This window comes from Lolium perenne, chromosome 3 (genome assembly GCF_019359855.2).
Source record: "Lolium perenne isolate Kyuss_39 chromosome 3, Kyuss_2.0, whole genome shotgun sequence".
NCBI lineage: Eukaryota > Viridiplantae > Streptophyta > Magnoliopsida > Poales > Poaceae > Lolium > Lolium perenne.
Window position 1 is genome coordinate 1,551,227 of NC_067246.2, and position 72,089 is coordinate 1,623,315.

Sequence of the window (72,089 nt, forward strand, 5' to 3'; positions counted from 1 at the left end):
CGCTTATCATCAGGATATTCATCGCCATTGCTACATTTCTCGTACCAGACCTAGAGTTCTCCATCTTCTCTAGTATTGGACCATAATAATTAAAATCGATAGTATTGCATTCTCTTGACTATACTAGTAGAGTAGTAGTTGAAGTCATGGGTCCGTGAAATTACCTCAAATTAGAATTGGAAAGAAGCCGCCGCGATTTGTGTAGAAACCCTAGAGGGGAAGATGCGGAGCCAGTGGCGTGCCTCTCCACGGTCGTCGATGTGCGGGGGCTTCACGGTCGGCGGCGTCGAGATGCGAAAAGCGATGAGGCTCTGAGCAGATCCGAGCGCCGACGGACGGGCCGACAACCAACGCCGGCGTTTTACCCAACGACGACAGGGAACATCGGCCTCAGATCTTCAGTGCCGATGAAAAACGATGCATGCACGGATGTGGGAGCTAATCACGGTGATTAGCTTAGCACGTGGGACCCACGTGGGGTCGTGCCGTATAGGTACGTCAGGCCCTGTATACCCATACGAGCCTTCTACTGGGCTTGGATATGGGTTTCAGTGGGCAGCAGAAAAAAAAAACAAAATCGGGACCACCATACCCCTTCGGTGAGGATTCGCGAGTTTGGAGAGGGTGCGCACTGAAGCACACCTCTCGTATTGGTGGTAAATTATATCAAAGAACTGGAGATTCATTTTGTTCCTTCAAAAGATCAAATTGCTGATGGATTCACAAAACCTCTCCCAGCTCGACCATTCGAGGAGTTTAAACATAATCTCAACTTGAGAGTGTTGTGATTAAGGGAGGGTGATAGAAATAGTTTCAGTATAGGTTCAGAAACCGTATTAGATTCAGTTTATTTTTCCTCAACCTGTACGACTCGTTTTGTAAAGCTTGATGCCGCAATGCATCGCTAATATAAATAAACATCAAACATGGCTCGATATGTTATCGAGTAGAAACGCTTCCACAAAATTCTTCAGGAAGAGTCGCAAGTGATAAATAAGATAAAACATAAATGTCCAAAAATTAACATGAACATCCTTAAAACACACCAATTAATTCGATAAAAATATATGATTCCATAGTTTCAGCATGGCATTGCAGAGATTCAAAGTAAGCAATTTCTACAAGTTCTTCACTACTTCTTGAGGTGATTGAAGATGCAGGTGAGCGCCTCTACCACCGCCGCCTTTCGCCCTTCCCCGAAGTTCCAGAGCTCAGGCACAGGATAGCCCTCAGCGGTACTATGGGTGTGTTTGGATTGCTACCAAATTATACCCTACCAAATTTTTGGTCATAATCAAAAGATTGGTTGTTGTTTGGATAGTTGCCAATTTTTTGGCTTGCCAATGCTCCACTACCAACTCTAGTTCAATTTTTTAGCCAATGTTAGGCAACTTGTGGGCAAAAAATAGCTCAACCAAAATATTGGCTAGCCAAAATTTTGGTGAGGCAATCTTGGGCACAAACCAAACACACCCTATACTCCCGAAGCTCAGCAACAGCCACCTTCACCGCACTGAACACGATGTCACCGTACTCGTTTCGCAGCTGCATCAGCTTGGCATCATCTCCATCCACCACTACCTGCAACAACCAGGATATCCATACTTGTCGGTTATGGTTTACAATCAAACAAGGCAATAATTTATCTTTCTGATAATTACCTGAGTTTTGCCATCACCTTCGACGGTCTTGAAAGGTCGCCATGATGGGTCCTTCAGTTGTTTCTGCCAAACTGAGAGCAGCATGGAAGCCTTGGCCTCTAGGTCATCTTCATTCCCATACTTTATCCTGCAAGCATATTTGAATGGCAGTTCTTCAAGGAATCCCATCATTTTGATCCCAATGTCTGCTGACTCCTTGCTGATCAGCTTGTACTTCAAAAAGCCCTACGCATATCGTTCAAGATAGATTGATCAACATTTAGTTACACAAACAATACTCCTGATAGATGGCGGCAAATGATATATACCTCTATCAGTGCTTTTCGGGCATCTTGTAGCTCTTCTCCACATGTACGGACTCCCACAAGTTCATTATCTGCTTTATTCCGTTGTTCTACTATTATTGCAGACTGAAGGTGTTTCTACATGGTGACCCCCGTGTGCCAACGCCCAGTCTTTCCCAAGAATGAAGACACGATTTCCTCCACTGAATTTCTGGCCATAATAGTGCTCTGACAAGCCTTCAACCGAAAACGCTCTAGAGCCGGTCCGGCCAACGATTAAGAGCATCTCTAGTGGCTCGTCCAAACGAACGTCCAAATGAATATAGACGGTCGTGGGCCGAAAAAACGCTTCCAGCGGCTCGTCTATACGGGCGTCTAAATTTAGACGTCGCCCACATTCTGCTACGCATCGTCTATATGTGGACGACGGAGCCACGATGTCCAAAGAGCAACTGCTCGCCCCGCGCCTTCTCCCGCGCCCATCCGGAGAAGTTGGAGACGCTCCGCTTCCGCGTGGTCATCGATGCTCCGCTCGTCGGCTTCGCGTGAGAGAGAGGGAAATGGATCTGCGTCGGTCCAAGCGGCGGCTGGCCGGGTGAAGAGAGGTGGCGCGGCCGAAGGCGCGCGCGAGGATGTGTGGCGGCGTCTGGCCTGGCGGCTGCCAGCGCTCGGGAGAAGGGAGGTGGTGGCGGCGGTGCTAGGGATGGGAGCTGGGGGCGGGGATGCGAGCAGGGCCGGGCTGCGCGCATGGGAGGGGATACGAACAGGGGCCGGCACGGGTGAAGACGGCGGCCTGGAGGCAAGAATGCGCGGGAAGGGGATATAGACGATGCGATTTAGACTATCCGCTGGAGAGGAAAAGATATAGAGGATGTATTTTTTTTAGACGATAGTCTATATAGAGATTTAGACGATGGTATTTGGACTAGCCACTAGAGATGCTCTAAGACCTGGCTGCCCAAGTCCTTGACCTCCGACCAGTTTCCCTTGTCCAAGTCTGCCTCGAACACCTGTAGATTCATCTCCCGATTATCAGCCTGGTGAGGAATGCTCCACCGCACCATCAGTAGCTTTTGGTCGTCGGATGAATTGACTAGGTGGAGATGGTTTTGGTCGGTTGCCTCCAGAACAGCTGGTCCTTCCATTAAAATTACAATACCTATTGTGTAGAGCTATCACGTCGTAGCAAGGATGAGAAATTGAAAAAACAATCACTACAGACTACCAACTTTCCCGTGAAGTGATGTAGCCCACCACCTAGCTAGTCTAGCGGGCTCCACGCAAGCCAGAAACAACATTGCATGCATGCACGCATGTGCCTACGCGTGCGGTGGGGGACGTGATAGACACTAGGGACAGCAGCAGAGCAGGACCCACCATATAGGACAACGACCGATTTTCCACCCAAAATCGGCCAACCGATGGCTAGCACCACCCAATCGGTCGTCCCGAGATCGCATGCAGCACTTCTTTCCGGGAGCTCCTTTCTCTGTTTCACTCACACAGCTTTTGCTTTTTTTTTTGAACAAGGTAGGCCTCAAGAGGCCTAGAAGCTACATTTATTGTCGACGGGTATAGAATTACAGAAAAGCCCTCTGACATCTATTGCCCAGACTAATCTAGAAATTAGAGATAAGGCCTTCACTTTTACAAAAAGAACCCTAGCATAAAAGTAACCAAAGCAATCAACTGCTAGAAGTCCTCCGCCGCCGCTCACCGGCGACCTCGAGGCGCAGACGCCGAGGTCCGAGAAGATGCCCAAAATCTCATTGCCGACGAAGAGCTAAAGCCGCCAGCCGCCACAACTCCTCCGGAGACGCACCACTTGAAGGAGAAGCAGCGTCGAGCTCCAACGATTGACTCCAGAGAGGGCCTCCGCAATGGAGGTTGTAGTCGGGCCGCCATTCCGGCCAAAGATCACGGCGCCAAACGAGGATGCCGTGTGTTCCGCACAAGGAGAAGAACCAGCAGCCACAACTCTTCCCCACTCCACTCCAGATCCGCAGACTGCCGCTACAATCCCCTCCACCTCCTCGCCACCACGGCCGGCCAGAAAGAGAGGAAGATAGACAGACCACCAGATAGTAGCAGAGAGGAGAAAGCTGCACTTATTGAGAGAGCCCGTACCAACAACCCCTTCCATCTCCTTCCCCGGCCATGGAAGCTTGACGAAGAGGGCCGAGGACGACCGCCTGGTGTCGTGCAGAAACACCATCGCGGAAGAACTCCAGATGCGCACCTTATTGGGAGAGATGCATGAGCTCCTCAACCTTCCAAGGAGCACCGCCTGCCAGCAACAACAAGCGGCGAGGAAGAAGAGAAAGACGCCCATGGCGCAATGGATCTGGCTGCCAAGATCCGTTGACCTACTCTCAGACTCCATGTAGGTAAAGATTAGACTAAAACTACCCCTAAAACTAAATCCGGCACCATCCATTTGCCTACTCTACACGGCAATGCCGGCGAGAGTGGCTCCGGTCCGGCCCGGCGGCGGAGAAGAAACTACCAGGCAGAGGAGGTTTCGAGAGAGAGCGAGAGGGGAAAAGACGGTTTTAAGAATCAGCTTTTGCTGATTTCGGTATTTCTATGCATGCAGGATCGGTAAACTAGGACTAGCGCATTGAGTGCAGACGCCACCGACCGTACATACTACTCCCTCCATCCCAAGGAATAGGGTGTAAAAATTGTGGCACGATTGTTAAGGAAGACATGCAACGATCCATTGTTTCCTTCGTTGCCCTTGCATGCACACGCATGATCTCCTTAACTTTCTCCCGTGTTAACTCCTTGGCAACGGAAGTCTCCTTCTTTCTCTCCCCCCAATATCACAATAACTCCCTAGTCCACCACATGCACATGCATGACCAGTAAAAATTCCTCCATAACTGCTCCTCTCCTGATTTTTTTTCCCAGCATCCCGCATGCGTAGTGGAAGCTAATAATAGCCACACAAAGTACTTCTCCACTTCCGATATTTAAGGGGTAGTTTTGGAAGAAACCGTGTAAGCCTCACCCCGCGCCTTATTCTATGAAGAAATTTTGAAAAAAAAATACGCCCTATTCCTTGGGATGGAGGGAGTAGTTTGCTACAGTGCTACTCACATGCATGTCCACTTGCATGTTGATATTTGCTATGCGCACACGTGACTACATTTTAGGTTCTTAGTTATTTTGAAGTTATTTAGCAGTAAAACGATTCCGATCAGCCGACGATCACGCGCAGAAAATAGGTCATTGGTTCTATCTGACGGAACCTGCAATTTGCCTCTTCAGCTCCTCCCCAGGTGAGCACGCCGCGTGGCGAGCGTGCCACCCATGATCCTCCCCCGGCGAGCGCCCCTACTCCTCCAAGAGAGTGCGCCCTTTTCTCCCCATCCAGTTGCGCCCTACCCCTCCCTCGGCGAGCGTGCTCTGCGTATCTTACTGCTTGACTACTGCAACACCCTCACCCACAGGTACCACTATTGTGTTGCCGATGCTGGTGTTGCCACCAGCCTAGGAGGTACAAATGGAGATGGCCAAGGAGGTATGGGGCACTGGTAAGTATATTGGCGATTTTTTGTAAAGATATTTTTGGCATGCGAACAGCTATTAATTTTTTTGCTAGCTATTCATTGAAATGTGCTCATATTACATGAACCTTCTCTATTTAAACATTTGTGTTTGCCTAGAGTCCAAGTTGACCTCTGACATCGTGTTTGAGAATTGCGGCGAAGGTGATTGGGAGTTGAATGCATATTCTCTATCCCACCTTTTGATTTGTGGATGTTTTGACATGTGAGTTCACTTTCCTCCTACCCTTCCTAATTCCCATTCCACTCAAGCAATCAACGGACTAAAAGGCTCAATATGTTAAACTCCCATTCCCTACCTTAAAGTTCGCCGAACCAATCACGCTCTGATTGACACTTGTAGTATAGGAGAGACTATCAAAGGTAAGCATGCCACCAATACAACAGAAAACACCACCATTTCTCAAAGAAGAGGCATAAATATCCATTATTATTGCTTAAGTTGGTGTATTAAAGATAACGTTAGCATCCACCAGCCTCAACCTTTTTGAGCCTAGAATTTAAAAAGAGGCCAACACGTGATGTAGTCATTACTTAAGATAAAGGTTGAATGAGCAGGTGGAAAAATAAGAGGGTTTTCATGGGAATGGAAACATGCAACAACAAGGAGCCAAAAATAGTTAAGTGTCCGCCTAAAAAGGAGGGGGTGGCCAGCTGTACATGCTCGTCATGGTGGTCGTGAGCTTGTATTAGGGAAGCGGAGGTAATGGGTGGAGTACAGTGTGATTTGACTGTCCAAAAAAAGTACACTATGCTTCAAAGAAAGATGAACTACATCTGTATTTAACATATTTAGTACAATATCGTTAAAATGTTTGTGTCTCCGTAGCGAAGCACGGGCATTCAACTAGTGGATAATAGTATGAGTGAATCATTCATCATACTAAAAGACTACTAATAGTGAAATCCGGAAGAGCGCTTGTCATGTGATAACCAGACTTCAAAAATGCAAGTCCAAGGGTGATAATACTTGAATAAATACGCCTAGGACTATGTGCCATAGAGATTGGCGCCATGTTTGAATTTGAGTATTTCTTCTGCGAAGAGAGGAAAAACCGAAAGAAAAACTGCAAAAGTATTTGGCAAAGTATTTGGCAGAAAGAAAAAGACTAGAAAGTCTAGCTCAGGTGTATATAGATGATATACATGTTATGAATGTATTCTTTCTTGGTCGCACAATGTAATTCTTGGGTATTTTTACTAGATTGGTTGGTATGAAGTGTCATACAATACAACGCAATACAAGAATACAATGGCCTAAGTGACTAGCAAAGAATGTGGTATCAATGCACGTCGAGAACGAAATAAAGTGTTATTGTGTTCGTCGTTTGCATTCTACATAGCCCTTGAGATTTGTTCTAAGAACTTAATAAATTGTTATTTTGTTCCGGTCTAATGAAAGCAATGACTTATGCAAATTATGACCGTACTCCATATACGATGGATAAGTTATTATAAATCTTGTTGGTGAAATACACATCCATAACACTGATGCTAAACGCCGCAAGGCTAAATGATTTGAATTCCACTTATTCGTGGAACCGCTGTTTAGGTCATATTAAAAAGGAACACATGAAGAAACTCCGTGCAAATGGACTTTTAGAGTCATTCAAATTTTTGGATCGTTTGACGCTTGCAAACCTTTTCTAAAAGGAAAATGACTAAAAACTTTGTTCATAGGCCAGAAATTGAACGAGCGACTAAATTATTGGAAATCATACATACTGATACATGTAGTCCATTATGTTTAGTCGTGTGCGGTAAATTCTTCTGCTTCATAAACTTCCGTCGATGAATTGAATAGATATATACGGATATATTTATTTGATGAAAAAGAAGTCTGAAACATTTGAATAGGTTCAAAGAATTTCAGCCCGAGGTGGAAATCATCGTAACAGGAAAGTCAAATATCTATGATTGGATCATAGTGGAAATATTTGAGTTATGAGTTTAGCGAACATCTAAGAGTTGCGAAATTTTTCCATTACTTGCGCTTCCCGGAACACCATAGATATGATGGAGTGTTCGAGAGACGTAATCCAAACCTTGTTGGATCGATGGTGAAATTAAAACTGCCGTTATATGTTTGAGACTATACTTTAGAGACTACCACTTTTACACTAAGTCGAGCACCATCATGATCCGTTGAAATGGTGTCCATATGGATTATGGCATGGGGTAAAAATCTGAACCGTCTTTTCTTAAATTTTGGTACGCGAAGCATAAGTAAATAAGTTTACAACCAAAATCGGATAAATGTCTTTATAGGTTATCCCAGGGTAAGAGCTGGGTAATTCTTCCACCAAAGAACCAAAGGCAAAGTGTTTGTCGCCCACAGTGGCATATTTTTCGAGAAGGAGTTTCTCGCAAAAGGTTTAGTGGGAGGACAATAGAACTCGATATGATTATTGAATCTGAGCAAGATGAACAAAGTAGCGTAACGTCAGAAATGGTTCCAGAGGCGGCCACGACACTCATGGCTCCCATGTCTACAAAGTGTTGTAGCCCCGGAGATCGAAGCATCTGTTGAACCTCGTAGGTCTGGTTAACTTTGTAATCAAATAACTGATTTGAGGACAAAGAATTGTTGTTGAACAATGATGAACCAACTACATGCAAAGAAGCTATGATGAGCTCTGACTCCGTTTAAATGGCTAAATGCCATGAAATCCAAGATAGTATCCATATATAAAATCAAGCTTGGAACTTGATAGACCCTCCGAAGGCATGAAGCTTTTTGAAAGTAAATGGATCTATAAATAAATAGACACGGATGTCATATCCTTTAAAAGGCTCGACTTGTCGAAAGTTTGTTTGCGACAAAGTTCAAGGAGTTGACTACGATAAGATTAGATTTTCTGTAGCGATGCTTAAAGTCTATACAGATTATTCTAGCAATCACTTCATATTTCAATTATGAGATATGGTAGTTGGATAGCAAAACTGCATTCCTTAATAGGAGTGTAAATTAAGGGTGTAAAAAAAGATACAACCAAGGGTTTTGTCAATCCATAGAATGCTAGATAGGTATGCAAACTTCAATGGATGAAGTAAGCATCATGGAGTTGGAATCTTCACTAGATGAAATAGTCAAAGAGTTTTGATTTCATCAGGAATGGCGAAGATGCTTGTATTTACAAGAAATTAAGTGGGAGCACTGAGACACATTTCTAATAATTTATGTGGACGACATATCGTTGATTGGAAATGATATATCTTTACTTGACACAATTAAAGTTTCACTAAAAATATTTTTTCAATGAAAGGACCTAGACTAAAATCATATTGAGCATCAAGATCTATGAACATAGATTGAGGTGCTAATAAAGTTAAGTCAAAGTACATAGAAGAAATATTGAAGTAGTTCAATATGGAAACGTCCAGAAAGTGTTCTTCTCGTATGGAGTTTTTGCAAAACTTGAGCGTGTTTGACACTCGATGAGTAAAACACATGAGTGATTTAAAATCATGAATGCCATGATATGTACACAACCAGATGTCCTATGCTGCTAAAGTGTTACGAGCATATACTAGAGTGATTCATGTGATGGTCACTGGACAACAGTAAGAGTAATCCCAAGTGCTTTAGAAAATCTGAGGATATGGGTTCGTATGTGGTAGTGGCAAACAAATCGTTGTAATGTGTTACACCGATACTAGTTTCATCACATATACGAATGAATTTCAATCGCAATTAGGCTAAGTGTTTATTAAAAGGTAGCACAATGGGCTAGAGAATTCTATGCTGGATTTAGATGAGTTCTAAAGCTTAACATTGTGGCGGATTCTACAAACGAAGGCTGAGTATATTATTGTTTTGACAATGAATAAGGAGGGCGTTTGAGTCAAGAAGTTCTTTTCGAACTTGGTGTAGTTCCGAGCGTGTCAGAACTATGAAGCTATATTGTATGTGACAATATTAGTAACATATTTTAGACAACGGAATTAAGGTTCCATCAGGAGACCAAACCTATACAATGCCATACTAACTCATTCGAGATGAGTGATGCGTGGAGACGCAAATGAATTGCAAAGTACATACGGTTCTGAGCGTAACAGACCCGTTGACTAAACCTCTTCCATGAGCAAAACATGATCAGCATCAGAAGGCCATGTGTGCTAGATCTTTACAAATGTAAACTAGATTATTGACTCTAGTGCAAGTGGGAGACTGTTAGAAATATACCCTAGAGGCAATAATAATATTAGTTATTATCATATTTCCTTGTTCATGATAAATGTTTATACTCCATGCTAGAATTGTATTAACCAGAAACATTAATACATGTGTGGTTTTATAAACAACACTAAGTCCCTCGCAAGCCTCTTCTTGGATAGCTTGTTGACTAATGATGGTTATATATTCCTAACCATAGACATGAGTTGTCGATTAATAACAAGGTCATATCATTAGGAGAAGGGTGTGGTGGACAGACCCAAATTAGCAAAGCAATAAGATCAAGTCAATATGTTTAAATTGCCTAAGCTGATTTTAAATGTCAAGTAGCTTATTCCTTAGACCATGAGATTGTGTTACTCCCTAGTACCGTAAGAATACTTTGAGGGCATCAAACGTCACTTCATAAATGAGTGATCATAAAATTGTCTTTGGGTATATCGGAAAGTACTTGTTGAGTTGCATGAATCAAAAAGTGGGATTTGTCCATCCATGTAACGGAAAGATATTCTCCGGGCCCACTTAGTAATATAATATCCAAAGAGCTTGCAAGCAAGTGACTAATGAGTTGGTCACAGGGATATTATGTTATGGCATGAGTAAAGAGTGCTAGCCGGTAATGAGATTGAACTAGGTACGGTGATACCGATTATCTAGTCTCGGGATAGTAATATATCGAGAGACAAAGGGAATAGGGTACGGGGTTATTTGAATCCTGACATTGTGGTTCAACCGATAATGATCTTCGTTGAATATACGGGAGCCAATATGGATATCCACGGTCCCGCTATTGTTTATTGATCAGAGAGATGTCTCGATCATGTCGGCATATTCTCGAACCCGTAGGGTCACACACTTAACGTTCGATGTCGCTAGGGTTTTATGAGAAATGGATAATGGTGAAAGACCGAAGTTTGTTCGTAGTTTCGTATGGGATCCAGGACATCACGAGGAGGTTCAGAATGGTCCGAAGAATAAGATTCATATATGGAAAGTCAATTTTAGGGTATCAGAAAAGTTCGGGAATTTTCCTGTATTGTATCGGAGTATTCTAGAAGGTTCCGGAGGGGACCACCAGTGAGCCCACATTCCCGAGAGGCCTGCAAGGGACCAAGAGGGAGTGGCCTGACCCTCATGGGCTAGGCGCACAAGCCCTCAAGGCCCAAGCCGGCCACCCATAAGGGGAAACCCTAAAAACGGAAAGGGGGAGGAAACTTGGGGGGCAAGTTTTCTCCCTCCCCCTTTGGCCGCCGGCCAAGGTGACTTGGAAGGGGGGCCAAGCTGGCCGCACCCCCTCCCTGATCCTATATAATGTGAGGGGAGGGCAGGGGGTCGGCCACTGGTTCCCCAAACCCTAGCCGCCCCTCTCTCCCTCCTTCTTCCTCTTCCGCGCATCCGCTTAGCGAAGCCCTGCCGGAATTCTCCACCACAACTACCACCACACCGCCGTGCTGTTGGATCCAATCTCATCTACCTCTCCACCTTGTCTTGCTGGATCAAGGAGGAGACGACATCAAGCCATGCGTGTGCACATCTCGGAGGTGCCGTTCGTGCGGTGCTTGATCAGATTGAACCGGGAAGAAAGTACGACTACATCTACCGCGTTAAATACGCTTCCGCTTAGTGATCTACAAGGGTATGTAGATCTCAATCTCTATCTCATTACTTGCATCTTCATAGATTGGATCTTGGATCTTAGGCGCTTTCTAGATTGGATCTTGAATTCGTTCGCATCTCGTAGTAATTTTTTTGTTTTCTATGCTGCGAATCCCATCAGTAAAAGAGCGACCCTTTAGAGGTAATGCAATTAACCCCAAGTGACTAATTGTCTCATTGAATAAGAAAATGTCGTTCACATCTCCACCTGGCATATTTCTATTTTCCTGAGACCTTATGAAATTAAAGTCACCCATAACAACCAATCTTCATCATCTGGCACATTCAAATTATAAAGCCACTGAACAAAGTTATCCCGTTCCTCTCCCTGACACGGTCCATAAACATTAACCATGGTCCATTGCTGATTGGAGTGTACATATTTGAATTTTATGATAATACCAAAATGTTGCACTTCAATTAAGGTTCCCGCAAAAACTGAAGAATTGCAAACTACTAGTATTCCACCTAACGCCCCAACCGAGGGAGAATAAACAAAATTATCAAAACGTCGTGGACAAAACCCTCTTATGAATTTTTGATCAAAAGATTCCTTTTTTGTCTCCTGCAGACATAACACAACACATCTACATTCTTCCATTTTCTCTCTTACTTTTAACTGTTTAACTTCAGCATTGATGCCTCGGATATTCCAACCCAGGACAGACCAGAAACGATTGACAATATGTGGATTATCCATAAAACCAACAGAGAATCAGGCATCAGTGAGGTGACATAACCATCCCACATTACAAGACATAAATAATAGGTCCAGAAATAGCATAACATAAAAGATAATGAATGTGAGTAAGGGCATATTCACCCAAAAGCAACTGCATCGAGCTAAACATTGGGCATATCATCTCTATTGTTTGCAGAAGGCTTGGGTGTAAGCTTTGCCATCGTGAGATCTTCAGGAGCCATATCCAGTAGCTCACGAATACGCTGAAGGACACACACATGGACAGGAGCTGGCACTTTGGCTGCATCATTGCTGTTTTTCTTTTTCCCACTATTCAAAGATTGAGCAACCGACACTGCCGGCGCCACCTTGCGAGATCGCTTCCTAGAACGAGGCATAAGATCCTTGATTGGTTCAGCTCTGAAACCATCGCTCGTAGCCACACTGCGGGTAACACGACAGAAGGCAGGATCAATAACAACTGGTGCTTTTTTCTTGTTCTTCTGTCCCTTGGCACCAGGAGAAGGGGAGCATGAGGAGAAAACAAATGAGACCTCTATATTCTGACTTTGAAACATAGTTTCCTTATCACAAGACACATTAGTTCTGTCAGCAACTGAGCCATATTTCTGTGAGGGGAACACTTCGTGACAAGGGACAACTGAGTCACTAGAAGCAGAATGAGCATCTTCAAAGAAACTGTCAGAATCAAAGGCATGTGACCAAGGACGCTTTCCCAGAGCACTCTCTTCTTGCACTGTTTCTGATAGAGGAATAGCAACTCTATTCGCTAACAAATGTAGAAATACCACATGAACTGGAGGAGGAGCCAGTGGGACCATGGCCCAATCACTGCCCTTATCTGACAGCACGTCCTCTGTCTCCTGCATACTCACATTAACATGGACAACTATTGTAGAGGCATCCGTAGAAGCTACATTAGTAGTGACCAGAGGTTCCACCTCAGCTACAGGTTCAAAGATAGGAGAAACAACAATAGTTGCAGATTCAGAGATAGGCATACAAGAGCTCATAGAAATATCAACATCCCTATGTCTAGAAACCAGGGCAGCAACATGAACATGATGGACATCATCACGGATCACCTGATTAGGGATAATCTGGTCATGAAGATCCATCAAATCTTGTATAGCCAAAGTCTCATTCACAAGATCAATATCATGTGTAGCATTCTGAACATTGGGTGCAACATTTACTTCCTCATGTGCAACATTCAGAACAACATTAGTACCAGAGCTTGCCATATGCTGAGCACGACCAGAATAAACACCAGAGTGACAAGAGCCAGGAGGAAAATCAGGCTGCTGATCCTGTTGCTACTCAGGCTGATCATTGAAGGCAGGAGGAGGGGGCATGTTCCAGCCGATTTTAGGGTATTCAGGTAGAACAAAGAGATGATCCTCATTAACCAACTGTCCAGGGAGGGGATGATGGTTCCCATTGAATGGCATTGGATCCTCATCCTTGGGGTGCACATCAGCATAATCACTTGTCAAAATAAAGATTGGAGCTGTCCAAGACTCCCTAGTCCCAGAATATCTTCCCACTTTCGGCTGCCTAAACACCACATCAAGTGGAACCAAAGAGGGAGCAGGAAAGGTTGCATAAACTAATGTTGTGCACTTCTGAACATCACGGTGCTGCCAGTAGTGAAATTCGCCAAACGTGTTCACAGCATCTTTAATACGCTCGATGTTACGAAAATCCATCGGTATCCCAATGAACATAAGCCAGCCGTTCCACAATCGCCACATCATAAGACTCGTGGGCATCAAGCGTCGGCGTAGGAGTCACAAAGGTTGTAGGCAAACGGTGCGTGCCGCCATCAATAATGCCAAAGCCCTTAGGCAGCAAGGGTCCTGGATCAAACTCAAAAGTAGCCATTGGAGGGGGCGAAGGGGATTGAGAAACGGGGGATTGCGGCGGCAAGGGCGAACAAAGTGAAGCAGAACCAGATTGGTTTGTCGATGAAGAAGCTGGAGAGACCAAGGGTTCAGTTGGTAAAGGTAAGGCGCGAGTATCCGGGGATTCTTGACAAGACACAACCAGCTGCCTGCGGACCCACTGCGTTAATTTAGCTTGCTGTTTATTAAGGCATTCCTTGGTGTTATGACCATAGCAATAACAATCACGGCATCTGATCTGCCTTGTGCAGGAACTTATATCATGGCCCATGCCCAAACAACGTTTACAATCCTAAATGTCTATGGTCCATCTATCAACAACACGAGACAGCCCATCAATATTGCAAATTGAATATGACCAAAACACAACAGTCCGATGAAACGAGAAAAACATCCCGCTAAAATCCCCACACCCTTGCCTTTTTCATGTTTTCTTTTGATGCATATTTGTCACTTTGACCTTTTAGTTTATAGTGTGTTACTGCACAATGTCCTAACTGTATTTTCCTCAAAAATACTGTATTTACTTGACAAAATAGACTATTTCAGGAAGGTTGTGTCTGATGTGCGGCTATCCTATTTAATTGTGTTTAGTAGTTGATTTGTTTAACTTTATTTCTAAATCCTTCACCACTTCGGTTGTTGAGGGAAAAAACCAGTGCTCCACTAATTTAGTCATGTTTGTTGTGATCCGCAATCTTTTTTGCCTCCTTTTATCTTTTTAGTGCAGTTTTCTTTAAGACGTCAAATTAGTTGCTGCAGAGAGAAGTCAACAACCATTTTCTACTACCAAATGCCCATATTGACATCCTCATAATCACATGGAAAATTCTATATGTAATGAATGATTGGCCTATGTTATTGAACAGTAATGAATGTTCATTGCTACGTGATTACTCTATACGCCTTATGTGTTAGAAACAGATGGATGAATGTTCAGACTCCTGTATCTCCTACTGTTTCATTTGATCAATAAAGTAATAATTGTATTTCACATCTTCTTCATTCATGTCTTCTCATAATAATATTCAGTTGTCCAGTAAGTCAGTCCATGGATTGTAGCTTTATATGTACCATTTGGTGGATCTAAATGTGTGTATATATATAGATAGCTCTTGATGTAGTCTAAATTGTTTTTACCCCTCATTTAATCACTGCTTTCAATCTGTGCCTGGATATCTCTAAATGCATCTGCTGCTGGTGAAGCCAAAATAGTTGCAGTATTTTCTTTGAGTCGAGTCCCGTCTCGAGAAGGAGCTGTACTTGGTTCCATGATAAACAGTAGATTTGTTTCTTTTTGGAGGGCCTGAACAGTGGGACAAAGTGGTTGATTTTGTGGAAACATTTCATGTTCTTGGCAAATGAAACAGTAATATTATTGGCTCTACTGTGGTGCAAAAAACACCCAATACATGATATTTGGTAGGTTGTTGGTTTGCTATGAAGGTAAGGGCTTGGTTTCGTAAGTTTTGAAGTTTCTTTCCATTTATATCTCGTACTCCTGCTCGTACTGCTCGGTATCGGTGTCTACTCGAGAAGAACCAGACACCACATACAAGAAAGGAAAAATACACAATCAATACACAATAGTGCAATGCGACAATATGATGTGAGATGATGTGCAATAGGGTACATGCATTGCCAAATTAAGTGGGGCATTGAAATAACAAGAAACAATTATAAATGCCCTCACATAACATTTAATTTTAATGGAATTACCATTTGGCCGCCTCACGAGGATCCCGCTTGTACCGCTTCTGCTGATCTGACAGGCGATCCTTCTCCCCTTCACCTATTTTATAGTTTTGCTCTCGCTCTTATTGCTATCCCTATGTGTTGCGATTCTTTCGAGTCACGTGTTCTATTCCACTTGTTTACCCTAACAAGCCGCATTTCCCTTCCATTACCTATATCCTGTTGTTTGTTGTTTGCAAGCCTTGCGGGTCGTAGCGCATGCTTAGGGATGTTGTTTATCTTGATATGTTATCGGGATATGTTGGGGTTGTTACATGTTTCACCTTATGGATAATGTTGTTGGAGATAATCTTGGTTAAACAACTTAAAATTTTGCTACGGGATAATAACTTAATAAGTGGCATCGGTGGGCCCTTTTGCGCAAGCATCGAATCTTTGTCTCGCTTGTGTCCCCTAGGACCCGAGTTCTTGTTATCTGTTTTAAGGCTGAGCGTACTAACCACTCGTGGGAGGTTTTATCGGGACCCCCCTTGACTTATTACCTTTTCTCGAGACTGTTGAAAAGGGGGCCACAACTTTGGTTTTATTTGCCTATGCCATATATGCCATGCTTTACTTACTGTTGCCTTCGGGTGCTTTACTTACTGTTGCCTTCGGGTGCTTTACTTCTTGTTGCATTCGGGTGTTTATATTCTGTATTGTATCCTGCTACCCGCCTTTCTAGTGCCTGGTTGTTAACAGCCGCCTAGACGTGTACGCAACCATGAGTCCTCTTCGGAGTACGGCCGAACTTCGTTACGGGTAGCTTAGTGGGGTGGCCCCCCTAGATTTTTTTATAGAACTGGCAACAGTCTTGTCGTGATATCCTTCCTCGACGGATGGAGGATTGAACGTGCGTGTATGGAACCAGTAGTGCACCCCTGCAGGATAAATCTTTTCGGAAAGCCATGTCCGCGGTTATGAACGACTTGAAGCTGTTTAACTCGATCATATAACAACTTACACCTTATACTTGCTGTTAATAACTTGCGTAGTAATATAACATTACTATAACCAATATCTAATAAAACTTGTCAACCGTGTGAGTGCCTTTACATTGCTTCTTCGCTACGAGCGAAGGGGAGTTGTGTATTTGGTTGGGTTATGTTTGTGTAGTATCTAGTTGTTACCTTATGCGCTCTCTTACCTTCTCTTAGTAGATGGATATGTTGTAGCGTATCTCTATTGGTTTTAGTACTAGTTTTGCTGCCGCTAAACCCACCATATAGCCCAGCGAGCACAACTAAGTTCTAGTCTCGCTGAGTACGTGCCTTTGTATACTCATTGCTCTGCTTTCTTCCTTTTTCGGCAGCCGTTGGCCCGATCTTGCAGGCACGACTGGTTACGAGTACTCGTCAGGAGGTTACTTCGTCGACTACGCAGACGACGATCACATTGAATAGCGAGCTCGCTCCTAGGCAGCAGCCTGAGGCTTGCTGATTATGGGTTCCGTTTGTTTATGTTCCCGGTCTCTTAGACCAATTTGGATCTTGTCTATACTCAGACATTCTATTCGCTTCCGCATGATGTAATGATGTATTATTGGGACATGTGTCCTCTGAGTGTCATTTGCTACCTTGCTCTTTAAGCATTGCTATAAATTATTTATCTCTTTTGTGTCCTAGAGTTAATGTTGTGATATCATCTTTGTTGTATGCCCTTGTATCATGTGCACAGTGCGTGTTTGATATGGAGTACATAGGAAGGCAACCACCCAAGCCTGGATGCGATTTCGCGAGGGGTTCTAGTTTCGCGCTCGTATTCCTACTCCTGGAGTCAACAGCTTGGTGCCCCGACACGGATACGGATTCACGAGGGGTTTCAGGTTCCGTGAGGCGTATCTAACTTCGGAGGCCGACACACGGCTCCAAGGTGCCTTCAAAAAGTCCTTCGCCTTTTGGTGTCAGCGAGAATGTACATACCATGTACTGGCCTCGGCATTTCCATGTGATCGAGTATGCAGCGCACCCCTGGCATGTCCCGACCATGACATTTTCATACAACCGAGTCGGCGGAGCATCCCCGTCATGCCTCTGCCATGGCATTCTCGCCTTTACTTACTTTTGATGTACTTACATTTGCTTTTATCAGCTTTACACGATGGTTGGCCTCACCCATGGATGGCGCCAATATTAATTGTTTTCATAGAAACAATAGGAGAGTAGAGGGCATCGCTAGAAATGTAGTTGCAACCAAAAAGTAGTAGTAGGGGATGCCTTATAGTGAAGGTAGTCATACACCAACAAAAGTGGCACTTCGATGCTTTTTGAATCGGTTATATCGTCTCAATGGAGCGTGACCTAGTCCTATGCTAGGTAAGCGCTGGGGAAGTTGGATTAATTGTCGACTTGGGCCGTACGGGAAGTCTCATGGTCACTCCAGAACTTTTCTTCCCCGACGTCAGTCTAACTCGTACGGGACTCCTCAGATCAGAGACTAGAGCTCTACTAACGGGCATAGGACTTCTAGTTTGCTCCCCTTAGCTCCTTAAGTTTATTCAAGTTGGAGATGAATGAGCCTCCATCCCTTGGGGGGATTTATTTAGGCTACGTGTATTTGACAAAAAAATCCAAGGCTACCCTTAGATGATAGGTGGGACGGGTACATAGGTAAACGTTGGTCCACTAGTCTATGGATTGATAAGGATGATAAGGATGAGGATGTGGTGTATGGTTGATGGTGGAATAGCCCGCCATCCCTCCACCTAAGGGCTCTTTTGGTACGAGAGTATTTCCGGGATGGGCTAGAGTATTATCCCGGCTCATTCCCCGTAGCCCATTTGGTAGAAGAGTTTTGGCCCATTAAATCCCCGCCCTTCCCTGTTCATTCCCGACCCCGATTCATTTTTTGCCGTAGACTAAATCCACGCCCTGCCCCTCGCGTATTATCCCGGTCCCGGTCCCCATCCAAGCCCTACCCAGCTGCAGCAACCGGCGACGAGCGGGAGCGGACGGCAGCGAGCGGAGCGGCGTCGAGCGGATCGTCGTCGAATACTGCGGGAGAGGCGGCGAGAACTGCGGGAGGGGATGGATCTCGCCTAGCCGATCCACACTAGATCGCCGCTGTTCTTGCAGTCTGACCAGCGCCGCCACCTCCTGCCGTGGCGGTACTCTGGTTTACATCCTCCGGTAAGCCCCCTTGCTTTTCTAGCTCGTTGCCTTCCGATGGTTTGATCCTGCCACTGGTGGAAAAACAGGCTTCGGGTGAGCCCCATAAGTCGCGATGCTGCAGGAACCGCGACTAATGGTACCTTTAGTCGCGGTTCGGGAGGTGAACCGCGACCAAAGGCCTGGGCCCAGGGCGCTCGGTGGCCAGCCGGTGCACGTGGGGGGCTTTAGTCGCGGTTGGCCAGGCCAACCGCGACTAAAGGTGCCCGAAGGCCTTTAGTCGCGGTTGGCCAGGCCAACCGCGACTAAAGCCCCTCCCCTATATATACCCACCCAGCAGCCAACACTTAGCCATTTGGTGCCATTCTCTTCACAAGCTTCACAAGTGGTATTATAGGTTTGCTTTTGGTTCCTCTTATGCACATAAGGTGTTTGATGAAATGCCCCAAGAGCATGAAACAAACATGATATGAAGTGTTGGAGCCACACTTGAGCTTTCTCATTTATTTTTTCCTCCTCGATCGCGGTTAGCAACTTGAACCTTTGATGTGTCGTTGATAAAATATGCATGTGTGTGTAGTTCATTGTTTAATTTATATTGTTTGTAGCTAGTTAGTTTAACAAATGCATGATGGTTAATTATATATTTTATATTATAATAATGCAGATGAATCGACAATGGATGTACGGTAACCGACTCTCCGGCGAGTTCAGTGCGGGTTTGAAAGATTTCCTCGTAGTGGCTAATGCGAACAAGCAGGGGGGTTTTGTTATATGTCCATGTGTTAACTGTAAGAATCAGAAGGGTTACTCTTCCTCAAGAGATGTTCACATGCACCTGCTTCGGCACGGTTTCATGCCAAGCTATAATTGTTGGACCAAGCATGGAGAAAGAGGGGTTATAATGGAAGAAGATGAAGAAGGGGATGATTTCATCGATGAAAGCTATCTTGCTCATTTCGGTGATACTTTCATGGAGGATGCTGAAGGTGAAGGGGAAGGTGAAGGGGAAGGTGAAGAAGAGGCACGTGATGATCCCGTTGATGATCTTGGTCGGACCATTGCTGATGCACGGAGACGCTGCGAAACTGAAAAAGAGAGGGAGAATTTGGATCGCATGTTAGAGGATCACAGGAAGGCGCTGTACCCCGGATGCGATGATGGTCTGAAAAAGCTGGGCTGCACACTGGATTTGCTGAGATGGAAGGCACAGGCAGGTGTAGCTGACTCGGCATTTGAAAACTTGCTGAAAATGTTGAAGAATATGTTTCCAAAGAATAACGAGTTGCCCGCCGCACGTACGAAGCAAAGAAGGTTGTCTGCCCTCTAGGTTTAGAGGTTACGAAGATACATGCATGCATCAACGATCGCATCCTCTACCGCGGTGAATACGAGAATTTGAATGAATGCCCGGTATGCACCTGCATTGCGTTATAAGATCGAGGCGATGACCCTGGTGACGATGTTGAGGGCCGAAACCCGGGAAGAGGGTTCCCGCCAAGGTGATGTGGTATGCTCCTATAATACCACGGTTGAAACGTCTGTTCAGGAACAAAGAGCATGCCAAGTTGTTGCGATGGCACAAAGAGGACCGTAAGTCGGACGGGGAGTTGAGACACCCCGCAGATGGAACGCAATGGAGAAAGATCGACAGAGAGTTCAAAGATTTTGCAGGCGACGCAAGGAACATAAGATTTGGTCTAAGTACGGATGGCATGAATCCTTTTGGCGAGCGTAGCTCCAGCCATAGTACCTGGCCCGTGACTCTATGCATCTACAACCTTCCTCCTTGGTTGTGCATGAAGCGGAAGTTCATTATGATGCCAGTGCTCATCCAAGGTCCGAAGCAACCCGGCAACGACATCGATGTGTACCTAAGGCCATTAGTTGATGAACTTTTACAGCTGTGGGGCAGACCTGGTGTCCGTGTGTGGGATGAGCACAAAGAAGAGAAATTTGACCTACGAGCGTTGCTTTTCGTAACCATCAACGATTGGCCTGCTCTTAGTAACCTTTCGGGACTGTCAAATAAGGGATACAATGCATGCACGCACTGCTTACATGAGACTGAAAGTGTACATTTGCCAAATTGTAAGAAGAACGTGTACCTTGGGCATCGTCGATTTCTTCCGAAAGGTCATCCAAGAAGAAAGAAAGGCAAGCATTACAACGGCAAGGCAGATCACCGGCCGAAGCCTGCGGAACACACTTGGTGCTGAGGTATTTGATATGGTCAAGGATTTGAAAGTCATCTTTGGAAAGGGTCCCGGCGGACAATCAGTTCCGAAGGGAGCCGACGGGCACGTAGCCATGTGGAAGAAGAAATCTATATTCTGGGAGCTAGAATATTGGAAAGTCCTAGAAGTCCGCTCTGCAATCGACGTGATGCACGTTACGAAGAATATTTGCGTGAACATCCTAAGCTTCTTGGGCGTGTATGGGAAGTCAAATGATAGAAAGGAAGCACGGCAGGACCAGCAAAGTTTGAAAGACCCTGATGACCGGCATCCGGAACGGTTTCAAGGTCGTGCCAGCTACGCTCTGACCAAAGAAGAGAAGGTCATCTTTTTTGAATGCCTGAGCAGTATGAAGGTCCCGTCAGGATTCTCGTCCAATATAAAGGGAATAATAAACATGGCGGAGAAAAAGTTCCAAAACCTGAAGTCTCACGACTGCCACGTGATTATGACGCAATTGCTTCCGATTGCTTTGAGGGGCTCTGCCGGAAAATGTTCGAGTAGCCATTGTGAAGCTATGTGCATTCCTCAATGCAATCTCTCGAAGGTAATCAATCCAGAAGTTCTACCACGGTTACTGAACGATGTGATCCAATGTCTTGTCGTTTCGAGTTGGTGTTCCCGCCATCCTTCTTCAATATTATGACGCACCTCCTGGTTCACCTAGTCGATGAGATTTCCATTCTCGGTCCTGTATTTCTACACAATATGTTCCCCTTCGAGAGGTTCATGGGAATATTAAAGAAATATGTTCGTAACCGTGCTAGGCCAGAAGGAAGCATCGCCAAGGGCTATGGAAATGAGGAGGTAATTGAGTTTTGTGTTGACTTTGTTCCTGACCTTAAGCCGATTGGTCTTCCTCAATCGCGGCACGAGGGGAGACTAAGTGGAAAAGGCACGATCGGAAGGAAATCAACGATATGTATGGATGGCCATTCTCTGACTGAAGCACACCACACAGTTCTGACCAATTCCAGCTTGGTGGCTCCGTACTTTGAGAAACACAAGAATATTTTACGCTCGGACAACCCTGAGAAGCCTGAATCCTGGATTAGGAAGGCCCACATGGAGACTTTCGGCAGTTGGTTGAGAAAACATTTAATGAGTGACGATAAGGTTGTAGATCAGTTGTACATGTTGGCCAAGACACCATCTTCGACTATAACGACTTTCCAAGGGTACGAGATAAATGGAAATACATTTTACACGATCGCCCAAGATAAAAAGAGCACCAACCAAAACAGTGGTGTCCGATTTGATGCAGCAACCGAGAATGGGCAAAAGGTCACATATTATGGTTACATAGAGGAGATATGGGAACTTGACTATGGACCCTCCTTTAGGGTCCCTTTGTTCCGGTGCAAATGGTTCAAGCTAACAGGAGGTGGGGTAAAGGTGGACCAGCAATACGGAATGACAATGGTGGATTTCAACAATCTTGGTTACCTTGACGAACCATTCGTCCTAGCGAAAGATGTCGCTCAGGTTTTCTATGTCAAGGACATGAGTAGCAAACCGAGGAAACGGAAAGGTAAGAAAACGATCAGTACATCATGCGATGATCCAAAGCGCCACATTGTTCTTTCAGGGAAAAGAAACATCGTGGGAGTGGAGGACAAGACAGACATGTCAGAAGATTATAATATGTTTGCTGAAATTCCGCCCTTCAAAGTGAACACCGACCCAAGCATTAAGTTAAATGATGAGGATGCTCCATGGATACGGCACAATCGTAAGCAAGCAGGGACACAAGGGAAGAAATGATGTGTAATAATTTATTGTACCAAACTTTGTTGAATGAATCATGTGAATTATATTACCCGTGATGTGTTTGGTGTCCATTTTCGAATGATTCAATTGACTCGAGATAGCACTGATGATACATGAAATTTGGAGTGACTAAGTCATACTCCTGCATACATGAAATTTGGAGTGACTAAGTCATACTCCTGCATACAGGAAATTTGGAGTGACTAAGTCATACTCCTGCATACATGAAATTTGGAGTGACTAAGTCATACTCCTGCATACATGAAATTTGGAGTGATTTAGTCATACTCCTGCCTAGGCGTATAATATGCATACTCGTAGTCTTCATAGCCGCCGCCGTTGTACTGGTAGTCGTCGCCTTCTAAGTTGCCGGCGTCGTCGTCGCTGCTGTCGTCGCTGTCGTCGGGCGGCGCTCGTGGCTCGAACTGAGGGTAGCGCAGGCGGGGGATATCGCCGGCCGTGATGTAGTCCATGACGCTCTGCAGAGTCCGGCCGTACCACCATAGCCGACGGCCGGCCTCGTGGAAGTTTCCAGGAGGCAGACCGTCCTCCTCATACCTGGCGAGCACCCTCTCACGCCGATTGATGAAGAAGGCGTCCCAAGTATGCTGGTTATCGGGATGCCAGCGGGGATTCATCCGCTGCTCCGGCGTGAGGTCGAGGTAGTAGTGGTTCGTGATGGCCGCCCGGCGCGCAGTACCCTGAGGGACGGGAGGGACCGGCACGCCGCCGACGCTTAGGCTCCAGCCGGCAGGGACGCGGTAGCCCGGAGGGCAAGGGTAGTTCGAGGCGCAAAGCTCCTCCACCTGCTGGTAGGTTAGAGTGGGTGCGGTGGAAGCCATGAGAGAGTGATGAGAGATTGTAAAGATGTGATAATGCTGGCCAAGCCGGGTGACATGGGCATACCCTTTGGGTAACCATTATTAGTATACCCGGCTCGGCCCAATATGGAGAAGACCCAATATGGAGAAGGCCCAACAAGACAACCCGAAGAAGTAGTCGACTAGGACTCTTGTAAAACCCTAGGCTGGTTGCATATATAAAGCTAGCCAGGGCACCCGAAATAAGGGGGAGAACATATAGACATAGAGATAGACAACATAGCTCCGCCGATGGCGACACCCTGTAAAACATATGATCATATACTGGATTGCTAGCAGCACGTAGGGATCCTCCACCGAGGGGACCCGAAGCTGGGTACGTCGTGTGCCTAATCTCGACCCCGGAATCTCCATCGTCGCTCTCCCGAAAACCCTAGTCTACAATATGTAGGCATTGCCGAGGTATTCCCTCGTCAATTGGCGCCGTCTGTGGGAATTGCGGCGACTGGATTTTGTCATCCGGGCGAGATCCTTCATCATCAACAATGCGCAGATAAGCAGGATCAAGATGCGCAGCCATGGAATTTCACGAGATCCCGCGCCCGACCCACCCGACGGATCAATGTGCTGTGGCTCGTCAAGGAAAGAAAAGTTAGCTAGATATCAAAACATGTCGCGAAGATCGGTTGGGAACAAAGGTTCGAGTATTGCCACCCACGGTCGGATCAAGAGAAGACTGGTCAGATCTTGTATCAAATCTCAAAGTTCCGCCGGCCGCAACATCATACAAGGAAGGAAACACTACCAAGGCGACAACTATCATGATGGATCAAGTTTCCAGGCACTACACGCAAGTACTCCGTATGGAAGAAAAAAAAAAAGGAAATTTAGATTGCAGACAAGACCCACGTGATGTCAGACTGGTGCTCCTCGCGAAGGGGAAATTCAACTTTACAACTTCTATCAGGTGCTAGTACTCCACAAAAAAAGAAAAGGGAAGGAAGAGGATCGATCAGCTAGCCAAACTGAAAGCATATACATACGAAGCTTACATGATTTTCCAAAGATGAAGACAACGAACAAGGTGGATTTTACCCGAGCCACTGAACCGACAAGTCGCTAGAGACTGGGACCGCCATCCGAATAAAATCCAGCTTCGTCGCAAATTCGTCTTCCGAAATAAGGATCAGGTGCTATATTTTCGATTACATAAAATTTATTTTGCTAAATATTTTTTTTGGCTCGTATTATTTGCGCGTACTTTTTTGCGCCGTAATATAACTACAGATCGGAACAAGTTTCGACGACCTCATCGCGTATAGTCGCATGCTCGGGAGCTCGCTCGCTGTTTACCCGACAATACGCACTCACCTCGCCCGGGGGCTCGCCCGCCGCGAACTCGACGATTCTCTCTTCCATGCCGGTTACTTCTACCTTGTCGAATAATTTCGGCTAAATGGCGTACGGTTCCGTTGCATCGGTTGCGTCTACTTCTTCGACTACATTTGCCGGACAACTTACTTCCACGTCGACTCCGTCACACTTGATCAAAAAGCTAAGTGTTCCTTTCCCGAGTGTTAATTATTATTTACTTTCGCCATACCCGAATACTGCATTATTACAACAAATTCATCCAAACACTGGGGGCCGTGCCATTACTTCGTTACCACAAATATACTTGGTTACTTGGTGAATTTCTTTTCTTCGGCTCTAGATATATCTTCTCCGGCTCAATGGAATTATTTTCTCCGGTTCAGTAAAATTATTCGGCTTAGTGGATTTGTTTGGCTCAGTGGATTTATTTTCTTCGGCTTACTGGATATATTTCTTCGGTCAGTGAATTTATTCGGATTCATCTATATGGATATTACTGGTTTACTCCTATACAATATTACCCGATGCGTTTCCGGATCAATGGATTCATCTTCTATAGTTAATACTGGAATTATTTTCTTCGGTTCAATGGATTCATCTTCTATGGTTAATACTGGAATTATTTTCTTCGGCTCAATGGATTCATCTTCTATGGTTACTATTGGATTCTTCGGTTCAATGGATTCATCCTCTTTGATATCAACGGATTCACTTTCTATGGATTACTACTAGAACTGTGGGTCAATGGATTCATCCTCTATGATATCAACGGATTCATCTTTTATGGTTATGACTGGATTCTTCGGGCCAATGTATTCATCCTCTATGATATCGACGGATTTATCTTCAATATATGCTCTATATTTGGTGGTGTAATCTTTAATATGAATCCATCTCAAGTACTTCATCTCGGATTCATCCTCGGTATTTCATCCTTAATGGTTTTCTTTCGGCGACACGGATAATACTCGGGGACTCGACAACGACTTCGCCCCGAGTAATAATTGTGACACAGCGTCTCAGCAACAATCATGACATCACCCCAGTAACGCTCGGGGGCTCGGTTATTTCTTCATCAACAATTTTGCGACATCCATTTTACTATTTGGTGGTTTCTACTTCGGCTATACTTCTTATCTACACTCAAAGACCTCATCGCGCATCGACTCCGTCGTGCCCATTAAGCTAAGTGTTATTTTATTTCACATAAAGTTGATTATCATTTAATTTCGTCGCACCCTACACTCGGGGGCTGCGCGGCATATATTCACTTTACATATCATCAAATCCGAGCATCTAACACCGCATGCGAAAAAGAGAGTCAAGGAAAAGATAGAAAAAGTTTGTTTATTTGTGCAGGAGATAGCAAATTTCAAAGTATATAAAGGAGCACCCGACGAAATTTTCTTCAAGAGAGAACCCGACAAAATATTCTTCAGGGAGGAACCCGACGAAATCAAAAGAGCACCCGACAAAATCTTCTTCAGGGAGGAACCCGACGAAATCAAAATAGCACCCGACAAAATCTTCTTCAGGGAGGAACCCGATAAAATTGTGAGAGAACCCGACGAAATTTTTCTCCAAAAGAGAACCCAATGAAATTTTATTCAAGGAGGTGCCGAAGAATTATACTTAAGGAGGTGCCAAAGAATTATACTCAAGGAGGTGCCGAAGAATTATCCTCAAATAGGACCCGAAGAAATTTTCCTGAGGGAGGAACTCGACGAAATTATCATCAAGGAGAAACAAAAAAAAAAAAAAAAAAAAAAAAAAAAAAAAAAAGGGGGAGTAGAAAAAAAAAAAGGGAGGAAAAAAAAAAAGAGGATGGACAAATCTTCGGGTCCATTGACTCGTCATTTGTTCTGAGCAAGAGCATCGGCGATGTGCCTGACGACAATATAGAAGAACCAATATATTCGGCTGTCTCATCAAGCCCGAGAGAAAAATATAGAAGAACCCGCAAAATTGGTCATTGCATCAGCCGAACAAGGCACTCGACAATATATTCTCAGAACGCCAAAGTTGCGATCAATTTCTGAATGCCGCAAATTTGCGAAGGTAAGACCCCAGATCCGTTCTGCTGGGCGTGGCATCGCCGAAGACTGCGCTCTGCTACTTTTATCCGTATCAACAGATACGAAGAAAAATCCTAACGGACGCGTTAGGTACCCGATAAAATATGACTGGGACTCGACAGAATGGTAAGACCTTAAGCGGCACCTGTCGAGTTAACACCAGTATCCCGAGATCATGTCCAGGGACGTGATCTTGAAGTAGGTTTTTGCGGATTGCCACTAGAGCAGTTAACTAGTACCTGATCCGTCAGATGAACTAGCCCCAACTACCATTATCCCTGTACAATATAGATATGGATGTCAAATAAAAATAGCAACGGCCTGGAGTCGACAAAAAGAGGGGCTGCGCCAAGTTGTTTATCGAGTAGTACAACTTGAGCCTATGCCTAGGTGCAAACACCTTCTCATAGGCTCGGGGGCTACTCTTATCGAGAGTATTGTTCACCCTCCCGATAAGAAAGAGGAAAAATTGTGGAGTAAATTACAAGCAAGTTGAGCCTACACCCAAGTGCAAACACTTGGCTGTAGCCTCGGGGGCTACTCCCATCGGGAGCGCTGGTCGCGCACCCGATAGAAAAATAACTTCGACAGCATCTATGACAATCAAGGTTTATAGACTCAACTCGATTCTACGACTCGAGTGGAGCCTACTCCCATCGGGAGCACATGGATTTCATCAAGTTCTCCGGAAATATAGTTAAGTTCTTCATCGAGTAGTACAACTTGAGTCTATGCCCAAGTGCAAGCACTTGCCCATAGACTCGGGGGCTACTCCCATCGGGAGCGCTGCCGCGCACCCGATAATTTCAAGAATCATCGACATCATTTACGCTACACGTGATCTGCGGCATGGACCTCGCCTTGTATTTTTCTTCGACTTTAGAGATTGTTATGCTTGGAGTTTCTACGCAAGTCTTCGACTTCCCTATAAACTCGGGGGCTACTGACATGGGCATACCCTTTGGGTAACCATTATTAGTATACCCGGCTCGGCCCAATATGGAGAAGACCCAATATGGAGAAGGCCCAACAAGACAACCCGAAGAAGTAGTCGACTAGGACTCTTGTAAAACCCTAGGCTGGTTGCATATATAAAGCTAGCCAGGGCACCCGAAATAAGGGGGAGAACATATAGACATAGAGATAGACAACATAGCTCCGCCGATGGCGACACCCTGTAAAACATATGATCATATACTGGATTGCTAGCAGCACGTAGGGATCCTCCACCGAGGGGACCCGAAGCTGGGTACGTCGTGTGCCTAATCTCGACCCCGGAATCTCCATCGTCGCTCTCCCGAAAACCCTAGTCTACAATATGTAGGCATTGCCGAGGTATTCCCTCGTCACCGGGCTACCTATATGTAGTGACAAATGGCGGGAAAAATGGGAGCGGGAAGACAGGAGGCGGGAAGAAAGAGGCGGGGAGAAAGTGGCGGGAAGAAATTGGCGGGAAAAAATTGGCGGGAAGAAAGAGGCTGGAAGAAATTGGCGGGAAACAATTGGCGGGAAGAAAGAGGCGGGAAGACAGGGAAGAAATGGCGGGAAGACGAGGAGGGAAGAGGGGGTTGGCGGAAAGAGGCGGGAAGAGGGGGCCAACGAACTTTTGAATTGAATTAATTTTATTTTTATGAATTTTTGATAATTTGTATTTTAAGATTTTGAATTGAATTAGTTTTATTTTTCTGAATTTTTTGATATATTATATGTATTTTTAAGATTTTGATTTGAATTAGTTATATTTTTATGAATTTTTTGATATATTATTTGTATTTTTAAGATTTGAATTGAATTAGTTTTATTTTTCTGAATTTATTGATATATTATTTGTATTTTTAAGATTTTGAATTGAATTAGTTTTATTTTTCTGAATTTATTGATATATTATTTGTATTTTTAAGATTTTGAATTGAATTAGTTTTATTTTTCTGAATTTATTGATATATTATTTGTATTTTTAAGATTTTGAATTGAATTAGTTTTATTTTTCTTTATTTTTTGATATATTATTTGTATTTTTAAGATTTTGAATTGAATTAGTTTTATTTTTCTGAATTTATTGATATATTATTTGTATTTTTAAGATTTTGAAAAAGAAAAGCATTTTGAAAAATGCCTTTAGTCGCGGTTGGCCTCCCAAACCGCGACTAAAGGTATTTTCCGCGGGAAACGAAATTCGGGCGAAAAACCCCTTTGGTCGCGATTGGTGTGGCCAACCGCGACTAAAGGGGGACCTTTAGTCGCGGTTGGCCACACCAACCGCGACCAAAGGGGTCCCTATATATTCGCGGCGCGAACCGCCGCGGATCTTCTCGATCACTTCGTCTCTCGCCGCGCGCGCCGTCGCCTCGCCCGGCCGCGCTTGCCGCCCTCGCTGACGCTGTCGCCGCCGCGCCTCCCGCCGCGCCTCGACGCCTCCGCCGCGCCTCGACGCCTCCGCGCGCCTCGGCGCCGTCGCTGCCGCGCCCTCACTGCTGCTACACGGCGCCGCGCGCCGGCCGCGCCCGTGCGAACGAACGAACCGCGCCGCCGCCAAGGTACCGGCGGCGCCTCGCCCGCCGCCCTTGCCTCGCCGTCGCCTCGCCCGCCGCCGCCCTTGCCTCGCCCGCCGCCGTCGCGCGCGCCGACGGCCGGACAGAGAAACAGAGAGAGAGAAAGAGAGACCGGCGCCCTTTTTTTTGTTTTTTGTTTTTTGTTTTTTTACTAAACACAAATTGACTTAATAATAAATCTCCCGGCCTCATTTCACTTAATAAAAAATTGACTTTAACATGTATAACAAAATTTTAAAGTAACAAGAAATAACTTAACAAAATTTAACAAAAATAACTTAATAACAAAAGTTTGTCAAAAAATGAACTAAATTTTTACTTTCGTATTTTTCACTTTTAAAAAGAACTCAAAAAATGAACTAAACACAAATTGACTTAATAATAAATCTCCCGGCCTCATTTCACTTAATAAAAAATTGACTTTAACATGTATAACAAAATTTTAAAGTAACAAGAAATAACTTAACAAAATTTAACAAAAATAACTTAATAACAAAAGTTTGTCAAAAAATGAACTAAATTTTTACTTTCGTATTTTTCACTTTTAAAAAGAACTCAAAAAAATATACTATTACATCATTTTTCTTAAGTCGTCGCCGCCCGTGCACGCACAACGAGACGCCGGCCGTAAGTCGTCGCCGCCCGTGCACGCACAACGAGACGCCGACCGCGCGCCGCCGCGCGCGCACGAGACCGCGCCGTCTCTGTTTGCCCAACCGGTTCACGTCGCCCTTCCCCCCCTCGCCACGGCACTTGTCCGATGAATCCGCCGCGACACCCTCTCCCACCCCTTCCTCGCCCCCTCCTTTTGCCACCGCACTTTCGCCACCGCCACCGCCCCTTCTTCACTTAATTAATTTGTTTTTACTACATGTTTTCAGGACTGACATATGGCGGACGATAGAGCTGACCCGATTCTGGACAACTATGATCCGGACGCTGAAGACCATATGTTCGGCATCATAAAAGGCGATATTCCATATGTGCCGACCGGAGAAGAAGAAGATGATATCTCTTCTTATCTGAACCTTGAGGGTGAAGATGAAGGGCGCCGTCAGCAAGATGATGCCGAAGAAACGTCGATAAACGACGATCTTCAATTGGAAGTAGCAACCACCTCCGGCGCCGAGGTATATATATATACATATTGAGCGTCTGGTGATACAAACTAACTGATTTGAATAAATGTGTGTGTACTAACGCGCGCGACTCTCTTTCTTATTTTAGCCCTCGGCCGGATCGTCGAAAAAATCGAGTACGTCGTCAAAGCGTGGCGCAACCAAGACGATGAAACCAAACGAAACATGCACCATCGATGTTATCGATGAACAAACCGGCAGGCCGCTGGAGCCCAGCAAGAACGCCACCAAGTTTGTCAGCCAATGCGGAGCCGTTGTTAGAGACAACGTCTCGATCACCGTCCAGGAGTGGAATGAGCCAAAGAAGGCACGTCTTGGTTTCACTTTTGTCGATAAGAGAACAAAAAAAGATTGCTTCAAGAAGCTTATGGAACATTTCGTTCTACCTCCGGAATACCGCAGATACGATGAGGCGGGTAACAAGATTCAGGAAAACAAGGAGAGGTGCAAGCTAGTCAAACAGTTCGCTCTTTCTAGGATGGCCAACGCATTCCGGAAATACAAGCAAAATCTAGCCCATGACTTTGTCAAGCCGGGCAAGACTCCGGATTTCACAGGACAATATGAGAAACTGCAACATGATTGGCCAGAATTTGTGAAGCAAAAGAAATCGGAGCAGTTCCTTGAAATATCGAAAAAAAATAAGGAGAATGCGGCCAAGAAGGAGTACAATCATATCATGGGGCCAGGAGGGTATCGCTTTTGGCAGCCTAAGTGGGAGAAGATGGAGAACGAGCTGAGGGCGCGAGGAATCCGTCAGTGCACGGAGGGATGGGACCCAAGGGCCAAAAGCTGGTGGTACGGGCATGGGGGATCGCTGAACCCGGAGACAGGGGAGTGTGTTTATCAGGGCAAAATAATTACACCCACCCAAAAGCTTATTGAGGCAATGAGGGAAGCTCAAGAGGGGAGGATCAAGTTCAACAGAGAGAACGACGCCCTGACAAAAGCCCTCGGGAATCCTGAACACGGAGGACGTGTACGAGGCATGGGGCCCATTCCGTGGAAAGTAGGGTTCCCCCAGAACGATGACCCGTACGGTTACAGAAGCCGTAAGAGAAAGATGGATCGGGATGCAGATGTTGTGGCGAAGTTAGTAACGGAAATGGATGTGATGAAGAAAACCGTGAGTGTACTAGTCGCCGAAAGAGATGCAGCTCGGGCGCGACATGAAGATCATCCAATGGATCTCGGAAGCCAGCAGCGGAGAAGAAGCAGCGTGGCTTCCACGGAGGCCTCACCAGCTGGTGCACCGACGATCGAAATTACCGCACCGAGCCTCCGGTGGTCGAAATTACTGCACCGGAGCCTCCTCGCTACCCCGTGGACGATATAAAGGAGATGAAAGCATGTCTTCTGTATTATCCTATCGGGAACATGTCCATGAAGGTAGCCATCGGCAGTGCTTTGCCACCTGGAGCACTCCACCACAACAACCCCATTCAAGATGGCTATGCTCGTGTGACGGTGGAGGAGATAGTCCAAGGGTTTGAGGACACGGACATTGACATTGCTACACCCGAAGGGGTGAAAAGACTTGGAGATGTCAAGCGCCAGTTCATTCTATGGCAGAAGAAATTTATCAAGTTTCCAGGCGAGGCGCCAACAAGTCCACCCCCCTACGGTGGTGGTGGTGGTGGCGGTGGCGGTGGCGGTGACGGTGGCGGTGGCGGCGATGGTGGTGGTGCTTCACCTACACCTCCTTCACGTCAGCCGACGCCGCCCCCCAATTCACCTCCGGCGGGTAGCGTACGCCGCCCCCGGTCCTCGTCCGGCGGGTGATCAGCAGACACCGCCCCCAATCCACCTCCGGCGAAGAAGCAGAAGCAGTCCTGGGTTATTAACCCGGACCCTTATGTACCTAAGAAAACAAAGATACCAGAGCCATCACTGAAGCCTCTCATCCCGAGGCCTTGGGAACTTAGTGTCGAGGAAAATGCAGCGGCCGTGGCTGCTCAGCATGAGAAATGGAAGGAGGAGTGCAAGAAGAAAAGAGAGGGCGAGCCCAAGCCAGTATATTCTGACAAGCAAAAGCAGTGGGCTAAGTCATTTTTGAACACACCGTCCCAAGCCGCGAAGAATCTGCCTGACGACTATTTACGTGAACTTCGTAGGCAAGCACTCGCGTTCAAGAGGAACCAAGAGTTGGCGGAGAAGAAAGCCTTGGAGGACGAGGCCGAGTCAAAATTAGAAAGGGGGAAAGAAGTTGCCCAGCTCGGGGAACAAAGTAAACAATCGATCGCCCCGCTCATAGTGCAAGCCGCCGATCCGGATGCCCCCGATATCATAGCAGCTGCGGCAGCACATGGATTGACTGTAACGAGTGCCAGAGAACAAGCGGCCGACTTAGGTATCACTCTTCGTGCACTGTTAGGCCTTGATGAGGCGCCAATGAAGGACGTAGTATTTACATATGTGAAGAATGGCCCTCTCGTCGAGCCTGCGCAGGAAGAGGATCTACCTCGACAAATGAAAGGTCTGCTAAATTGGTACAAGGGTTACATAAAACATAAAAACGCCAAAGACTATATCTATGCGGAAGTTAGACATGAGCATCACTTCAAACATTACTATGTGCAAATTCATCTGAGTGAATTGTTCCAGCTGTTCAATCTGCGCGACCTCAACAAATCTATCATCAGTTGCTACGTTCTGTAAGTGATTTATTAATTTCTACCCCATCTCGTTCATTGCCTGCACTATATGTATATATATATATTGTCCTAACTATCTTGTTGTGTACGCTATTATGCAGAATGAAGACGCGGGAAATGCGAATAAGGAACATCCATGATGTTGGGTTCATTGACCCACAAATCGTTAATTCATATGTGTTAGAACACCACCCCGCCGACGTGGAGGATGACCTGTGGCGGTTTATTAGAAAACAGAAACTCAAAAGTGATATTCTATTTCCTTACCATTTTGGGTGAGTGTTTCTGTCTTGAGCACATTCTATTTTGTTTACTCCATGCATGGTATGTGGCTAATCGATGAGTTATGCATGATCGTGCATGTATCGTGTCCGCAGGTTCCACTGGATTCTTATGGTAATTCAAGTTCAGACCTCCTCAGTTCTCGTCCACGACTCTCTGAATATGGATCCGGCGCTTTGGGGCGACATGAGAAAAATGATGCAAAAGTAATTATTTTCATTCATTTGCGCTCTATATCGATCGGCCTATTTCGTTCATCATTTCCTAATATCAAGTAACTAATTAATAACTCTCTTGTTCATTTAATTTTCTTTGCCTCGTAGGGTTTGGAGACAGTTCGTAGATACCAAGGTCGGTGAATTCAAAAAAGAGCTACATTTTAAAATGGCGGTGCGGACGGCGGGGATATTCAGCCACCGGGGACCAATCTATGTGGATACTATGTTTGTGAGAGGATCCGGAGATACTGCAATGAGCGGGACCAGCAGTGTGAGAACAACATCCTGAGGAATAACCTCCGCAAGACGCTTAGTCCAGAAGCTCGCTTCCGACCACTTCAAGAGGAACTAGCTGGATGGTTGGCGAGGGAAGTCATCGATCCTAGAGGAGAACACCATTACGATGACGTAGAACTTTTTATGCACTAAATTATGGATGGAAACTTGTTCAAAATTGTATATGGCCATCCGATATTGAATATATATTGTATATGGTCATCCGATATTGAATATATATTGTATATTCCTCTTGAATTCTTTTTGGTTCTAATTTCAAATTTGTTTGAAATTGTACATTCATATGCATGTATGTAGTACCGTAGAATATGTGAAACTCCTTCAAAATTAAAACCCAAAAGAAATAAAACAATACAAATTAAAAAGAAACCAGATTTAGGGGGAGGGGGCTAAAACCCTAAACCCTGCGGAGGCCTTTAGTCGCGGTTGGCCAGAAGAACCGCGACTAAAGGTCCTCCGCCCTGGCGCTCGCCTGCGGCCCACGTGGACGGGCCTTTAGTCGCGGTTCGTAAGGAACCGCGACTAAAGGGGGGGGCCTTTAGTCGCGCTACTTTGGTCGCGGTTGCGCCACCGCGACTAATGGCAGTTGCCAACCGCGACCAAAGCCCCTTTTTCCACCGGTGTGCTGCTTTCCGCTGGGGAAGATCCCGCGCGCACAGGCTGATGGAGATCGATGACGTTGGACGAGTAGTACATGCGCTGTTTTTCCACGGCCGAATCTCCAGTTCCTTGGACCGCTTAGCTTTTACCGCTCGCGCGTGTAGAGATGGTCACGCACCAAATCAATCCATGGAGGGTGTGGTTTGAATCCGTAGGACGACGCGGATCTGAATCCTTGCTGGGTTTCGCTGCGCATGTGGGCGTAGTACTAGTTCCTTTCATCTCGGTTCGTATCTGCTCTGACCTTACAATGTAAGATATACATACTCCCTCCGTCCGCGAATAAGTGTACATCTAGGTTTTGTGTTTAGTCAAACTTTTTAAACTTTGACCAAATATATAGGGAAAAGTAGTAGCATTTATGACACTAATTTAGTATCCCGAGATTCGTTTTGAAATGTAGTTTCAAATTATACCAAAATCTCATTATATATGTTTCTACTTTTTTTTTCACGGTTGGTCAAAACTTAAAATGTTTGACTTAGTACAAAAGCTAGAAGTACACTTATTTGTGGACGGAGGGAGTAGTAGCTAACACCAGTGTACAAATGTCTGAAGTACAAAGGACACTGTAAAAATGTTTGCTAGCTAACTTGCTATCGTGTAAGACCACTGGTTGCAAGTCACTGGCACTTCTACAATAGAATTATTATTTATTTGTCAGGCTTAGTATTTTTTTTGACTATTACTTTCTTCAGATTTAGTGAAAATTGGAGACATGGAACTTGCATGTGATAAAAAAAATGTCTGCAAGACTCGGAAAATTTCTGAACTTTTCTAAATAGCTTGTTTTCTCTTTTTAATCGCACTAGTCTAAGCTTGAGATTTGGAGGACATCTCAAGGCTGCTTAGTTGCCTTTAGGATGGAGCCAAACATATTCATGTGGTTGGCGTCATATCTTAGAGAGGAGGGTTTGATTTTAGATTCTAGGATCAAGGTGGAAGAGAAGCTAGCATTTTTCTTGTACATGCTCTCCCATAATGCTTCATATGAAAAAATGCAATTAGAGTTTAAGCATAGCGGTTGGAGTTTCAGCAAGTATGTCAGGGAGTTTTTTTGATATTATTCCAACCTTAACAACAAGAATCGTCAAGCCTCTCGATCTCTATGAAACTTATCCAAGGATAGCTATAGACCGCCGCTTCTTCCCATACTTCCAGGTCCAGACTTCAAACCTTAGTTTTCTACTAAAGTTGTTCTCTTATCTATTTCTTATATTTTCCCCAAACTTTCTATATGCAGAACTGCATTGGTGCTATCGATGGGTCCCATGTGCCAGTCACAAGAACACCTAGCCATGCCTCTCCATGGAGAAATAGAAAAGGCACCTTAAGCCAGAACGTGATGTTCGTATGTGACTTTGACCTCAATATAACCTACATTTCCTGCGGCTGGGAAGGGTCGGCTAGTGATGCTAGGGTGCTGAATTCTGCCATTCAGAGAGGTTTCACATTTCCTGCTGGAAATTTTTATTTGGTCGATGGTGGCTATGCCAACACCCAATTCTTTCTTGCACCATACCGAGGGGTTAGGTACCACCTCAAGGAATTTGGCTATGTGTAAACGGCTACTGCACAGTATTTTCATGTAAAACAATACATGTGCTGCAATATATTTTTCCCCAGTTGTTGCTTATTTATGTACCATCTTCCAGTATTGCCTTCAGATAGAAATATGATTATCCTATATTTTTGATTTGTCGGTTGCATATTTCAGATCTGCTGATGCATGTTCTACCGGTCTGCTTCGGGCTGTAATTTGACTTCATATCTGCTGATGCCTATTGTACCGATCGGCTTCTATGCGTAATTTTGTAATTCAAGATTCAGGCAGCTTCAGAGTTTGTTACAGTGTGTGGCTTGGCAATTTTAATGTATGGTGAACATCAAGTATGTTGCTGAGTGGTCTATGATTTATTTGAAAACTGTTTATGACTTGATCTAGCTGATGTACTCCTTCAGGTTGTACTAGTGTTAATTTTAACGTATACTGAAGCTCAAATATGTCTGAGTTCCGTGTGGCCTATGATATCAAAACTGAATCTTTGCTTATGTTTGTTTATTTGATTGCTATTGCCATTGTGCACCAACCCCTGCACCAATCCCTACTAACCAAATCCAAATGGTAGTTTTTAGGAGTGGGGATTAGGGATGAGGTTTTGTGGGGATTAGTGGGGATAATACTCTAGAGTATTGGCACCCAATACTCTAGAGTATTATCCCCACTAATCCCCGTAAACACTCTAGTACCAAACAAGCCCTAAATGGGCATCTTTTTTCATGGGCATCCCTTGACTTCGTCTTTCATTTTTCTCATCTTCTTTGACTTGTTGACCATGGCTATTGGCTCGGACTTTCATTGACTTGACTCGGCTTGACTTTGCTTGTATTTTGGCCATGTACTGGATGCCATGTATGACTAGGTGGGACCCCCGGGTGAATTAAACTATTTCCCCCAACAGGAGTCCCCTTGAGCCGTATTCACAAAAGTCATCGTTGTGGATGCGGGTTAAAATTGTTAACTCTTGACAGTCCACATCTTCCCCTTGGATTCTTCATGTTGATATTTGTGGAACACTTCATCCGCCTCAAAACTCCGACGATGGCTATGGTCTTGGATCTTGCTTACTGGACAAGTCCTTGTCTCATCCTGATTGCCTGATGGGAGGGGAAAAAGAAGAAATCATGTTCAAGAAGTGAAATTAGGTCCCAGAGGGTCTCCCAAATTTTATCTCTATTTTTATGATTTTTCTTAGTTTCTCATATTTTTCAGAATTTTTGTTGAGCTTCCTTCACTTTCTCGGATTTGTTTTACATTGTTTACCCCTTTTATTGATTTCTAGGGATAATCTGTGAAAATTTGGGTGTTCTTGAAATTTCTAGAAAGTCTATCATGCCTTCTACAAAACTCCTAAGGTGTCTAGGGACCTCTTGGTAATTTGTTTGGCTACGGAGGGGCGTCCTTGTTATCCAGCCAAAAGTTGGGCATCATTCTTCAAAGTTTCCAGATGCGTAGGGCGCTTTTCTGATTTTTTTTTAACTATGGAGGGGCTTATTTGCAATTTCTACAAAGGTCGCAAATTTTGTGTATAATATGTGGGTAGATATATAACGCGTCTTATATTTATGAGCGGATGGAGTATAATATATGGGCGCACCTACTTTTTTTTTTTTGCGAAGGATGGGCGCACCTACTTGGCATTTTTTAGTTCTTAGATTTCTCTTAGTTGTTAGATCCAAGTCGAATAACTAGTTAGCTTTTACTCCAGAGCCTATCATGCCTCTTATTTAGTCTATCTTCCTATCGTGTTTTTATTCTTGATATGTTGGCCAATGGCCCGCCCTTAACGATGTCTATGTCACGACCCCATTTTCCAAACAGGATATACCCTATGTGTTTGCAACTAAGGGTATTCCTTATTTGTTAAATAGGACCGTTGAGACTCGTGTAACTGACCAGTATTTCAGTTGTTGATGAAATCATGCCTTCTCACAAGTTAAAAGAGAGGTTAGCACAGCAAAGTTATAATCTACATTTACATACAGATGATAGATTGGTTTGAGTCTACAGTTTTACCTAGGTCAAGAAGATTCGATGAAATCCCACATGAAAGGTTTAAGTGCGGTCCTAACCCTAACACTCCAATTATCGATCCTCGCTTTGCATGATAGTAATGAGTACACGTGGCATCGTCTGGCTCCGGTTGCAACTTCTCACACCAAGGTATGTACTCTTCGACGTGTGTAAGTATGGCGCGCAAGATTGGGATCCTTGGCACATGCCGCGATCACACCTTCCACTCTGAACAGGGCAGACGATGGCAGGTGGGATGGCATGTAGCTTCTGGTCGTGTTGGTCGTGACAAGAGCGGAGTGGAGTATATCATTGTCGCACATGTCATCTCTTCGCTATCAACATTGAGGTACAAGTATACTTATGTCTGGACGTCTCTTTGCGCAGACATTGTACTCCAGATTCGTTAGCATTAGAGAGTACTGTGGTGAGCAAACAATGCCAACTATGTTAAATGTTCCATTTTGTAAGATATAACTAATATTTTTTATTCATAGTATGGAGATAGAATTATATTTGTGTTATCACTCCGTAGCAACGCACGGGCATTCAGCTAGTTCTACCTAAAGGCTAAGACGGCTTGCTCATAACCTGTGAAAAAAGGTGATATACCATGTGCAGAAGCCATGCGGTGGTTAATTGCATAGGAGGGAGAAAGCGGAGTATCCTTTAACAACTGAAAATTATTTCTGATGAACAATATCTGCAGTTCTGAACACATATAATCACGCAAAAGAAATTAGGATTACATTACCAGCTAGACTGAATTGGCAAAATGACCTTGATTGCCGTAACATCTATATCTATATCTATACCAATATAAAAAAGCACAGAGGGGGCAGAACCGACGGAACACGGCCATCAGATGGCCATCTAACGCTCCAAATCTCCACCATAATTAGCGCTAAAACAGCCCAGGCTGACAATTATCTCTAAAACTGCCCAGGCTGACAACTCCGGAACGCTAATCACCCGGCCCTAATCCCATCGCCCGTTGCCCGCCGCCCGTCGCAACCACGCCGCACGCCGCCCGTCGCCCGCCGCCCGTCGCCCGCCGCTTCACGCCGCCCGTCGCACGCACGCCGCCCGTCGCCCGTCGCCGCCGCCCGTCGACCGCACGCCGCGCCGCCGCTTCGCTGCCCGTCGCCGCACGCACGCCGCCCGCCGCCCGCCGCCGTCGCACGCACGCCGCCCGCCGCCCGCCGCCCGTCGCACGCACGCCGCCCGCCGCCCGCCGCCCGTCGCACGCACGCTGCCCGCCGCCCGCCGCCCGTCGCCCGCGTCGTCCCTCACAAGCGCGGCGGACGCAGCCGCACGTCTGCCGCCGCCGTGCGCGAGCCCGCCCGGCTTCTCTACATCGCCGTCCGACATCACATCCCCTGCACTGCCGTCTTGCTGGCCGGCCAGAACCAACGCTGCAGACCTGCAGACTAATTGGACACTGCAAAATCAAGGTCTGATGCAATATTTCCCCTTCGTTCACTGACATCCATTCTCTTCTTCACGTAGCTGCAACATCAGGGACTAACGAAGAAATTTTGTTCTGGCTTTCGTTACGTACAGAGCACATGGACAGAAATACATTGTTAGTTTCTTTTGTTTGGTTGGATATATACATCCATTCACTTCTTCATGTATGTGCGGTATATACTATGCATATATCATTTTAGTGGTACACTGTAATATAAAGTTTTAGCAACTCAGGTTGTCCATAGATTTCAAACAAATAAATTATATGTATGAAAAGCTTGCATTGTATAACTGAAAAAGTGAAAATCATTGGCCTGAGGCTACTTTATTGCTCAAGGTGGTTCATTGTGGAGCTCCAGGATAAAATGTTTAAGGGGATAGGAAACCTGTTCATGAACTATGCTAGACGATTTACATTATATTGTGTATGGGAGTAATATAGGAATTTATAGAACTTTAGAGAAATCATGATTTTTTACATTGTATAACTGAAAATCATTGGCTTTCCATGTTCCTGGATTGAGAAATCTTCATGCAATGTCTATTTGTGCATTATAAATTAATATATGCATATCTTATGGGGCATGGTTATTAACTGGTCCATTAGAGTCATGTTTTCTGATCACATTTACTTTCAATAGAAATAAATTTGGAAAATTGTAGTCATGATGCCTGACGTATATCTACTTTCCCTCATGATGTCAGGCATATATCTGCTCCGGCATGAGAAATCATTACTTTTATTATCTGTTTTGTAAGTCTTTCTACACATGCCTGTAACCGACCACTCTGATACATACATCAAGGATCTTTTAGTTATCTTTTTTTTCCTTATTACTAATGTGGTTAATCAAGTGCGAATTAACTTGGATTCCCTGGTTTATGCATGAGATTTTGGATCAGGACCATATGTAAAATAGGGATTGGATTTATATTGTGTTAAAATAAGTTTTGCAAAATATAATAATGAGGCATATTTGGACAATCTTGTAACATATCATAGTTCTAGGTTCCTACTATGTAACTTGATGTTGATAGCCACTCCAAAATTGCCAGTCTCAATTTTTTTTGCAGTGCTTTATGCTTATAGTTACATTTTTAAGAATTGCTAATTTTGTGCTAATTTTATAAATATCCCTGGTTAGAGCAATTAAACATCGTGATATAGCTTTTAGTTTTCTACTATCGGTTCCCTCCCTACAACTTTTCAGCTAAAATGAAAATTACCATAATTGTTTCACAAGAAAATGAAGTTTTCTTGAACGGTGTTATCTGTCGACATTACTTGTTTCCTTATCTCAGAACAAATTTAGTGATTCTCTGTCCAGCATCATATTCAGCAATTATTTCCACCGAAACATTGCAACCAATATTGCTCAGTTATAACATGTATAATATTTTATGGTCTTCTAACTTTACAGGGAAGAGGTATTCTATAATATCAATTACATTTACGAAAAGTGTAAGCCAACACTACACATGTCAGCGTCAAAGCGCACCCCTTTTCAAGATATCACCAACGGCCAGAATCAAGGTGATTAACAATGACTGATGCTTTCAACTCTCTTATTATTATTTCGACATATAGTAAATTGTGTCATGACTGCAGATCCTAAAGAGGCCAAAAGGCAGAGAAACCGAGAGTATTATGCAAAAAATAAAGATGAAATTGCAAAACGCCGGCGCCAAGCACGAGAACTTAAAAAACAAGTTCCTTCAACGGATGCAAACATAAACGAGAACACAGTATGTCATACACCAGATCCTCCACAATCCGGAGTCAGCCAGCTGCAATACAAAACACAAGGTCATATGTTCTTTACTCACGCATATATGTGGCATATTTTTTGAATGCAAATACTGAATTATCATCTACAATGAATTTTGTAGACATGGCTCCACTTGTTCAACATACCTATGCATCTCAATGCTCGGAACCGGAACCATCACAATTCTATGCAGACGGTTCACCAAACCATATACGTGGTAATATAATCTGTCATGCCATTTTTTGCATTTTTGAACGTAATCTTCAAAATCTTCTAACAATGTTTGATGTTCACATGTTTTCAAGCTGTTCTGGGCTGCAGTAATGCTTCTCTTGATCAATCGTCAACATCTACCTTGCAATATGATGGCTGTGACTCGGGTACTGGCCTATCAAACACACATCGAGGTCAAAAAAATCAAAGTGCTAAAAGTTGGTACGCTAAATTGTCTGACGAGAAAAAAGCTGACTATATACAGAGGCAGCGGTTAGCTCGCCATCGAAAGAATGCTGCAACTCGGACTGCTCTTAATCATGCAGAAGTATCTCCGATGCAAATTACCCCATTGAGCCCCGTAACTATGACACTTGCAAATGGTACATAAACCTCTATTCAGAAAATTTTGCAAAATATACATAGCGTAACTGTTTCATGCGAGCTTCATTTCATCTGTATCATCCTATTTTCTACTTCAGGTAGCAGGGATACTGCCACGCAATGCAGCGACTCAAGAATGCTTGACGGAGATCATAGTGATTGGCTACACAGTAATTTGACTTTCATCTCTCATGTGAAATCTGGACAAGATCTGCAAAATGGATCCACATCTGCAAGAGGACATGGACAAAAGAGCTTCGCTGAAAAAGTGAATATTGCAGCAAGAAACGACAGCGTGATTCTTCTGATCAGAAACGACAACGTGAAAGGGATCGGTACTCATCAATGACAGATGGTGAGAAGGAAATATGCTTGAGCAAAAAAAGGGAGTATAAGAAATTAGTCCGGGAAAATTCTTCCCCCTTGATCACCTCACATTGCACACGTGACATGCAAGCACAACCATGTAAAACTAACCTAACAGGTACTGCTGGCCACATGCATATAGTGTATTAATAGCATGTAATTCTAATTGTGTCAAATAATTGCAGTTCACAGATCTGATATTTAACTAATATTTATGCAATTTGATGCAGACCGAGTTGACACAAACAACGATGATGAGTCCGATCCTGCAGGCATTTTAGAGCCATTTGAACAAGGTGCTACATTGGAAGGTAAATTAAATAATCACGTTGTCTATGTACAAATGTGAGGTGTATCAAGCATTATTGAGACAATTCAACACAACTTGCTCTTAGATAACTTGGACACATTAAAAGAGAAAACAACAATGCATGATGATGATGATGATGATGATGATGAGTGCAGGATTTTTAGTGGTACAGGTAACTAATACAAATCACTGAATACCATTATTGCAGTCCAATATGTCTTTTGGCGCCTACTTTATTCCTACTTATTTTGTCTTGGCAGGCGATGTGTTTGATTCCTACCGAGTGACAAATGGTGTTTCCACAACTAACCAGATTGATGATCCTTATGACTACGTGTACCACAATCTACCAAGGAAGCATCATGCTTTGAAGCCAGTAAAAGACTGCGAACATTGTGGAGCAATGAGGATCCAATATGAGGGTCCTGCTTTCTGTTGCAGAAAAGGGAAGGTGAAGATAGCCACCCCTGAAGTTCCTCAGGAGTTACGACGGTTGTTTACAAGTCAGGTTGATGAGGATGCAAAATATTTCAGAAAGCACATAAGATATTTCAATAGCCACTTCTCCTTCACTAGCCTTGGAGTCACCCTGGATAAGACGGTCAGCACTGCGTCAAAAACTGGGGTGTATACATTTCGTGCACAAGGGGCATTGTATTATAAGATGGACGATCTGGTGCCTGGCGGTCAAGGACCTAGACATCTCCAGCTCTACTTCTATGACACGGATGAAACCTTGGAACATAGAGTTAAGCGGTCTCCAGATCTTGATATCAATATCGTAAGGGCGATTTTGAAGATACTGGAGGATAACCCGTATGTGCAAACCTTTAAGAGCATTGGATCTGTTCCGAACCTGGACGAATATAGGATATCACTTAATACAGATATAAGGCTGGACCAACGAAGGTACAATGCACCCACAGCTTCCCAGGTGGCCGCGATGTGGGTTGAGGGGAGTGACCCACAAAATACCTTTGATAGGCAAGTTGTGGTGTATGGAAAAGGGGACCGTCCTATATTTATTAGAGCTTACTATGGTTGCTATGATCCTTTGGCGTATCCATTATTCTTCCCGAGAGGGGAGACGGGATGGAATCGTTGGATGCCATATGAGAAACCACCTAAAGTTGCAAAATCAAAGAACCAGGATGACACACCTAAGGTCGCTCATGGTGAGAACCAGAATGACAACGAGCATGAACACTTGCAAGGTCTACATCAGAGTTCAAATGTACAGCTGGAAGAAAACACGGATGAGGTAGAAGAAAACACAGATGAGGTAGAAGAAAACACAGATGAGGTAACAGGTAATTATCCCCGTGCTGACAAACGTGTTTCATATTTTATTCATTGTTAGTGGAGATCAACGATTAATCATTTATTGATCCATCTTGCAGATGATGAAGAGGATCAGGATGATGATGACACTGGAGGTAAACGAAAATTTGTCAGCGCCAGGGAGTATTACTGCTTCAAGCTACAAGTCAGAAAAGGACTCTTTAATATTATATTGTTCGGTGCACGCCAATTCCAGCAATGGGCTGTTGACATGTACATCAAGATGGAGACAATGAGACTTGATTTCTTCTCCAAGCCTAAAAATCAAAAGCGCATTCGTGCAGAACTATACCAGGTACCACAACGTTCTCCAATAATTATGATTTCTAGGTTATATCACACATGAATATACTGAGCATGATGTTTTGATTGATTTGTTTCTTAAGGGTGTTGTTGACGTTATTGATGCTGGCGAGACACGTGGTTCTGAGGTTGGAAAGAGAATCGTGCTACCACGGACTTTTCCGGGAGGTGATCGAGACATGCAACGAAGATTCCTTGATGCGATGGCGATAGTACAGCGGTTTGGGAAGCCGGATTACTTCATCACGATGACTTGCAACCCACACTGGGAGGAGATTACATCCAGACTTGAACCCGGGCAGACGCCACAAGACCGTCCAGACCTTGTGGCAAGAATATACAGGGCGAAGTTGCGAAGTATGAAAGATCTCTTAATCAAGAAACAGTACTTTGGTGAGGTTGTTGCATATGTCCATGTTACTGAGTTTCAGAAGAGGGGGCTGCCACATGAGCACATGCTTTTGATCATGTGATCGGATAGCAAGCTAACAAATCCAGACGGGTACGACAAGGTGATATCTGCAGAAATTCCTGAGAAGGACAGGTACCCTCTATTGCATGCTTTGGTGGTGAAGCATATGCTCCACGGACCATGTGGTGCTCTCAAGAAAAATTGTCCTTGCATGATAGATGGTGAATGTCGATTTCGCTATCCTCGGCAGTTCTGTGATGCTACGGAGCAAGGAAAGGACTCATATCCTATCTATAGGAGGAGGCATGATGGTCGCCGTGTGAAGGTCAGAGGAGCTGAGCTGGATAATAGGTGGGTTGTCCCATACAACCCTGGTCTCCTTATGCTGTATAATTGTCACATCAATGTTGAAGCTTGCTCTAGCATCAAGGCAGTGAAATATTTATTCAAATACATCTATAAAGGACATGATCGTGCTTCATTCTCAGTTGATCCAGCAGCAGATACAGATGGTGGAGTAATCAATGAGATTAAACAGTATAGAGATGCTAGATTCGTGGGGCCACCGGAGTCTATCCACAGGATTTGCGCTTTTCCAATGTACGGTGTCTCTCCCTCTGTTCTCCAACTTCAACTTCATTTGGAAAATATGCAGTCTGTCACATTCAAGGAGGGTGATAATCTAGAGGATGTTATCAGTCGGGATTCTTCTTCCAACACCATGCTCACTCAATATTTCAAGATGAACAAGGTGGACCCTTATGCGAGGAACTTCTTGTACAAAGAGTTCCCAGAATTTTATCGTTGGATTAAGGGTAAGAAGATATGGCAGATAAGAAAACTAAAGGGCCGGGGGCAGATTGGGAGAATTGTGTATGCAAATCCTGCTGAAGGTGAAAGGTACTTCCTAAGAATACTTATGAATCATGTTCGAGGTGCAACATCATATGAAAATTTGAAGACTGTGTATGGCAAGTTGTGCGCGTCTTTCAGAGAAGCGTGTGAGAAAAGAGGTCTGATAGAGACCGACAAGTCACTTGATGACTGCTTGACTGAGTCTGCTACTTTCCAAATGCCACGTGCTCTAAGAAGGCTATTTGCAACTATTCTGGTGTTTTGTGAGGCTACAAACATCCGATCATTGTGGGAGAAGCACCTCGAATCAATGTCTGAGGACTACCTTCGGAACCATCCCAACAAGGCCGCAGTAGAGCAGATGGTCCTTAGAGACATTAGGGATCTGGTGCATTCGATGGGGAAGGATATTGGCAGTTATGGCCTCCCAGATTTGGATCCGGTAGATGATGGGTGTTCAAGTGGTTACTCGAGAGAGGTTCAAGAGGAGATGTCGATCATTCCGGACAAAAAAGATATAAATTTGTTTACATCTCTTAACACTGAGCAACGCGCTGGTTTTGATGAAATACTCTCTCACATCGTCGACAAAAGGAGCCAGGTATTCTTTGTTGATGGTCCAGGTGGCACGGGAAAGACCTATTTGTACAAAGCACTTCTTGCTAAGGTTCGTTCACTAGGACAAATAGCTATTGCAACAGCGACATCTGGTATAGCGGCATCCATCATGCCTGGTGGACGCACCGCCCACTCAAGGTTCAAAATTCCAATTAAACTCACAGATAGCAGCATGTGCAATTTCACCAAGCAAAGTGGTACTGCAGATCTGCTCCGCAAGGCATCTTTGATAATTTGGGACGAAGTAGCCATGACAAAGCGTCAAACAGTTGAGACACTTGATAGGTCCCTACAAGACATCATGGGATGTGCTTTGCCTTTTGGTGGGAAGGTTGTGGTGTTTGGAGGAGATTTTAGGCAGGTCCTTCCAGTGGTGACGCGTGGGACAAGAGCGCAGATCACTGACGCCACGCTACGGAGATCTCATTTATGGGAGAAGATTAGAAAGATACGCCTCACGCGTAATATGAGGGCACAAACTGACCCGTGGTTCTCCAGTTACCTCTTGAGAATTGGGAATGGAACAGAAGAGACGATCGGTGGCGATTATGTGCGTCTTCCGGATGACATTGTTATACCTTACACTTCTACAGAAGAACCAGTGAACAAGCTTATTGAAGATGTCTTCCCATCGCTTCATGAAAACACCGCATCTGGATCCTACATGAGCTCACGTGCCATTCTATCAACCAAGAATGAACATGTGGACAATCTAAATACAAAGATGATTGAAAGGTTTCCTGGAAATGAAAAGGTATATTATAGCTTTGACTATGTCGAGGATGATGCACGCAATAACTACCCAATTGACTATCTAAACTCCATAACTCCAAATGGCCTGCCCCCGCATCTTCTGAAACTCAAAGTCAATTGTCCTGTCATTCTTCTCCGAAATCTTGATCCTCACAACGGGTTGTGCAATGGAAAAAGATTGATGATTAGAGCATTTCAAGATAATGCAATTGATGCAGAGATTGTTGGTGGACAACATGCTGGAGATAGAGTGTTTATACCGAGGATCCCTTTGTCGCCTTCGGATGATATTTCACTTCTGTTCAAATTCAAGAGGAAACAGTTCCCCATACGGTTGAGTTTTGCTATGACCATCAACAAAGCCCAGGGGCAAACCATTCCAACTGTTGGTATTTACCTCCCTGAGCCTGTATTCTCGCATGGCCAGCTTTATGTTGCACTGTCGAGGGGTGTGTCAAGGCATACCACTCGGATTTTGGCCAAGCCAAATAATGACATAGATCCCACCGGAAAAAGCACGAAGAACATTGTGTACAGGGATGTCTTGGAGGGATGAAACAGGTTTGTTCTTCCTTCGGTCCGGTCAATTATTATTAGTATTCAATGTTCCTACTGCATCTATTGAACATATCATTTTGATATCGCTCATTTATCATATTCTGATATAAGCATTTTGATATCGCTCATTTATCATATTCTCATTTCTATAACTTGGTCTATGCAAGTTGTAGTTGTTCTCTGAATAATTTTCAGCACGGAAAAATAAAGATGTGTGCATCTCCGTACATATATGCATATCATATATATGTGATCTTATAATTCAGACCAGAGTCATAGAAATAATATGGTGTATGTAAGCTCTCTGGAAGGAATTTTTTGTTTCTTGAAATAAGTTATCTCTGAACATAATAGAGAACCTATAGTATTTATGGCCAATTCTGTTCTTCTCTATGAATTGCACAGGTCTTGCCTCTTTCGAAAAAGAAACGTCTACACTTGACATTTTCATCTAAATTTGTTGCTCGAACTTCCTAGCATCGGATCAGTATGTGACATTGAATGTGCTCCATTATTAAATCGAAAAACTCAGTTTCTTCCACATTTTTCTGAATGCATCACTTGGCGACATTTTTGCTCATTATGTGGATGCATGGAGGTCATGATACTCTGAATTATCACAGGGTAGTAGCATCATGCAGTAACACTTGGGCAAGCCAGTTAACAACCACTTTTTTTTGTAGGCAAACGTTAAACTGAAGTGCTACAGTTCTTAGTGCGGTGCTTGGGATTTGGCCTGTACGATTTGTCAAAATAGAAGAAGAGGTGAAACAGATAGAAGGCTACCAGTTAGATGTATCAAGTCTTCATTCATTTCAGTAATCTGGACTCCTGATATTTTCATCCTGTAGCTGATCTTAATGAAATTGTAGGGAAGGTCAGAAGGAACTGGGAGAACAACAACAATCAAAACAACGGGGTGGGATGCAGTAGTATCTTGTTTGTTCTTGATTTCTTTTGGAAAGATCACCATTGAGACTGGCGGGTGGATATTTGAGCAACTCATGTTAGCACTATATATTGTGTTCTTCTGAACAAAGTGTGAGCTATTGTTGGATTTTTTTCCAGTACAGAATTACAAGTACAGTTAAAAAATCATGATGAGTAATACAATCAAATATCTGTTCTTGATGTAAGCCTAGGGTTCATTGTATTCACTCAGTGCAAGGGAATCTTTGGGCCTTTTTAAATTATGATCCCTCCTTTTTTTTCGCAAAAATTTAAGTTCCCATCTGGCATAGTTGAATCCTGAATTTGTAAAATGAAGAGGGCTTATGTGGAGCGTCATTTTTCTTAAGCTAATTTATCTAATTTTGCACCGAACTGAGTAGAAAATGCATTCACTCTTCTTGTTAAGATCACAACTTATTGCATGTTAGTTTCTTAGTTTGGGTAGCAAACTAAATATATTAACATGTCACGACTGTGACATCGTAATTTGGGTGAATATAATAGACTTTCCGATTTTCAGTTTTTTGAGCACGTAATTTGGTTTCAGATCTGTAGCAAAGCATGAGCATTTTGCTGAACCGGATTCTTGATGTGTACACTTCGAGGTAAGGAACTTGATGGTAGAATGACATCCGTCCTGCCAATTTTTGACGGTACCCTAGCCTGTGAAGAAAGCGATTCTAATTATTGACGCTTTGTTAAAAGTGACCATAATGTTTTTTTGTGATACAACCACAAAAAATCTGCATGTGTTTGCTAAAAAAGCACGTTCAAAAAATCTGCATGGTGAGTCTGCTTATCTACTCGGCGATCAGCTGTTATCTGCAGAACAGAACAATGCAGTTGTTGTGGCCTCCAACATGGAGGTTGTTCATCAATCAAGTAAGCTAATTACTTATGTACTCAAATTTAAATATTAAATCCAGATATGTTGACTTTATTGATTATTTTTTCAGAGTCTCTTGATAACACCAGTGCCACCACTGTCACATTTGAGCCATGCGCAAAATGCTCTCAGTTTAATATTCTCGAAGCCAAGGATTACAAACACACCAAGTATTTACTAATATGTTTTCTATAGTGTCTAAATATTTCTTTTGTTGTGTTTTAGGTGTTAGGCAACACGTCCGTGCTGAGACATCAATCCGGGAGCACGTGAAAAAATTGGTCTTATACAGAAGGGACATATATGAGGGTCAGATCGATGTCACTGAAGAACCTCCATCCAAGACATCAAAGCTTAATAATGGTGGATCTAATCGTTCCTCTGTGAAGGATCTATTTGGTTACATGACCCAGGGCGTAAAAAGATCGACTATGATGGATGAGCTAGATTAGCTCGAGAGTTCAAAATAATAATAAATAAAAAGTACAATGCTCTCCCTTCGTTTAGGGATGACCTGTTTAATACAGGCTTCAAGTATCATGTGTGCATGAAACAATGTTTATTTTCCGTGGTTTGATGATTTTGTTACTTTGAAGTTGCAATTTTTTAATGATATTATACTTCCCTGAATTGTTGATATATCTCATATATTACACGTACGAGGTGGCTATACTGAATTTTTCTTATATTTATCATACAACCTACTCATTTGCCTATTGTACGAAACTTTCTGAAATTTTGCATCTATGGACACATGTACTCAGTTTGTTGAAACTTACGCCTGCTTCATGTTCATAACTTCACATAGCACGGGTTAATCTTGCCTTCAGGTTTGCATGTATAAGACTGAATTTTGTTGTCTGGTAGTTGTTCTGAGAATGGACTGCATCTGGTACTTTGATGGATTTCCTTCCAATAAAGCATTACACGTGATGATATTTATCACCTAAGATTACACGTGCATTGCACGTGCACAATTACTAGTCTGGTAAACAACACAACATAGCAGAAAGAAAATTAGGACTATGGATATAAAAAATTACGATACATATACAAAAAAGAAGCGAACCTAACATGACAATGGAAACTCATAATCATGAAGAAAAAAATAGGAATGATACTGACATAAACACATAATACCAGAAATCCAAGAAGAAGGAAGAACGCCACCTGTGCATGTCGAGGGGGTAAATTTTCTTCTGTTTTCTTCCTCTTTCATTTTTATCCTGTTGGTAAGACAACCCTGTGCAACACCACTTTTCCCCTTCCTCCAATTCTGTACGAAGGTTACACGCCTCTACAATAGAATCGTACAAATGGACAAAATAATTACATTTGGCTATTCTGACTTCAACCTGAAGGTGCCTGCGATATTTAAGTACAATCACACCAAGAAAATTTGAATGAGACACACGCGCGCACACACACATTACGTGAAGCCCTCAAATGACAAAAAAAGGAGGGATCATAATTTAAAAAAGGAGGGATCATAATTTAAAAAGGCCATTTGTTAGAAGGGTTGGTCTAGGGAGCGCCCACGCGCTCGATGGGTGTATGCAGCAGACCTTTCTTTTCAATAAATTTTCTGTCCCCTCACGTACGGGTTCCACCAAATAGGAAAGGAAAAAAAATTCAACGCACAGCCGAGCGTTACGTCTCAGAAAAAGTCAATCCATCTCACATGTTATTCTTTGCGATTGTTTTCTCAAAATGCTATAACTTTTGAACCGTTCATCGGAATTACGATCCGTTTTAACTTTTGGAACCCTCGTGACGAGATCTTCAAATATAGATCTCATTTGCATATGTTCCGACGAAACTTTTTAAAGAGCAACTTTAATACACGACAAAACAACTTTAGTGCATGGCAAAGCAATTTTTGTGTGCAAGGAGGCAACTTTATTGTGCAACGAAAAAACAAAGGTTAAAAACGGTCGCAGGCAACTTGACAAGTGAGGTGGGCAACTTCTCGACGGGCACTAGTACTAAAGATGTTTTATCTGGCTTGATAGTTGCTTTGTCGCTCCCTAAAATTGCGCCATCAGACATAAAAGTTGTTCTGATAGACACCATAATTGATCTAGAGGGCATCAAGTTGCGCCATCAGACACTAAAGTTATTCTGACGGGCACCATAAATTGCACCATCAAGCACCGAAGTTGCGATGTTAGACACTAGAATTGCACCATTCGACATTACAGTTGCTCTTTTGGGCACTAGAACTGCGCCGAGGAGCAGCAAAAAGTTGCTCCGACGGGCCAAAGTTGCTCTTTAGGGCACCAAACTTGCACCGCTAGGCAACAAAGGTGCTCCAAAGTTGCTCTATTGTAAACCAAAATTGCACCGTCAGGTACCAAAATTGTTCCTCCTAGCAGCAAAGTTGCTTTGTCGGGTTCTAAAGTTGCTCTTTAGAGCATCAAAGTTGCGCCGTCAAGCACCAAAGGTGCTCCAAAAGTTGCTCTGTTGTAAACCAATTTTTTTATTCCTGGCAGCAAAGTTGCTTTGTCGGTTCTAGAGTTGCTCTTTAGGGCATCAAAGTTGCGCTTTTGGTCCGCTTTGTCGGTTCTAGAGTTGCTCTTTAGGCAACATTAGTGCAGTGGTAGGCAACCTCGGTTCAACAGTACGCAACTTTGGTTCAATAGAAGGCAACTTTGCTCCAGCTTCGATGAAGTGGTAGGCAACTTCATTGCAGTGGTAGGAAAATTCGCATCAATATTAGGCAAATTCAGTGTAGCGGTAGGCAACTTCGGATCATCGGTAGGAAACTTCGGTGCGCATCGGTAGGCACCGGTAGGCTATAGAGGCATCGACGAGCATGACAACCTAGCCCTTGCCACCAACAAAGTCCACATACAGAGCCCAGGTTTCAACGATGCCGTAGTGGTCCCCTGTTATGTTCCACATCAGCAACTGTAGGAAAAATCGGAATAGAACTAGGAAACTTCGATGCATCGTTAGGTAACTCAGCACTTGGCAACTTTGGTGCAATAATAAACAACATCGATGCATCGGTAGGTACACAACATTATTTCGTCGGTAGGCAAAATCGCAATAGAACTACTCAACTTCGATGCATCGTTTGCCTAGTGTCACCGCAGGAACCAACAAAAGTTGCCCCATCGCACACTACAATTGCGCTGTCATGCATCAGCGGGAACCAAATTTGCTATAACGGGCACCAAAGTTTCTCTGTCGGGCACCAAAGTTGCTTTGTTGGGTTCCAAAGTTGCTCTGTAGGACAACAAAATTGCGTCGTGAGGCACCAAGGGTTTTCTATGAAAGTTGTCGGGTCGTACCCATGATATGTCGGCTACAAAGGTGTGCACCAGAATTGCACTGTCGGGCACGAAAGTTGCTCTGCCGTGCACCAAAGTTGCTTGGTCTAACCCCAAATTTGCTTTCTTGTCCCCCAAAGTTGTGTCGTCGGACACCAATGTTGCCCTATTAGGTATTGTCGTGCACTAGAATTGTGCCACCGGACACTAAAATTACAGTGTCAGGAACAAAACTTGCTTTTCCGAACGCACACCAAAATTACTGGGGGTGAGCTGCTTTTATGCCATGCAATGTAAAAAATTCACAGCCAAGATCCAGCATGAGGCAAGATCCAACGGCTGAGAAGTGCTAAACTCTGTGAGACCCCCATGGGGGCATCTATTATACCTTTTAGATTAGGCAAACAATGTGAAAAAGAACAATTTGCCGTACATGTGGGACCTACTACGGATATCTGCTTCCTCCCATCATCTTTTTTCCATTATCGATTTACATGAAACACTTGACAAAAGTTTAAAAGATATCCGCGGTACTATCTGCAAAATCGTACGAAGACACAAGCCTCTAGCTTGTTTTGTGTAAATCTAGGGGCCTTGAAGCAAAAACAACCAAAGAGATTCTTTTGATTTTTCTCTGTAACTGCCGTACCAGCGACCGAGCCGGGCGCTCCGCATTCTGGGCACTAGGAGGAACAGCGGCCGATTTTACCCGCAGTCTGGGTGGTGTTGAAGATCTTGTACAGCGGCGGAACGGGGGTGCAGCTTCTCCCATCGTCGGGAGTCGGCGAAGGAGCTCCAGCGATGGGGTGGTCTGCGGAGAATCGTCGATGGGATCTCGCGCCGGTACAGGGATGGATGGCAGGGGAAGGGAGCTCGTCGGCCAACGTGGGGACGTGGGGCGGCTCGCTGCAGGTTGTTCCACTAGTGGAAAACAGGGTTTTCGTGCAAGTCTTTTATCGCGAGCGCGTCTGGAGCCGCGACAAATGGTCTGGCCACGTCGTCCCGAAATCTTTTGGAGCTCTCCGGGCCTTTTGTCGCGGTCTTTTGTCGCGGGCCGTATCATGACCCGCGACAAAAGGGGTCTGAGGCGTTGCGCCGCCTGCTGGCACCCCTTTTGTCGCGGATCGTGGTACGGCCCGCGACAAAATGTCCAGGCCTATATATATACACACAGCCAGCCCCCACCTCCCTACATGTTTTTTCCTTGGTGGTGAAAGGTGTGGAGGTTTATGCTAGCTTTTTTTTTTCATGTGCACAAGAGGTGTTTGACGAAATGTTTGTGAGGATGCCACTTAATTTTATTTGATAAGATTTCTCCTTTTTTTTATCCTAAAAGGTTAGCAACTATTTTCTCGTATACATAGTCCGTACAATACTAATTTTAGCAAGGTGATTACATCTGATACATAATTGTACTTATGATGCAGATGAGTCATCCATGGATGTACGGTAACCGATGTGATCCCGCTTTCAGAGAGGGCGTGAAATCTTTCCTGCTTGTGGCCGAGGCCAACAAGTCGAAGCAAGGTTTTATGTGTTGTTCATGTCTGAAATGTAAGAATGAGAAGGATTACTCTTACTCAAGAGACATTAAAAGCCACCTGCTTCGGTTCGGATTCATGTCCAGCTATAATGTTTGGACCAAACACGGAGAAGAAGGGGTTATGATGGAAGACGGCGATGAAGAAGAAGATAACGATGACCCGTACCGATCTATGTTCTCTGAATACGATGATACCGCAATGGAAGACAATGAAGAAGGAGGTGAAGAACGGGCACCAGATGATCCTGTTGATGATGATCTTCGTCGGGCTATTTCTGATGCAAGGAGAGACTGTGGCACAGATAAGGAGAGGTTGCAGTTCGACAAGATGTTAGAGGACCACCACAAATTGTTATACCCAGGTTGTGAAGATGGGCAGAGAAAGCTGGGTAGCGTATTGGAATTGCTGAAATGGAAGGCAGAGGCCGATGTGACTGACTCGGGATTTGAAAAATTGCTGATAATATTAAAGAAGCTGCTTCCAAGAAATAACGAATTGCCCGCCAGTACGTATGAAGCAAAGAAGCTTCTCTGCCCTCTAGGATTAGATGTGCAGAAGATACATGCATGCATTAATGACTGTATCCTCTACCGCGGTGAGAAGTACGAGAATTTGAATAAATGCCCGATATGCGGTGCATTGCGGTATAAGATCAGAAGAGATGACCCTGATGATGTTGAGGGCGAGCCACCCAGGAAGAGGGTTCCTGCGAAGGTGATGTGGTATGCTCCCATAATACCACGGTTGAAACGTTTGTTCAGAAACAAAAAAACATGCCAAGTTGTTGCGATGGCACATGGAAGAACGTAAGAAAGACGCGATGTTGAGGCACCCCGCTGATGGTCGGCAGTGGAGAAACATCGGGAGAGAGTTCCCGGATATTGCAGGTGAGGCAAGGAACTTATGGTTTGGTCTAAGTACAGATGACATGGATCCTTTTAGGGAGCAGAGCTGCAGTCACAGCACCTGGCCCGTGACTCTATGTATCTACAACCTTCCTCCTTGGTTGTGCATGAAGCGGAAGTTCATTATGATGCCAGTGCTTATCCAAGGCCCAAAGCAACCCAGCAACGACATTGATGTGTACCTAAGGCCATTAGTTGATGAACTTTTGGAGTTGTGGGCCGAACTAGGTGTACGTGTGTGGGATGAGCACACCGAGCAAGAATTTGACCTACGAGCGTTGCTATTCGTAACCATCAATGATTGGCCTGCTCTTAGTAATATTTCAGGATAGACGAACAAGGGATACAATGCATGCACACACTGTTTAGATGAGACTGAAAGTACATATTTGGGAAAAAGTAGGAAAAATGTGTACCCGTACAATCGCCGTTTTCTTCCGCGCAGGCATGCATTAAGGAAAAAAGACAAGCATTTCAATGGCGAGGCAGAAAACCGTCCGAAGCCTGTCGCCCGTAGTGGTGCTGATGTATTTGACATGGTCAAGGATTTAAATGTTATCTTTGGAAAGGGTCCAGGCAGTCGACCTGTTCCGAAAGACGCTGACGGACACGCGCCCATGTGGAAGAAGAAATCTATTTTTTGGGAGCTAGAATATTGAAAAGTCCTGGAAGTCCGCTCTGCAATCGACGTGATGCACCTGACCAAGAATCTTTGTGTGAATATTCTAGGTTTTCTGGGCGTGTATGGGAAGAAAAAAGATACAACAGAAGCACAGGAGGACCAGGAACGTCATAAAGGACGAGACGGCAATCATCCAGGGCAGTTTGAAGGGCCTGCCAGCTACGCTCTTACCAAACAAGAGAAGGAAATCTTTTTTGAAGCACTATTCAATATCAAGGTTCCGTCTGGTTTCTCGTCGAATATAAAGAGAATAGTAAATATGAAGGAGAAAAAATTCCAGAACCTAAAGTCCCATGACTGCCACGTGCTTATGACACAATTGCTTCCGGTTGCATTGAGGGGACTTCTACCAGAAAATGTTCGACTAGCCATTGTGAAGATATGTGCATTCCTTAACGCAATTTCTCAGAAGGTAATGGATCCAAAAACTTTGTCAGGGTTACAGGTTGATGTGGATGTCTTGTCAGCTTCGAGTTGTTGTTCCTAACCGTGCTAGGCGAGAAGGAAGTATCTCAAAGGACTACGGAACAGAGGAGGTCATTGAGTTTTGTGTTGACTTTCTTCCTGACCTTAAGCCGATTGGTGTTCCTGAATCTCGGTATGAGGGGAGGCTGACTGGAAAAGGCACACTAGGAAGGAAAGCAACGGTGTGCAGGGACAAGCTTTCTTTCAATCAAGCACACTACATAGTTCTATACAATTCCAGCTTGGTGGCTCCGTACATCGATAAACACAAGAATGTTGTACGAGAAATAAACCCGGGCCAGCCCGAGTCCTTGATTACACGTGAACACATGAATACCTTTGGCAGTTGGTTGCAAAGACATCTCATGAGTGATACCACTGTTGGAGAGCAGCTGTACTTGTTGGCCAGGTTACCATCTTCAAACATATGTACATTCCAAGGGTACGAGATAAATAGGAATACATTTTACACGATCGCCCAAGATAAAAAGAGCACCAACCAAAATAGTGGTGTCCGCTTCGATGCAAAAGACGAGAATGGGCAGACCACCACATATTATGGGTACATAGAGGAGATATGGGAACTTGACTATGGACCCACTTTTAAGGTCCCTTTGTTTCGGTGCAAATGGGTGAAGCTCAGCGGTGTACAGGTAGACAATAAGTACGGTATGACAACAGTGGATCTCAACAATCTTGCTCACATGGACGAGCCATTCGTCCTAGCCAACGAGGTGGCTTAAGTTTTCTACGTGAAGGACATGTCTAGCAAATCGAGAAAAAGAAATCAACAAAAGAATACATCAACCGAGGAGCCAAAGCGCCACATAGTTCTTTCGGGGAAAAGAAACATCGTGGGAGTGGATGACAAGACAGACATGTCAGAAGATTATAATAAGTTTAAAGAAATTACGCCCTTCACGGTGAAAATTGACCCAAGCATCTTGCTAAATGATGAAGATTCTCCATGGCTACGGCGTAGAAGAAAACCACAGCACTAGATGGCGATGTTGGCGATATTTAAACCTGTAATGTAATAATGTATTCTTAATATATAGTTTCCAAGACTGTTGGAGGAGATGGAGTCATTCACGGGCTTGCAGGAAAAATTTCCGAGTCGGAACTTCCGAAGATGCCATAGGGCGTGTGCACCAAGGGCATCTTCGAGAAGTTCCGCCACGGGAGATTTCCCAACCCTTTCCTCCATCCATGGGGATGAAACTCTCCCTACATATGTTGGCTTGTTGAGTTGCTTGCCATGGCGTATCGATGCTCCTTTTATAGGCACGGCGCCGCTTCTACTTTGTCTTGTTCCTCCGACAGGGCGTCGTGCGCTACATGCTTTATCTCATCGAGCAGTGCGTTCACCCACGCGTCCTTATCCTGCCGTCATCTTTAGTCTCGGTTGCACCCACCACCCGGTACTAAAGGTTACCCACGCGTCCTTATCCCACCGACAGTTTTGTTAGATGACACAAAAACCACTTTTAGTCCCGGTTGTACCCACCAGCCGGGACTAATGGTTGCCCGCAAATCAGCCACCCCCCAGATAAGGCCCTCCCAGATAAGCCTCCCCCAGATAAGGCCCCCCATCTTTTGTCCCGGTATGAGCCCCCACCCGGGATGAATGTTTCCCGCGCCACTGCGTTCCCGCCTATTTTCTTCCCGCGCTTTCCACCGCTTCCCGCCTCCGTCTTCTCGCCATTTTTTCACTATATATATGTAGGCTTGGCCTCCATTTACATATCACATCTAGACTCATATCTGCAAACCTCATCACTCTCTCCCATGGCTTCCATCGTATCTCTAACCCCCCGGGAGGCGGAGGCGCTTTGCGCCTCGAACTACCCCTGCCCGCCGGGCTACCGCGTCCCGACCAGCTGGTTGCTGAGCGTCGGAGGCGTACCGGTCCCTCCTGTCCCTCTAGGTGTGGCGCGCGAGATGGCCATCACGAACCACTACTACTTCGAGCTCACGCCAGAGCAGCGGAGGAATCCCTAGTGGCATCCCGACTACAGCCCGAATCGGGACAGCTTCTTCATCAATCGGCGTGAGAGTGCGCTTGCCAGGCACGAGGAGGACGGCCCGCCTCCTTCGAACTTCAACGAGGCCGGCCGTCGGCTGTGGTGGCGCGGCCGGACTCTCCAGAGCGTCATGGCCTACCGTGGCCCCCGCCTGCGCTACCCTCAGTCCCAGCCCACGCGTGCTCACCCGCCGAGGTTCGACTACCGCGACCCCGATGCCAGCGACGACGACGTCGGCGACTACGATGACTACAGTGGCGACGTTTATAGGGCTAGGAACGAGTATGACTGAATGACTCCAACATTCGAATCTGTCCATGTATCTTAATTTTCAGTTGAGCTATGTACTTTAATTCCAGTTCAATCGTAATAAAATTTTATTCCCGCCCTTTTCCTCCCGCGCGGCGTCGTGGCGGGAAACTTTCTCATCATCAGGATGAAGCCACCGACAACGACTTTATTGAAAACAACCGACACTGACTTTATTGAACTAAAACAACCGACAACGACTTTATAAACTAAATTTAAACTAAAACAACCGACAACGAATTTATTGAAAGTACAATTAAAATAGATAAATGACTAGTCTAGTCTCTACTCGTCGTCGGAGGTTGTCTCCGTCCAAATGTCGTCCCACCGAGGGTCGTTTTCGGCCCAAGTTGTATTCGGGTTGTCGAGCTCGAACTCGGCGACGGCCCGATGGTGGCGCCTATTGGACCTGCGTTGTGCCCTGAGGTCAGCGAAGAATGCGTCGGTGTTGTCGACGTCGTTGGGAAACTGCGCCCTCCACTGGCGCATCAACTCCTCGTCGTGCTCGACGATGGCGATCCGGTGCTGCACCTGGCGGTGCCAGCGACGGTCCTCGTCGTGGACGCCAAAATCTCCACGCGGCCGCGTCGTAAGCGTGCGCCGCCAGCTCCGGCGTGTTGTACGTACCGAGGGTGAGGCGGAAGCCACCGGCGCGTATCTCGGCGTAGAACCTACCGCTCGGACGCGCTCGGACGCCACGGAAACCGGACGACCCGCGACGGCGCGGCGGCATCACGGAGATGAGTGAGCGGAGGCGGCGGCGATGTGTGATTGCGCGCGCACGCAGCGCTTTATGTAGCGCACGCGGGGCATGGCACGTGTAAGCCGCGGCTACACGTCGCACGCTGGCGGCGGCGGGGCGAGGCACGTGGAAGCGGCGGCGACACGTGGCACGGGGAAGCGACACGTGTGGCACGGCGGCGGTGCAAAGTAGAAAAGAAACAGAAACGGGGCTGATCCGAGGCCTTTTTCATCCAACGGCTCCAGGCCGTTGGATTAAAACGGCCGGAGCCATTGGATGCTAAGTCCCACGGATCAGCCTCTTTTGTCGCGGGTCGTGGCACGGCCCGCGACAAAAGGGGTCTGGCTATAAAAGGCGCCGCGCGTCGCGGGCGGACGCACGACCTGCGACGCCTGGAGGAGAAACCCTACTGAAGCGCCGCCAGGCTGCCCAAATATCCGCCGCCGCCGACGACACCGCCGCGCCTGGAGCTCCTCTGCCACCGCGCCGCCTAGAGCCTCAGCTGCCGCCGCGTCGCGCCACCTCGAGGCTCCTCGGGTGCGCCTCCTCTCTGCCTCAATCGAGGTCCTCCGGCGGCGCCGCCGCCGCGCCTGCGTCGCCGCCGCCTCGTCACCTAGGCCGCCGCGCGCCTGGAGCCGCCGCCTCGGCCGCCGCCAGTAGGTAGCGCCGCCAGCCAGCAGGCAGTACCGGTGCCGCCGCCGCTCGGCCGTTTTTTTGTTATTTTTTAGTTTTTTCGCTAATTAGTTTTATGTATAGGATTAATTTTATGTATAGGGTTAGTTAGTTAGTTAGTTAGTTTTATTTATATAGTTTTATGTATAGGGTTAGTTAGTTTGTTAATTAGTTAATTAGTTTTAGATTTTTTAGTTTTTTAGTTAATTAGTTTTATGTATAGGTTAATTAGTTTTATGTATAGGGTTAATTAGTTTTATGTGTTTAGTTAGTTAGTTAGTATATGTATTTATAGTGTAGTTTTTTTTATAGTTAATTAGTTCATGTATTTAGTTAGTTAGTTTATATAGTTAATTAGTATATGTATTTAGTAATTTAGTTTAAGTTTTAATTAGTTCAAGTTTTAGTTTAAGTTTTTTTGTATATAGTTTTTTTTTGTATATAGTTATTATTTTTTGTAAGTATTTGTAGTTAGTTAATTAGTTAGGTATTTGTAGTTTTGTAATTAGTTTTAGTTTAGTATTTTAGTTCAAGTTTTAGTTTCCGATTGAATTTTTGATTCCGATAAGATAGACCCGACGCCGACACCGGCCCTCTCCCTCTCGCAAACACCCGTCGCCGACACCCTCTCCCTCTCGCAAACAATCGACGCCGATACCCTCTCCCTCTCGCAAACACCCGTCGCCGACACCCTCTCCCTCTCGCAAACAACCGACGCCGATACCCTCTCCCTCTCGCAAACACCCGTCGCCGACACCCTCTCCCTCTCGCAAACACCCGTCGCCGACACCCTCTCCCTCTCGCAAACAACCGACACCCTCTCCCTCTCGTAAACACCCGTCGCCGACCCCCTCTCCCTATCGCAAACAACCTCTACCTCACGCTGCGCGAACTAGGCCCCGCGCCCTCTTCTCCCTGCCTCACGTCGCCTTCCCCTCCTTGAGCCTACCCCATCCGTGGTTAGGGTTAGGGTTTGGTTAGTGTTTGGTTAGGGTTAGGGTTTGGTTAGGGTTAGACCATGTACTTATCGATTTAATTTTTTGCAGAAACAATGGATCCATTTGAATTCCATCGAGACTTGAAACAGGAAGACATAGTCGAGGATATAATCCGCGAAGCCGATCTAGACGGCGACCGAGAAGCCGATGGCTCCACTGATGAAGAAGTCGACCGAGAAGCCGACGGCTCCGGTGATGGAGAAGCCGATGGCTCCGGTGATGGAGAAGCCGAGTGCTCCGGTGATGGCGAGGTATACGATCACTAGAGGCATTAGTGGAATTCTATATGTACATATGTATATAAATTAATTAATTTTTATTCTCTTAGGCCTCCCAAGATAAGTTGGAGAAACAAGGCCCGGCAAAGAAGTTGGGCAAAAATGACCACTGGACAATTACATCTATATCACCTAAAGCCAACCGATGACACCCGCAAGTGCCGCAACAAAATTTAAAAATCAGTGCGGAGTTCTGGTTAGGGATCGCATCCCGATCACTGTTAGAGAATGGAACAAGAGTAAGAAGGTGCCCGAAAGTGAGGTTGCCGATAGGTACAAACGCTCGCTTTTTGATGACCTCATGGCACATTTCACCTTGCCAGAATTGGGATCGCAGACTGAGATGGACAAGCAGAGGGAGCTAGTGAAGAAGTGGACTCTTCAGAAGATGGGGGAACTTTTCCGGGCGTGGAAGAACCGGTTATGGGCAACTTATGAGGACGAGAAGAAGCCTCCAAAATTCGAAGGCTATCTATCGAAGCAGGAGCATAACTGGGAAGAATTTGTGAAGTACAAGAGCTCAGAGGATGCTGTGGCACTGTCAAAGAAAAACAAGAAGAATGCAAGCGAAAAGACACATCACCATCAAACGGGGCGAGGGGGCTACCAAGTAGCCATGCCTAAGTGGGACGCACAAGAGGCTGAGATGCAGCGGAATGGGATCATTCCAGAACCCATCCGAGAAAACTGGGACTTGAGGGCTCGAAATTGGTTCCTTGCGCATGGCTGTGAGTATGACATGAAGACAGGGGACTTTGTTGAAAGTGACAGCAAGGTTAAGATACCTAGGGAAAAATGGCTTAAAGTGACGGCAGATATTAAATCGGGAAAATTAAAGTTTGCTCCCGATAGAGAGAAAGACTTGCTGACGCTTGTCCTCGGTAATCCTGAAAAGGGAGGACGAACAAGAGGCTTCGGCCCTAGTATTCCGTGGTCGCTTGGGTTTCCGGACGACGCGGAGACTTATAGAAGCCGAGCGAGGGCAAAACAACGCCAGCTGGAGGTGCAGAATGACCGGATGGCCGAGTTCCAACGCCAACTTGACCAGCAGCAGCGGGAGATTCAGCAGTAGCAGCGGCAGATTAATGAACTTAGAGGACAGCGCGAGCCAGACAATACCGCCGGCATATCTCAGCGGCGAAGCAGCAGCGTGGCCGACTCGGAGGCCTCGCCTAGCTACTCCGTGGATGGAATCAAGGAGCAAACACCTTGTGATCTCCGTGAGGTGTTCAGGAACATATCTCTTAAGGTGGCGGTCGGCTATGTTTTACCTGCATTAGGACCTGAAGGTGAGCCGGCACTATGGCGTAGCAATGAGATTCCAGCTGGCTATGCTCGTGTCGGGGTGGATTCAGTTGTACCGACGTTTGAGTCATTGCAGCTTGAAATCCCGGGAGGTGAAGGTCAGGTTACACTCGGAGACGTACTGGGTAAAATCATTCTTTGGGAGAAGAAAAACATCAGGCTTCCAGGCTGGGTACCCCCTACTAGTCGTCCCAGGTCACCATCACCTCCTCCAAGTGATCGCAGGCCACCATCACCTCCTCCGACTGGTCACATGTCGCCACCATCACCCCATGGGTACGACCACCACATCCCTAGTCCATCTCCATCTCCAGCGCCGCCGCCTGCGCCCACTAAGACTCGGCATGCACCCAAGCGGAAGCGTTTCAAGAGTCCTGTCCGCAAGCTGTCGCCCCTCCCAACAATACCAAAGGTTCCTCCCCCCCGTCCTTACGATCTTACTATCGAGGAAAATGAGGCCGTTGCAAAGAAGAAACTGTATGAACATTTTCATAAGGAAAAACCCCCAGTGCCAGCGTCATACACCGAGAAGCAAAAAGCATATGCTCTTAATTTTCTGAACACACCATCGCAATATGACTTACACGAGAAGAAGGATGACTATACACGCACACTTGCGAGGGTAATTGAGAAGAAGGATACTGCTAAGAAGGATAGTGCTAGCACGGGCAAATCATCAACTACAAGTGTAGCCGGGAATAAATCAAGTTCAACAAGTGCACCCCTCAAGGCCAAGCAAGCAGCGACAACAAGCAGAAAAAGAAAGGAAGTTCCCCAGCTCGGAGAACAGACCAAACAATCGATCCCACCACTCAAAGTGTTAGATGTTCCCTCGGTGTACCAGGAACTTGGTGGTTTCGATATGGAAGAAGCTATGGCGCTAGCGGCTCAAGTTGGCTGTACCGTGGAGGAATTGCTGAGTGCCCGTGATGCAGTACTACCCATTGCTGATATAGCTCCTAAATTTGTCTACGGGGCCGACTTGGTCAGCAAAGAGCGGCTGCATCAACTGCCAACGCATATGCGGAATTTGCATCAGTGGTACCTTGATGCGTGCAAGGTGGACCAAAGATACATCGTGACGAATATCCCAGAAAAATATTACTTCCGAAGGGAGGATCTCCATATTGAGATTTCCGAACTCTGGCAGTTATTCAATTTTGAGGCCCTCGACAAATCTCTCATGAGTTGCTATTGCTTGTAAGTTGTTAACTACACATAAGTTCCTGTTCATTCAGTTGTTCCTGTTCATTGCATATACTCATTATATCTTATGTGCTCTCTTATGCAGACTGAAGATCAGTGAATGCAGAAGTAATAAGATAATCAATATTGGGTTTGTTGACCCAGATAAAGTACATCATGACACGGTAAGGGATAAACCCGTCGAAACGGGGGGAAACCTACTAAGGTTTATAGGGGAGCAACATTTCTGTGATTCAATACTATTTCCTTACAACTACAGGTGAGAGTCTTACTGATCTGTTGTGCACATTCAATTTTTCTTACTCGATGTTAAGTGTAATTCATGACGTATATATATATATATATATATATATATATATATATATATATATATATATATATATATATATATATATATATATATATATATATATAAACATGTGCAGTTTCCACTGGATTCTGCTAGACATTCAAGTTGATAAGGGAATAGTTGAAGTAAGAGACCCATTGAGTAGAGGCCTAGAAGGGTTCCACGACTTCCAGAAGTTGCTCCAGAGGTAATTTCAATCATTGCCGCGCTTTATCTTTCGTGAGATATCAATTAATTATCCATTCATTCAATCATTATTTTGCCTGGCAGGGTTTGGAGAGTTTTCAAGAAGAATACTGCGGGTAATTTCGCAGAGAAGCTAACATTTACTCCTGTACCGTGCGCCCAGCAGCCATAGGGGACGAATCTATGTGGATACTACGTTTGCGAGTCCATTCGCATGTTAACCACTGAGAAGCACAACGATAATAGATTCAATGTAAGCAATAACATTCACAACTTTAATTTACTATCGTCAATATTTCATTATCAAGATTGATATAGTCATATTCATCTCATTTTCCTATATAGGTCGACTTAATGCGGGAGAAGCTCCAACCACAAGAACACCTACTAGAAATTACGGAGGAAGTGGCGGAACTTCTGATGAGAGAAGTAATAGACGACAACGGCTTGTTTAATCCAAATAGGCGCATCAAATGATCCCCATGTAATAGTTCGAATATACGATGGGCTTTAGTCCTGGTAGTCATGAGCTCCATGTATATGTACGTAAGGGGAATCTACGAATAGACTTTTGCTTCCAATATTTGTTTGCTCGATCTATATATAATGAATGAACGTGTACAGCGTACAAACATATGCAAAATTTATTTTAAAATGAAAAAATGAAATAAAAGGGGGTCGGTGGCCGGGGGGGGGGGGGGGTGCTGCACCCCTCAAACCCTAAAGCAGCAGCTTTCCGCGCGCGCCACGTGGTGGGCCTTTTGTCGCGGGCTGTATTACCACCCGCGACAAAAGGGGTGTCCCCTGCGCGCCCCGCGGCCGCCACGTGGTGGACCTTATGTCGCGGGTGGTAAGCGATCCGCGACAAAAGGTGGACCTTTTGTCGCGTCTCCGTTGTCGCGGCTGGCCGCCCGCGATAAAAGGATCTTACGGCCCGCGACATTAGGCATGTTTTCCACTAGTGTTCCGTCGGCGCAGGTCCTAGGGACGGCGCTCTGGGTGGTCCTCCAACGCAGGGATCTGCGGCGTCGCGCTAGCTGGGGCGCATCGATGCCTATGGGGATGCATGAGTTGATCCTAATTCTTCTTTTGATTTGCAAAACACTACTATATCAAACATTTGGTATAAACAGTTGAGATTTTATGACCCACAGGGTCGTCATTGCCAATTTTCATTAAATAATTCTGTCTTGTGTCCCTTAAACACAGCTTCATTAACCGGAAGCACGGTGTATTCGAATACCATTTGGCAGACTCCGTGGAGTTGCCCATCTTTACCAACATACCTAATAACGTCACTGCAGCTGAACACACTTCCTTTGGTGTGCTGACAAAGGCAAGAGATAGCAAGACTTTTCATCTGCTCTATTTTCTGAAATCCCCACCCATAAAGTCATCAGTCGCTCATTACATCCGGGAGCATAACTGGGGCAGGGTTGGCTCTGTTATCCCTTGTCTGAGTGTCTTTACAAAATAAAGTGTTAATTAAATATCATGCAAGAAACAATCAACTAACCTATTAAAGAATTAATATACTCGCATGTAAGATTAGCATGGACGGCTTTGTAGTAGTATAAAAGTTGATGATTACCATAGGCCGGCGATGGGGAAAGGGGACGCCTTGGCGACGGAATGGTCCTCGCCAACGGCACCGTGACGGCAGACGCGCCTGAGGACGGGAGCTGCTGCGGCCGGCGCCGGGGGGAATGGCGGAGACTCCGTAGATGTTGGAGTTTCCCGAATCCATCCGGGGCCGCCGCTGGGCTGACGTCCCTGACGAGGTAGACACCGAGGAAGCGGCGCGGGCGGAGTTCGCCGCTCGCTGCTCGCCCACAGGGCTGTCCACCTTCGGTGATTTCCTGGTACGGGCCTGCCATGTCCGGAATCCCAAGTCACCGGTGCCTGCTAGCCGGTGGGGAGGTCATGGAGGTCGTGCGCGGCCGAGGCCACCTCAGCCGTCGCGGTTGGCGCGGACACGCGGGGGGACGTGCAGCGCCGCGGCTACCGGTGGGGGTCCGGATGGCTTGGCCGTGACGGCGGCTAGGTGCGCCAACGGCGCGGCCGCCCTGCTGCAGCCGGCGTTGCTGGGGTCGGCCCCGCCGCCGCCGTCGCATGTGCCGAGCCTGGAGGTGGTGATCTCTCCGCGGGGGCCGTCTGATTCGCCTGGTCCATCTGTGTCGGGGCCCACTGCGCATGGGCCGAACCCTAGCGGGGGTGGGCCGGCATGGCCCATCCTTGCCCGGCATAGCTAGGATGCGCGTAACCATGGGCCGGCCTAGGCCGCGCGGCCCAGCGACCGTCGGGGCGAGTGGTTATGGATCCAGAAGGGTAGCCAGGACCTCGCCCTAGGGTTCCACGCGACCCCTTCATAGGTACGTCGCCATGCCGCCACCGCCCGCACGATCCGCGAAATGCCGCCGCCGCTCACGGCCTCCTTCAGCGACGCTGTGATGAAGCGGGCACGGAGTCCGTCCACCAGCGCGTCCCCGCTGCACCACCACCGCGTGCGGCTGGCATCGCCTTGCCCACCGCCGCCTGCCCCCTACCGGCCGCCGGCACGACGCTCACTGCCCCATCGCAGCCCGCCGCGGCGCAGCTCCCCGAGTCAACACGGCCGGGATGGCGAGCAGGCGCCTGACGCGGGCAGGTCCCAGTACTGAGAGGAGGACCAGGGCCACCACCGGGAGCATCCTCCTCGCTCCGTCGATGAACGGGACAAGGACGCCCAGCGTCACCGGTCACCGGTGCGCCAGGGCTACCCCCCGGAGGGCCGTAGACGCGTGCTTGCTCTCCGGGATGAGTTGGCCAGCTGGCCGCGCTACAACCAGGTGGCCAGGGACCAAGCCGCGTCGTGGAGGGCAGGTCAAGGATGTTTCCCAACTGGCCGGCGCTCGCCACACCAGGCGTCGTCATACAAGGCACAGCCGGGGGAGGCCGGCACGGTGGCGAAGAAAAACAACAAAAACAAGAAGAGAAAGAAGGGACCGGGTGGTGGTGTTGGAGGGAGCCAGGGTGGGTTCCAACCGATGCCACCTCCGCAGTCGGACACACTTGACGGTCGTGGACTATCTCAGGTGGAGATGTCCGCGCCTTGGGCTCCGGGGGTGCCATGCCAGAAGTTGCCTACGACCAACACCTGCTTCAACTATGGTGCCGTGGGTCACTTCTGGTCCGAGTACACTGAGCCGGAACAGTGCACTCTGTGCGGTGATGTCTCGCACCTGGCTGCTGTGTGCACCACTCGGTTCCGACGCAAGACGAGGGAGGTGCTCGAATAACTTGTCCATGGGATTGATGGAGGCTTCTACTACATGGACCTTGGCGAGGTTGAGACTTCCGTGCCCCAGCACCTCGCAGTGATCAAGGTGCTACCGGTCCAGGGCCCGCCCTTGTTGGTGGAGGTGACGGTCGACACTATCCGCGCCGAGCTCGCTTAGTTGGAGTCGACTTGTGCGTGGAATGTGAGGGAGATCTCTCCATCCGAGTTCGTTGTGGCTTTCCCCTTGGCCGAGCTTCTACGCGCTCTGTCTTGGAGTGAGACGACCACCCTACCGGCCAACAACATCAAGGTCTCAATCAGGCCATCCTGCGTGGATCCAGAGACGGTTGCTACTCTTTCTGCGGTGTGGGTACGTGTCCACGGGATCCCCGGGGAGGCGAGGAAGGAGCCCCTCCCCGAGCTGATATCCTAGGCCATCGGCAAGCTCATGACAGTCGACACTCGCTCCCTAGCTGGTCAGGGTCTGGTTCGTATACAGATCATGAGCCCAGACCCCACGAAGCTAGCATATACATTGCCACACTTCTTGTTTGGGAGGGTTGGCCGGGCTTTGGTGGTGGAGCTGGAGGGAGACGGGGACCAGAGTGGATCCACGCCTCCTCCTCCATACTCCGACCAGCTGCTCCATGACGACTAGGGAGAGGAGGACGACGGCTCTTCAGGCGATGACTCAGACGGGGAAAGGGATGGGGACACCACAACACAAGCTGCAGGGGCAGGCCTGCTTAGCCCTTTGTTCCTGTTGCCCCCACTGCGGGGGCAGACGGCCCTTGCTGGTGGCTCAGTCCACTCTGGCTCGGCGCCGGTCTCCTTCTCTAGGAGTGCGCTAGCCAAGATGGGGGTTGTCGCACCTCGCGACCGTCGCTTCGACCCTGTGGAGTCCTTCGGCCTGTCCATTATGCAGTACGGCTCCAACATCCTCCAGTGTTCTTCTTCGGTGAGTGTGGGACTCGAGGTGGCACCACCCTTGTCCCCGAGGTCTCCAGGGTTGGTTTGCTACACCCGCTCCCCGTGCTCTACCCCTACCTCGCCCTTGGGTCCGGTGACCCCCAGCCCTGATGCCCTGGAGCCTGTAACGGTCTTCCCCGACACTCCCGTGGCTGGCCCCAAGGCCCGTGTCACGCGTTGTCCTCGTCAGGCGATGCTGCCTTCGCGCCACAGCTCCCGGTTGGCTCGCTCCAGAGCCGGGGCTGAGGTGATCGAGCCGACCATTGCGGAGCAGGCTGAGCTGAGGGTGGTGGCACGCAACCTAGACCCAGGTACTAACCTTGCCTCCCAGGCCTCTTCCTCCTCTATTCCTCCCTCCCCACCATCTGGTTCTAGGTTATTGGATCTCGCTTGGGTTTCGCTGGACCATTTGGACCAGGTTGCGTTGGATTGTGGGGTGATCGTCAGGGGTGAGCATGGACCGCGCAGCGAGCATATTGCAGCGATAAGAGCAAATGAAATATACGATGCGGCATTGGCTGCTTCTCATGCTCAGGTAGAGCAGTAGAGGGTGGACAACCCTGCGCCGGCTGGTCCCGTGCAATTGGCACCTGGGACCAGCCATGGTAATCAGCCTAGGCCCAACGCTGAGGCAGTCGCCGCCGTGGCCTCCCAGGCGGGAGGACACGGGGCTGGCCTTCTAAGGCTCCGTCACAGCCCTTGACTCGAGGTAGGGCTCATTCGGTCCCTAGTAGGGAGACCAACCCCAATGATGGTATCCAATGAGTTCCCCTTTCTACTCTTTCATTTGGAACCTTAGGGGGTTCGGGGCAGATGGCCGCCAACGGCAAGTAAAGAAGTATATGCGATGAGAAAATGTGGATATTGTTGGCTTACAAGAGACGCTCAAGGAGACTTTCCTGCTCCACGAGGTAGAGGGACTCAGTCGACACAAGTTCGCTTGGCATAGTTGCTGGCCAATGGTCACTCGAGAGGGATCCTCCTTGGAGTAAAGGAGGAAACCTTCGAGGTTGAGGACATGGAACACAGGGAATTCTATGTGAGTATGGCCCTCATCCATAGACGATCTAACCTCAGTTGGGAGGTCATCATCGTCTATGGGCCGGCCGATCACAGGAGATCCCCGGCATTTCTTCAAGAGCTTAGGAATAAGGTTGACCGGTGCACTACACCGGTTGTGGTGGCAGGTGACTTTAACCTGATTCGCTCACCAGAGGACAAAAGTTCGGCGAACGTGGATGTCCCTAGGATGAGGATGTTCAACGACTGCATCGCCGACCTTGCTCTTAGGGAAATCGCACGAGTGGGCGCGCGATACACTTGGAGCAATAATCGTATTGACCCAGTCCGGAGCGTGCTGGACCGGGTGTTCGTGTCGGTGGAGTGGGAAATGGCTTTCCCTCTGTGCTCACTTCGTGCGGTTACCAGGGTAGGCTCCGACCACTCGCCCCTACTTCTGTGCTCAGGTAGGGCCTCTCCTCCTAGGCTGAACTGTTTTCACTTCGAGAACTTCTGGCTTGGCCAGACAGGTTTCGTAGAAGCAGTTTGCGTCAAGTGGGAGGCTGTGGCAACATCTCCACCGCGTGTCTTTAACGCGGTGGATGTGTGGCACCACTGTGCAAAGATGGCCCGCCAGTTCATGAGGGGCTAGGAGCTAACCTGGGGGCGGACATTAGACAAAAAAAGACCCTTCTCCTTAGTCAGATTCAGAATCTGGACATAGCTGTGGACAGTGTCGGGTTGGATGCTGAGGAGTGGCTTCAGTGATACAACCTTGAACACTCCCTGATGGAGATATAAAAGGGGGAGGAGTTGTTCTGGCAACAGCGGAGTCGTCAAAACTGGTTGCTGCAAGGGGACGCCAACACGGCTTACTTCCTTGCTATTGCAAATGGAAGATGCAGTAAGTGTTCCATCCGTTGCTTGTGGGATGGGGATAGTCTCCTGGAGGATGCCAGGGATATCTCTTCCCACATTTACTCCTTCTACAAAGGATTATTCTCGGCGGGACCCATGACGGGGGTTGCATTATCTGGGGACCTTTGGCCAGAATGGGCCAGCGTCTCAGATGATGAGAATGCAGAGCTTACTCTCCCATTCTTGCCCGAGGAGGTCCATAGTGCTATTTTGGGCATGAAGACCAACTCAGCCCCTGGCCCTGATGGTCTACCTGTAATCTTTTACCAAAAGTTTTGGGAAAAGATTCAGGCAGTTATTATGCCCATGTTCCAGGAGTTCTATATTGGAACACTAGTTATGTCCAACATTAATTTTGGCGTCATTACCTTGTTCCCCAAGTTTGTGGGGGCCACGGATATACGCCAATTTAGGCCTATCACAGTCATCAATGTCGTCCAACGGGTCTTCTCTAAGGTTTGTGCGGCTAGGTTAGCCCCGGTCATGGAGAGCTTAACGCATCCGTACCAGTTTGCCCTCTTGAAGGGCCTGTACATCCATGATGGGATCCTGGCGCTTCATGAAATCATTCTTGAGGTTAAGAGTCGATGCCAGAAGGGCGTCTTCTTGAAGCTGGACTTCCATAAGGCCTATGACCGCCTGGACTGGACATTCTTGCGACATGTCCTCCAACATTGGGGGTCGACGAAAGGATGATTGATTGGATCATGCAGATAGTTATGAGTGGGAGCACTGGCATTAATATTAATGGGGAAGTGGGTCCCTATTTTAGGCCGGCGTGTGGGGTGAGGCAGGGGGATCCTTTATCCCCTATCCTCTTCAACGCTGCAATGGACGCCCTAGCGGAGATCCTAGAGAGGGCTAAGATCTCTGGCAACATAACTGGTGTGGTAGGGTACCTTATCCCGGCAGGTGGAGTTACCCATCTCCAATATGTGGATGACACCATGATCATGGTGGAGGGCTCGGAACTTGACATCATCAACCTCAAGTTCCTACTCCTCTGCTTTGAGGCCATGTCGGGCCTCAAAATCAACTTCGACAAAAGCGAGGTCGTGATCATGGGATACAACCCTGAGGAGCAACAACGCATCGCTGACAACCTTAACTGCAGGCTGTCAGCCTTCCCTGTGACTTATTTGGGGATGCCGGTGAGGGACTCTAGGATCCTTATCCGGGACCTACACCCCTTGGTCGGCCAGGTTAGGACCAAGGCTGAGCCGTGGTGCGGCAGGTTTACATCCAAGGGTTGCAAGACGGTTCTCATCGACTCATGTACATCATGGGGATGTATATGCTTCCGGAAGGAGTGCATGGCAACTTCGATAAGGAGTTGTCGCGCTTCTTCTGGCAAGATCGTACTG

At 46.1% G+C, this 72,089-nt stretch overlaps 2 protein-coding genes and 1 long non-coding RNA gene across 3 annotated transcripts; all 3 read left to right on the forward strand.

The window, feature by feature from the left end:
* Positions 1-18,555: 18,555 nt before the first annotated feature.
* On the forward strand, positions 18,556-36,892 carry LOC139837457 (uncharacterized). The gene is made up of 2 exons (XR_011753938.1): positions 18,556-18,819; positions 36,595-36,892. It is a non-coding gene; the product is annotated as an uncharacterized lncRNA (long non-coding RNA).
* A 5,378-nt stretch (positions 36,893-42,270) lies between these two features.
* On the forward strand, positions 42,271-47,801 carry LOC127337980 (uncharacterized). The gene is made up of 8 exons (XM_051364285.1): positions 42,271-42,286; positions 42,386-42,622; positions 42,884-42,964; positions 43,224-44,273; positions 44,364-44,449; positions 44,501-44,599; positions 44,691-44,775; positions 45,106-47,801. The coding sequence occupies exons 1-8, from the start codon at positions 42,271-42,273 to the stop codon at positions 47,799-47,801; spliced, it is 4,350 nt and encodes a 1,449-aa protein (XP_051220245.1).
* Positions 47,802-69,826: 22,025 nt separating this feature from the next.
* Positions 69,827-70,459, forward strand: LOC139837444 (uncharacterized). Its single transcript, XM_071826892.1, has one exon. The coding sequence runs from the start codon at positions 69,827-69,829 to the stop codon at positions 70,457-70,459; it is 633 nt and encodes a 210-aa protein (XP_071682993.1).
* Positions 70,460-72,089: the final 1,630 nt, after the last annotated feature.

Bases quoted from the DNA above. Each gene is read 5' to 3' on its own strand.
- LOC127337980 (XM_051364285.1), top strand. The intron at 42,965-43,223 runs GTAAATTAAATA...TTGTCTTGGCAG, and splicing joins ACAAGGTGCTACATTGGAAG to GCGATGTGTTTGATTCCTAC. The intron at 44,776-45,105 runs GTGATCGAGACA...TAACAAATCCAG, and splicing joins ACCACGGACTTTTCCGGGAG to ACGGGTACGACAAGGTGATA.
- LOC139837444 (XM_071826892.1), top strand. From the start codon at position 69,827: ATGGAACACAGGGAATTCTATGTGAGTATGGCCCTCATCCATAGACGA.